Below are 72,089 nucleotides of genomic sequence, written 5' to 3' on the forward strand. Positions count from 1 at the left end.
CTTGCCTTCACCTACCCCGCCCACCTTTTCTTTTGAACCTGTAGTCTCTGTTGTTGGTGAATTCCTAAGCAGATTCTCTGCACATGGAAGCAAGGTGATCTCTCCCAGCAGTTCCAAGCTCACATCGTTTGTGCAGCCAGCAATCCCAGCAAAAAGAGTTTCTTTTCCTCAATTTTTTCAACAAAAACCAAAACCCTGGTTGGATTCAACAGGATTAGCTTTGGTTGTGTGTCCACCACTGAACTAAACACTGACTAGAGAAACGGAATATGCTGATTGGCTAGGCCTGGGTCACATGACCACCCTAGAGGTGTGATATGTGGGTCCCTCTCTAAACACATGAATTAAGAGTGAGAGAAAAGTAGATCTCCAAAAAACGTCTGGGATCTTTTATCAGAAGTGTGTGTGTGTTTGTGTGTGTGTGGGGGGGTGGCGAACACGTCAACAGATGCTCATAAAAATTCCTTTCTCTCCAACCCAGCTGACTAGAAGCAAGCATGGGGACTAGAGAAGGTGTCCAAGTGGGTACAAAGGAACAGAAGCAGAGAAGCAGTCAGGTATGATCAAGAAGCAAAAGAAGGTCCAAGACAGTGGTGTCCAAAGTTCAGTTACAACAGAATTACCTGCGGAGCTTTGTTAGAAAAGCAGATTCCTTTTCTCCACTCCCAGAAATTCTGATTCAGCAACTCGGGGACACAGTCTGGGAATTTGCATTTGTAACAAGCTCCCCTAAAATGATTGTGATGTTTGTGAACCATATTTCAAGAAACATCAGCTTAGCTTCTAGGAAGATTTTCCATTATTAAATGAGGTTCATTAAATCTCAAATGATAGCCAGAGGGAGTCTTTAAAGCAAACAAAATGAATCTTGGTGATGCTGTCTGCAAATGTCTCTCCTCAGTAACCGCAGCTCTCCCTGCCTTTGGGAGATGAGGATTCCTCCCCAAGACAAACCAGTCTGAGATCTGGTTTGTTGACCAGGAACACGAAGACATATACCAGCTTTGAAACATTCTAGCTTGTTTTCAAATACAAAAGGCTGATGGTGGGAATATAGGTTTTTAATGAAATAAGTGAGAAGTGAAGAGAAGAAAAAATGTCACCACTAAGTCACAATTAGGAAAATTATTACCTTTAAAATGTAGGATTCAGTAATTTGAATTCTCTTTTCTCTTTTCTTCTCTTCTCTTTACCTGTCTTCTCTACTCTTCTTTTCTTGTCTACATGCGTCATTGGTAGATATCCAAGCACAGAACAACAATGGGAGAAAAAAACCTACTTTAAGTCTTCCTAAAGGATCACAGGGCAGGAATCCCAGGGAAGGTCAGCCCATTGGGTCCTAGCAGAGCCTGTTCCTTGAAACTGGAAACTTCCCAAGTGCTATCACTTCAAGCACACAGACCTAAGAGGATTAAGGTAAGTGTCCCATCTCAAAGCTTGAAAAAATAAAGATTAGTTTTTAGCAGCCTAACGAAACATATATTTATATAGGTTTGAAAAGAGAGGAAACGTGTTAAGACTTTGGGAGTAAGGATGAGGTGGGGAAGGGCACTGTGGACAGAAAAGAATATTCTCATCCCTAAGCAAGGGGGAGAATATTCCTGAAATCTTACCCACTATTTACAAAGAAATAGACTGAAATTGTGATTTATTCAAAATTAACAATGAAGACACTTTCAGCAAAACATTATTAGGTTTAATTTAGGAATTGAGCATTTGGGATTAAACCAAACAGAAGATTTCTACCCCCACACTATGTAAAGGGGGTGTTGAAGATTATTAGGATTATTCATAAAGTCAACACTGTAAGGGGAACTTGTTCATCTTCCAGACAAACCAAACTTCTTTCAATAACTTCAAAAATTCCTTACTGTATATTCATAATGAGATTAAATCACTTAAACTCTTCCCAAGCCTTAGGTTCAAAGAAGTTTGACTAAAAATGTAGTTGAAACTTTTTTTCGAAGGCTGTAAATCCGTTCACAAGACTCTAAAGGAATCTATGAGCCTTTGAAAATTGCACAAACTAGCAAACTGTACATATAACTTATTTATTGCCCTGGAAATAAAGTTCTCTCATAAGTATCAAATAAGAGTCTCTTCTACACAAAAAAATTAATCTTTCATTCTTTTCTTAAAGGCAAAAATGAATGGCTACATCCCCTCCCTCAAAAGGAAACAGATGTAGATTGCACACATAAAATAAAAAGTAAATTTCAATTCTGTGCAATAGTAAATTTCCACCAGAAGTTTCTTTTGTTGGGATTAACTAAGAAGTTAAATATGTAGCTTGGTCTTCAACATGGCAAAATACATCATCTTTGACATCCCATCCATTTCATTTCTCATTCATCAGAGAGCCACAAGTGTGAACAGCACCGACCAACAAGCATGAACAGTGGCAACTGGAATCCTAACTCCCACGCTTATGTGGCCAAGGGAGGCTGCTCAGAGAAACACCAGATTCCCCAAGACTTCAAGTTGAATGTTCCTCACATCAGTTTCTTTGTCATCTCAGGTCACCTATGGTGGGTCTGATTCCTTGACACTGTCTGTGACAGCAGAAAATTCTTAGTGTCAAATTTAAGGCTCTTGGAGCAGTAGAAAACTTTAAAAACCACCATCTAATTTCCAAGGGTCCATTGATTTCTGCCTGTCCCAAAACTGACAAGGATTTGCTCCTGTCAGCTGTTCCTATGAGGTGATTCCACTAGCATTGGCCAGCTCCCACCCACAGCTCCTCCATTCCCAGATGCACACATTAAAGTTTCCAAAAGAAGTGAATCTTCTTATAGTCAATGTGAACCTTTGATGTGAGTAGTGTCCCCTTCCACACTCAAAAAACTGTTATTAAATTAATGGCACATCTTACAGCAGTTTGCATCTAAAAATTCAAGGCAATATGTAAATTGTCTACCACCAGTCCAAACATCCAGAATATAAGTATGAAGTTCAAAGCACTTAGAGTTTTTTTGCAACAGCTTCCAAAACAGTGACTGCAGGACCTGAATTGGAAGATTTATTCTGTCCATTTGGCAAAAAAATTTTAAAAAATTATTTATTTTTGCCAAGAATGCTGAGACATACAAAAAACTCTCCCCTTCCTACTTGTTTTGAGAACGGGTGTTTATCTTCTGCCCAAAGGTCAACCAAGCCTACTATGACTTGCTCCTGGAGAGCTGGGAACGAGAGATTATTGGAGAAAGCCTTTGCAGTTGGTTCCTATTTTCAATAGTGAATTGAGACCTGGCTCTGATCTCATGGAGACTCTTCCGTGCAGTTGATGAGATGCCCATCAGCATTGTTGGCAGACTGTTTTGACACCAGCGGAATCCTCTGACAGAAGCTGCATGTTACAATAACATACAAAGCTTCTTATTCACCAAAGTTACTAAAGGAAATGAGAAATCAAGCTTCACAGGTGTACAGTGTCTAAGGTCAGGTTTCCTCAGAAATAGCCCCTGAGATGGGGATTTGAGCGCAAGTCGTTTATTTCGGAGGTTGTCTTAAGAAGCACCTGAAGAGGAATGGGGGAGTGAGTCGGGGTTGGGGGTGGGGGTGGGGGGTGGAGAAAAGACTCTTTTCACATCATTTTCCCTGGAGGATTTTCAGGATGGAGAGAAGGAAGGAAGATGCTCCTTCAACTCTGTTGGCGTCATGTTCAATTGGCCAGAAGGTCACCAAGAAGCATTGCTTTTATTATTTCCTGTCCCATCCAGTGCTGAAAGTAAAATGGTTTCATCATGTTTTATTTTCTTTAACATTTTCCAATTTAAGCTTGGCCAGATGCAAACAAAGGCAGATGAACATACAATAATGTTCAATAATGGTTTCTTAATTCCTGTTGATGGGGAACATGCTATCAGCCATGATGTTGAACCCATCTTACAGTGATCATTTGAATGGCTGTTCACATATTCCCTCCTCTTCTTGCACTGTGGGAAGAGCACACTTCCCCGCACCACTGATGTTGGGCTTGGCTATGTGACTTTTGCTTTAGTGAATGGAAGTTCAATGGGTATGACAGTAGTAGAAGCCTTATCTGCTCTTGCGAAGTTGGGCTTGGCTCTGATGATTCAGCCATTCACCATGAGAAGAACATTGTTTGAGTAGATATTCATGCAAGCATACCTGAACCCAACTGACAGTCTGGATCCTGGAGTCATGGACCTGGAACCCAGCCTCTCCCAGTCAAATTATAGCCAACCCACAGACCCATAGGTAAGAAAAATGCCTTGTTTTAACATACTGAGAATTTGGGGGTGGTTTGTTATGAAGCATTATTGCAACAATAGCTGGCTAACAGTTTACTTTATTGTATAGAGTAGCATCCCTTGGCATTCCACACTTTCTTGGAGTGGAAAAGATATGTTATTACAATTTGATTTAAAATTTATTCCCCCAAATCCAATTTTTTTCCAAAAATAATAAAAGCATCAAAGAAAATCTTTTTTGGTATATTTAATTCTTACTTCACCCACAAAGTACATGACCTATGAGAACTGGTCCATCATCTTACTTTTGTTCATTTTTGTGGTTGGCACCAATCAGCAATCCATTGCAACGTCATTTTCCCAGATGATGCCTTTTCATGTGAACTTTTACATCAAGTTCCATCTCATTGTAGCTACATTATATTTTCCCACTCTGCCAGTTTAATTTGTAATGAAAATTATGAACTAATGAAGTAACACAAAACTTATTTTAATAGGTTTGCTTGCATGTTTTCAAAATTATACCAATTTGCCATTTTACCAAATTTGCCCTTTTTTTTTTTAATGAAAGCTACATCTTCACTATAACAATTTGAACGGAGATGCTTCCTGGACTTGTTGCATGCAATTAAACTACAACAAAGGGAAGCTGAAGTCACTTCACTTTTCATAAGGCTATAATTATTCCTTAACTATTGGAATACAATATCCCTAAGGAGCTAATTACTGAAAAGCTCTCATCACACATAGGAAACACACAAACAAATCCTTCAAGCACAAAGTAAATGTTCAACATTAAAGAGTCACATCCAGGAAGTCATACCAATCAGTTGGTCCAGCTAATTGCTAATCTAATTTTTGGAGTAGCTGCATTAGATAATTATGACGCCTATTCATAACATGAGAAGCACAGCCTTTGACTGACTTTAATAAAGATCTAGCTGCAAGAAAAATGTATTAAGAGCATATTACAAAATTTGCACTGTGGAAGAACATGGGAGAAATGTGGTAGACATTTTTTAAATGAAAACATTTCATTTATAGTTGGAAATATATATATATATGCTTGTATATATTTAATATACTTTTTCATGAATGAAGGACTGTTAAAAGGCAAAATGAGCTGTTATAATGATATTATTTCATGTGAGCCATGCAGTACTGCTTAATGTCTAATTCAGGTTTTTAAAATGTGTATTATAAAATGCTTTTTTGAATCTAATGAGGTTTGTATTAGATAAATATCATATATCAACGTTATGCAAAGGATCATATTCTAAAGGAATCAATGTTGAAGTTACATACTGTGGTGACTGCCCTGCTCATTCTTTTTTTCTTTGAATATTTTTATTGATGAAACAACATACAAACATTCTTAACATACAAACATTCCACACATGGTATACAATCAGTGGCTCACAATATCATCACATAGTTGTGTATTCATCACCATGGTCAGTTTGTTGAACATGTGCATCACTCCAGAGAAAAAAAGAAAAAAGAAAAACTCACACGTCATACCTCTCACCCCTCCCTCTCAATGACCACTAGTATTTCCATCTATCCAATTTATTTTAACCTTTGTTCCTCTATTATTTGTTTATTTTTATCCATATTTTTTACTCATCTGTCATACCCTAGCTAAAAGGAGCATCAGATACAAGATTTTCACAATCACACAGTCACACTGCAAAAGCTATATCATTATACAATCATCTTCAGGAAACAAGGCTATTGGAACACACCTCTACAGTTTCAAGTGATTCCCTCCAGCCACTGCAATACACCATAAACTAAAAAGAGGATATCTATATAATAATGCATAAGAATAACCTCCAGGATAACCTCTAAACTCTGTTTGAAATCTCTAAGTCACTGAAACTTTGTTTTCTCTCATTTCTCTTTCCCCTTTTGGTCAAGAAGGTTTTCTCAATCCCTTGATACCAGGTCTCATCTCATCCTGGGATTTCTCTCCCATGTTGCCAGGGATGTTTGTTTACACCCTTAGGAGTCATGTCCCATGTAAAGAAGGAGGGCAGTGAATTCACTTGCCATGCCGTTTTAGAGAGAGAGGCCACATTTGATGCCCTGCTCATTCTTAAGTAAATTTCTATTTTGGCATATTCAAAGCCTTCTTAATTTTCGAGTGGCTATAAAACTAATAAACACTCAAAGACTGTTGGTGGGACTGCATATTGTCACAACTTTTTCAGAGGGCAATTGTCAGTAACTACCAAATTTTAAAATGTGTATACCCTTTGAACTACCATTTACCATCTAGGATTTATATCTTATAGATGGACTTGTACTAATGCTCTAACACAGTGTGTAAGAGTGTTCATTGTAGCATTGCAAAAGTAAAAACAAATCGAAATAATGAATACATAATCTGATCTCCAATTAATGGGAGACTGCCTTCTGATAAATCCACACCACAGAATATTAGGCAACAACTAAAGAAAGAGAGAGAGAAAAGACTTACATGAACTGTTTTACAAAGGTATCTAAGATATAGTGATTTTAAAAAAAGCAAATTAAAAAACAATGCGTATAATGTTCTCCCATTTTTGTAACCTAAAATGGGGTGCACAATGTATGTGTCTATACATATATACACTAAATATATATATATATATATATATATATGATTATTTTCCATCTATGTGAATGTGCTTATAAAGATATGTATGTGTATGAATGTGGATTAGATAAATACACAGATAGATAGAGATAAAGAAAGATAAACTTTCTGGAAGAAAACATAAGAAACCATTAACAGTTCTTTCTGCAGGTGAAAGAAGCCATAGACAGTATGCGAATGAAAGAACATGGCTTTGTTCCAAAATAATTTTAATGGAAAAAGGCAGCTGGGCTGTGTCTGTGGTTTGCTGATCCCTGCTCTAATGATCTAATCCCATCTCCGTGGCCTTATATATCATCTACATGCTAATGACTTACGAAGTTTGCATCTCCAGCTCCAATCTAGTGCCTGACTGCCATGCCTGTGTGCTACCTGCCAATCACCATTTTCACTTGGCTGTCAGGGCAGAGAAGAAGCCGTCCATGATTCATGGCTCCCCTTCCATAGTGTAGTTGCCTCTAAGAAGCAGTTGCCTGGTCAAGACCTACCTCTCCCCCACACTTGCATCTAAGTTACATTACAAATTCTTTCCCAGTGTGCTTTTCCTGCTTTCCAGTGTCAGTGAAATGCAGAGTCTTCCCAGGACTACAAGACAGAAGGGGCCTGGACCCTCACATCAGCATGTGGAATCCCTCTTAGAAAATAAGAACACCTGCATTGGAGTATTATCTGATGGAGAAATAAGCTTGTATTAAGTTGTGAAAATATGGAGATTTATGTTACGGTGGAAAGTATGACCCTAACTTATATATACATCTTACAACTATCTAAAATTTAACATGGCCCAAACTGAAACTTAATGTTTTCCCTCCATTCTCCTTTGCCAATGTCTTATCCTAGAAAATGGCACCTCCACTTACCTGCTGTTCTCACCAAAAAAACCTTGTCATCATCTTTGACTACTCTCCTGCTCTCACACTAAATATCCAACCCATCAGTTTGTGACTTAAAAATATTCCCAAATATGACAATTTTGCAATGGTGTCACCATAGTTGACACCCCAATTAACTCACCATCATTGCTTAGCTGAGCTATTGTAACGGCTGTCCTGACTGATCCCCCTACTGCTGCTCCACGTTCCCCACTACCTGGATTTTCTCTGCGTTCACTCCTGTGTGGTCTTTTCAATACCTAAGTCAGTTCATATCACTTCCCTGGACACGATCCCTACAGTGGTTTCCCATTGTGTATAAAATGAAATCCAAACTATGAGATCCTAGAGTCCAGACCCCACCTGATTTGCCTTTGACAATCTTGCGCACTCTCCCGAACTCCAATGCCGCTGAGCCAAATGGGATACCTTAACTCTTCCCAGTGCCTTTTACATGCAATTTCCATGGTCTGAAGCACTCACCCCCCACCCCAGATGTTCATATGGTTTGCACTTTCATTTATTCTCATCTCATGTCCAGTCCTCAGAGAGGCCCTCCACAACCACATTATCTAAAGAGCAGCTGTCATCATTCTCTAGCCTTTTCCTCTACTTTCGTGTTCTTCGCCACAATGCCTACCTAGTATTATACCATAGATCTGCTTATTTGTATAATTATTTTAAAAACATAAGGCCCATGATGCCAGGGACTTTGTCCTGATAACAGTTGCATACCCAGCATCTAGGCCAGGGCCTGGCACTTAAAAGATATTCAATAAATGTTTGTTGAATGTGGATTTCTCTTCCTTGATTTTTTTTTTCAGAACCCTTATATTTTGAGAATTGCCTTCCTGATCCATTCCCATGTGCAATAAAACCTGGCTCTAGTTACAAGATTGTTTCACAGCTTTTCTCTACAAATTCTACAGATGTGTTCTTTTGTCTTTGAGATTCAAATTTGCCCAGTAGAAATTAGAAGCTACCTGATTTGCATTCTACTGTAAATAACTTGCTTTTTTTCTGCTTGTTTATCATTTTTCAAGATCAGAGTGTGAGCTAATTTGTATCCTTCTGCTCTATAGTTTTGCTTGAAATGGGATGAGCTGTTCAGAACTATGAAGTCAGATCCTCTTCAGCTTAGGAAATATACTGCCAAATCTTCTCTGATTATTGTTTTATTCCAATTATGCCTTTTTTTTTCCATAAACTGTTTTGGTTTGCTAAAGCTGCATGAATGCAATATAACAGAAATGGATTGGCTTTTACAAAGGGGATTTATTAGGTTACAAATTTACAGTTCTAAGGCCATGAAAATGTGCTAATAAGGCATCAGGAGGGAGATACCTTCTCTGAGGACAGGCTGCTGGCACCTGGGTTCCTCTATCACATGGGAAGGCACAAAGCAACGTTTGCTTGTCTCCTAAATTCTGGCTTCAAAATGGCTCTCTCAGCTCCAGTAGGTCCTTCTGGCTTCTCCTGGGGCATTTTCTTTCTCTGAATTTTCTCCAAAATGTCTGTGCCTTTTATCCTCTCATAAAGGACTCCAACAAGGGGATTAAAACCCATCTCCATGGAAACAACCCAAGAAAAGGTCCCACCCGCAATAGGTCTGCACCCTCAGGGATGAATTAAAAGAACATAGTCTTTTCTGGGTTGCCTACCAGTTTCAAATAGCACAGAAACATATAACCTTTAGATAGGACCTTCATTTCTGTCTTCTATACTATCTCATTGTCTTCATCCCTTTTTCCTGATGAGCCTTGCTCAAGTTTGTTCTTCATATCCCTCTTTCCATTGCCTTGCATCAGTTTTGAATTTTCTTGATTATGATGAAGATTTTAAGTTTGATTCTTTTTTAATTTACTCACAATTCTCTGCTCTCTTGCTGTAATAGAATCTGTGTGAATTTATGTCAGATCATTGGGGACCTCCACGATGCTGGCCTCCCTGGAGTGGTGGGAATTGATTGAAGAGTAAATGGAGGTGGGAAAGTCAAGGTAGTGAGTCAGCTCTAAGAAACCTGGCTGTGAAGGAAAAGACTTTTATAACTTACACCTCTGTCTTCAGAAAGAGGGTGTTCTTTTGTAGCATTCTATGGTGAATGCTAAATAGCTTTCTAACTCTTTTTCTGTTTCCTTCAGCAAATCGTTTTCAGATACCTATGCTTCCTCTGAGTAGAATGCTCTATGGTCGTTTTTCATACATGCTGTGTCTTTTTCTCCAATTTATCCTTCTATAAATAGCAATACCTAGCATTTGTCATCAGACATGCTGCCTAGTTTTTTAGGTAATATGGGCCTGAATTTGGGAATAGAGGATGATTAGGGGGAAGGGGTGAATGAAGTGCTTAATTGCATAACTTTTCTTCTGGCAACATAATACAAATGGACTACTGATTATTTTTCTCAATCCAATTCCATCCTTTTTATAAGAAGTAGCCAGTACTCCTAGATACCTAACTTTAATTTATAAAGAGCCTAAATTGTGTTTTCCAGCATACTCTCCAACAACTGTCTTTTCTGAAGTTTCTCATTATCCAAAACTCATTCTTAAATGAATCTGGCCATTATTTCAGTGATGGACAGCTGACGTATATTTACTCTCTCTGGTAGCTGATGGGCTTTATCAAAAACTCTAATTATTCTTAATTACCAGACTATAAATATTACTGTAAATTAGAAGCCTTGTGAAAATGGATATTGATTTCAATTAGTAGTACATCTCATCTCCTGTTTCCAAAGGCCTGAAAGTGTCCAAGAAAGACATCCCAGCAATTCACTCTAAATTATATCTAATTCCCTAGCAACCATAATGCAAATTCAAGTGGTAACAATTTTGCATCCTTAATTGGATTCTCCTGTCTATGGTCCACATCCATTACTGAGTACCTACTATGTGCTGAAACTATGCTAAGAAGTGCTTGGCATATAAAAATGGATGACAGGCAAATAAGTGAACATGTGCATAGAACAGAGCCTAAGAGAGGTAGTCCGGGGGTTCCTTGATCCCATGGCCTCCTGCAGTGACCTTGTCTCTCTCTTTTCCTTCACAGCCAGGTTTCTTAGAGCTGACTCACTACCTTGACTTTTCCACCTCCATTTACTTTTCAATCAATTCCCACCACTCCAGGGAGGCCAGCATCATGGAGGTCCCCAATGATCTCCTTGTCCGAAACTTCAGTTGACACCTTTTAGCACCCAAGCCTTTGAGGCCTCTCAAATTCAACTTGTGAAACTGAGCTCATCTTTTCCCTCTGCACCCCACTGACCACCCCAGCCCCTGTTTCTACTAGGTCTGTGCTTCCCTCTGGGCCCACATTACATAACTAGGCCCATGGCTGCCTCAGTTGTCCACACCAGAGGCCTGGGCATCATCCTTGATTCCACCCTTTTTCTAACAACCTCCCTCTCCCATCTAATCTATCACCAAGTCCTGTGGATGCAGGGATCTTGGTGTCTCCTGGCTCTGGGCCCTCTTCTCTATTTCCACAGACACAGTCTGGTTCAGACCATTGCCACCTCTCCCTGGGTAAATGCAACAGTCTCCTCACTGTCCCCCTGGATATTTCAGGTCCATCCCTTATCCAGGGACCAAAATGATCCATCAAAAGTACAAATCAATTCACGTCACTCCTTCACTTAAAACTAATTAATGCTTACCCTCTGCTACCTCAGTATAGCTCAAAAGTCCCCAGCATTTTGTCTGGCCTCTCTCTGAGCTCATCTCCTGCCACCACCTGTCTCATCACCATGCTCTGACCCAGAAGTGCTTACAGAGCCTTGCATGTTGTCAAGATGTTTTTTTTTTTTTTATCTTATTGTTATTCTCTCTGCCTGAAGTGTCCCTCCCTACCTCACTGCCCCCACCTCCATGCTGGATCTCTTCTACAGGTACACACACAAATGCATATCAAGCACAGCCCAGCTTGGGCCAACTGCTACTAATTATTGAGTGTGAATGACTTGCATTTCTCTAAGCAAGCCATCTCTTTGCCACAACTTTGCTCATGCTGTTTCCAATTTCTAGAACTGCATTCTGTGATATACTATCAGCACTTCCCATGCTCCCAGTTAGTCCAGTGTCTCTGAAAAACTCCTAGGTATCTTAGGGGTCAATTAATAAGGCCAACCCTTTGCGCTCCAAAACATAGATATTGCCTTCCTTCGTACCAGCCTCTTCTTGTCTTTGACTCATGGCTCTCCCCATTTAGGGTAACCAACCATCCTGGTTGCCTGAGATTGTCTCAGCTCTGCACTGACAGTCCCATGTCCCAGGTAAACCTTCAATCATCCTATCCTTGCCCTCAAGACCCTAAACCCTTCTAGGGCAGGGACCAAGCACAAAATCTAGCATATAACAGGGAGGCACTTAATTGAATTGAATTGAATTGAATTGAATAATTAAAGAAGGGAGAGGATAAAAGATTAATCAGGGCATGCAAATAGGGAACTCTCCATTTGGTTCTTGGTCAAGTAAACATTTTTAATATCCCCAAAGCATTATGCATCAAGGCAAGGAAGTTTTCCAAATACAAAGTTAGTTAAACTGAGAATTCACAAGGGAAATACCCATTTATGTAATAAGCATTTATTGAACACCTATTTCATGCACAGCCAGTGTGAGGGTTTGGGAATGAAGGGCAAAGATGAGTTAGATAATGACAACCCCCAGAGAAACCCAAACACTAATAAAAGTACGTATTTTACAAATACATAAACAATTATAGCATCTTGAAAAAAGGACTAGGTGACATGTCTAGGCCTAGAAAGAAAACAATTCAAGGAAGAGGTGACATTTGGGTTATGATGTAGGCATACAGATGAGAAAACACTAATGGCATGAGGAAAGGTTCATGAGTAAAGTTTTTCCAGCATAAATAAAATTTTTCCCAAAGGTAGGAAAACTTGGCTGGGTATGGAGAATAACAAGGATTTGGAAGTGGTGTGAAAATAGAGATGCATTAGTTTTCTATCACTGCATAACAAATTACCAACACTTAGCATCTTTAAACAATACCCATTTATTAACTCACAGCTTCTGTGGGCCAGAAATCTATCGTTGGCCTAGCTGGGTTCTCTGCTTATGGTTTCACAAGACTGAGTTCAAGATGTCAGCTAGGCTCATGTGGTTGTTGGCATAATTAAGTTCCTTGCAGTCACATAGTTGAGGTTCCCATTTTTCTGTTAGCTGCAGGCCACAAATCAGTAAGCTCTCAGAAGCCACCTGCAGTCCTTGCCCTGTGGCCCCCTCCACGGACCCTCTCACAGCATAGCACCTGACTTCTTCAAGGATAGCAGAAGAACCTCTCTGACTTCAGGAAAGAACCAGTTTCTCTTTTTAAGGACTTGTCTAATTAGATCAGGCCCACCCAAGACAATCTCTCTCTTGATTAACTTTAAGTCAACTGATTAAAACCTTACCATAATCACAGGTCCCACCCCTACTCAGGGGAAAGGGGACTATGCATGGCATGTATACAAGGGTGTGGGGATCTTAGGAGCCCTCTGAGAATTTTGCCTACCATAAGGGTGATGGTAAAGGGCTTAGAAGGACATTAGTCCTGGGGAGTGAGAGGTGTCAGATATCGGAGGCCTTGATTCCAAGCTAAGGAATTTAGAGATATTGAAGAGTTTTGTATTGAGTAGTGGCATTTTTGAAAACTGGAACAGAGGATGGCACCATCTTTATCAGAACTCTGTAAGGTTATATTACCAGCAAGTTAAAAAATGGAAATGTTTTAAAAACAAGGATGGCAAATAGGTTGCATTAACTCTGAACAAGCAGCAGCAGCTGCCTAGAGAGCTGTGTTTAGGGAGTTTGGGGCCATTTCTGCGCTTAGAGGGCAGCAGCATTGGGAGCTATTAGCAATGTCTGCTCGGGTGAGAGCGGTGAGGAGAGGCAGTGACCATCCTGGCACTTGAGAAAATAGTCTTGGACCTTTGTAGCTCTGAAAAGGAAAATAACAAATCTGTTTTCCAGGATTCCGTGGCTTAATCTATCACCCTACAAAGCAAATCAAAAATAGCAAACATTAATAAGATTGCCAAGCCTTTCCAAATGTCAGGAGCTTGAACCAAATACAAATAAATTAATCCACTGGGAGTTTTTTCGATTCTTTCTTCTCTCCCAGTAAAAACACAGCTCCAAAATTTAGGAATTTCTAACAATCCCTTGTAAACACAAGAAAACAGTCAGGTATGCCAGGCAAAGAATTCAAATGAACTTGCATTGGACTTTGATGATGCATTCCAAGGCTGCATGGAAACATGTGTAAGGGGGTGACAAGAAAGTTAATCCTCTAATGACTGGTCTGAATCCCAGAGAGAAGCATAAATTCAGGGCTATGGTGTTTGTGGACAGGAGGATATCAGCATGTGAGAGCACATTCTCAACTGTACTGATCCACTGCCTGGGGCTTCCCCATCATCTCCCATGTGCCTTAGGAGCAGCTTATGTCTCTAACTCAAGGACCAAAAAACTCACTGGACCACATAAGCATTGCTTTCTGAATGGTCAAAAGATCTTCCCTGGGTACTTTGACTATTCAAAGAGAACAGTTAAGAGACTAGACTTCAGTCTAGTTCTGGGCGGGTTCTGGCCCTATCTTGTAGTGAAGATGGTAGATTACATATTGTTCCCTCTGTCCCATCCCCACCCCCACCTCCTTTGCCTCCTTGGAAGGAGTACACTTCCCTTCTCCATTGATGTTGAACGTGGCCATTGTATATGCTATGGCCTAAAAGTGGGAGAGGTATACTTCCTTATCCCATTGATGCCAGGCGTGGCCGTGTGACTTGCATTGGTCAGTGGGATGAGTATGATATAACCAGAGTTTTCAAGTATCTCTGGCTGACCAGGTTTACCTTCTTGCACCTGTACTCTGACCAAGAAAAAAACATGCCCAGATGAGCCCACTGATCCAAGGAGGATGAAAGTCATGTGAAACAGACATGGATGGAACCTGCAGCTTGGAGTCAAGCCTCAGCTGAGCCCAGGAGAAACTAAGAATATTCCATCCCAGTCAAAAAACATGCAAATAAGGATAAAGGACTGTTTTCTTTCCCTTTTTTTCCCTTAACATGAAAGTTATTTTATTCTGTAGGAATTTCAGTAATAACCTTTAAAAATATTTCTATAGCTATAACTACAACTATCAACTAAGTAAATCCAGATTAGTACATTAGCTTTTGCTTTAGAGCAAAGACCATTCTTTTGTAGTTACTGTAAAGGTGGTGCTTCTTATACATTTTTAAACATTTTTTTATTGTGAAACATATATACAAAAACACAACAAATTCAAAGTACATTGTAACAAGTAGTACTAGAACAGATTTCAGAGTTTGGTATGGGTTACAATTCCACAATTTTAGATTTTTCCTTCTAGTTGCTCCAAGACACTGGAGATTGAAAGAAATAATGACTCAGCTGTCATACTCATTTGTTAAATCCTATTTTCTCTGTTATAACTGCTCTTTCTCCTTTGATCCTTCTCCCAATCTTTAAGGGTATTTGGGCTATGCCCATTCTAACTTTTTCATGTTGGAAAGGGGTGTTGGTAATATGGGGTGGTGATGGTAGTTGATGTTCTGGAAAGGCTGGCCCCTCTGGGTTTCAGGACTTACTTGGTCTAGGAACCCAACTGCAAGTCGTAGATTTCTGGGAAGTAACAGTGCACGAAACTTTTGTTGAGTCTCATATAGAGCCCTAGGTGTAAAAGACTGATTTTTAGAGCCATTGCATTTTGGAGTGGTTTGTTACATAGAATTATTGTGGCAATAGTTGACTGGTAGAGTAGGTATAGTATGGGGTCTTGGACAAGTTACCCTCTCTTTGTACTTCAGTTCCTGGAAGGAATATTGTGAGGATTAACCAAGACAAGGCCTGCTTATCATGGTGACTGATGCAGAATAAGCGGTTAGCAAGCAGTTGTCACCATAGTTAAGATCAAGAACTCTGGATCCATTTACTTGAGTCTATGTGTTTGCTACAGACTGGGAAGAGAGAGGGAAGCCAAGTGTGAGAATAACTTCTAAACCCAAGGCCATGTGTGCACTAGTAAGAAAGCCTAGGCCTGGACCTCCTCGCTCAGCCATTTAGTTCTGCCTCACATCTCACTAAGGCCCTAGAATGCACAAAGTCCACGTAGTACTCAGGACACAGATTTCCATGGTCTCTAACCTCAGAAGGGCAGGCCGGCTAAGTGGACTGCAAGGTAGGGGAAAGGTGGGGGTGAGGCACTGGGGTCAGGGGTAGAGGAGGTATCTGTGGAGCGGAGACAGATGAGAGCTAACTTGGCAGCCAGTTCCAGGGCTAGGCTGCAGAATATAAGCTGCTCTCCCTGAGGCTGGGAGTTAGAGGGGTCGAGGACCCCTAAAGTTGGCAAGGAGCTGCCGAAAGTTACATCCCACGGAGATCGAGTCCTGGCCCCACCTCAACGGGCCAGAGGTGGGGTTGGGTTTACTGCTCAAAGCTAATAACTTGGAGCCAGAACACAAAAGAGTTCTTAAGAAAGCAGACAGAGGCGAGCCAGTTAGGTCTGGGCTGAGTGCTGTGAACATCCTCAGGACTGGACACACATCCTCAGAAGAAGCACAGTATAGCCAGAAAAAGCTTAGTCTTAGACTCTGCTGCCAGACCACCTTGGGTTCAAACCCAGGCTCTGCCATTAACTAGCTGTGTGACCTTGGGCAAAAAAAAAAAAAAAAACCATCGTATCTCTGAATTCTAGTTTCCTAAGGGATATCAGGAAAATTGGGTTATTAATAGACTCTCCCTCATAGGATCTTACGATGATTTAAAGTTTAAAGTATGTGAAGTGCAAGAGAGCAGTATAGAGTATAGAAGTACCAGATAATGATGATGATGGTGATGAAGCTGATGATGATAGGCTCACAACCTCATATCTGAATTTCTTCAGCCAGATGTGTTTTATAATTCCTAATAATTGTTCATATCTTAGAGAGGAAATATGGTGCACATATCATTTACCCTATAAAATCTCAGCCAGAGTCAGGGGCCACGTCCTGTAACCAAGCACCTGAATATTTTTGGAGTGAAATGTATGAATCTTCACATCTAATAAACGCTATGAATAGGTTCATGTCAGTTTAGGTCAGGGTCTACTACCACATAAGTAAAAAAAAGAAAAAAAAAAAAAAAAAAAAACAAGAGAAGAAACAAAGAACCGAAAGTTTCCAGAGATTTGGGAATTTTGGAATTGCATTTGTTATTGAAAGTGATTGTGGGCTGAATAATTGTTTCAGGCCAGGAGCAAGGGGCAAAGGAAGATTTATTTCTGCCTGAGCTGATCTGAAAAGGCTGGGGTAGGAGATGAACCTGGAGCTGAGACCTTCAGGGATTGGCAGGGACTTGAAGACAAGACTCAGGTAGCAAAGCAAAGAACCAACAATGGGCAGGAAACAGAGCCCAGGATGGGTTGCTAAGAATTGTTAAGAGTTGAATGGGGCTGGATTATGAAGAACCTTGAATGCCAGGACAAAAAATGTGGGCTTCATATGATGGGCAGGAAACTGAGTTCAGTCGAGTTGAACTTGGGGTCTCAGATTATGTCTGCCGGTGGTACAGGACCTGGCAGCTCCTTTAGGAAAGGGTGACCCATAGGTAGGTGCCTTATTTAGCATGCTGTATCTTTCCCCTTTTAAGTCTTGCTCCTCTAAGACATACTTTGCTCATCACCACTGCAGCAAATCGTGGTCATGCCCCACCCATATCTCCTTGGCATTCACCTCTAGGCTGCTCACTGAGAACACATGCAAATCTCTGTCCAAGGGCTTCTGTTCTGCCTACTGGTATACCCTGGGCTTGTGCACAGGGTATGTTGGAAAGAGTTAATGCCCTTGAAGCAGCCCTACCTTAATGATGGACAGGACATTGGGGATAAATAGCCCCTTCCTTCAGAGGGGATAACATCCAGGCATGTCCTTCGCTTGCATGTCCTCCACTATCTCCCAGAGCTTCCCAGAGGAAATGATCCCAGGTGCTCTCAGCAGTAACTTTCAATGCATCCCATATCGGTCTCTTGCCCATTTTTATTTCACTCCTGAATCTCAACCTATGCTCCTTGGAACCATCTCCCAAATAAACTAGTTGCACTTGAATCTTCACTTCAGGGTCTGATTCTGGTGGAATCCAAACTGAGTTATCACTGTCAGAAAGAATATACTCTTCATCAGACCCACCCATCCACGTCTCAAGTCATGGCCCACCAAGAGATGGAAAACTCTGTGGGGACAGGAATTTTTTTCTGAGGGGTGGCGAGGAGGGACAGGAACTGTTCATTCATCTTTGAATCCTCATGGTATGCTGCAAAGGGTAGATATTAAATAAACATTCTATGGATTGGCTTGGAAAACTGGGTAAGTTTCAATTACTTGCAAGAATATAATCATCACCAGTGAAAAGTGGTATTACTTCAGAGGTCAAAAGCTTTGAGTCTCAGTTTTAATGCTTGGCCCTGCCACTTACTAGCTTTGTGACCTTGAGCAAGTCATTTAATCTAAGACTTATATCTACATCTGTGGAATGGGATAATTAAACCTGGCCCCCACAGAGCTCTTATGAAAATTAAAAAAGATCACATGGGCGAGGCACTGACCTTATAGCCTGGCTTTCAGCATTAACCATAGCTTTGTACCTATCCTTTTCCTAAATATCTTCCTTCCTCTTCTGTTTACTTATTCATTACCAAATCCTTAAAGTCATGATTTTGAGCTTCTCTTACCCACTTTATGAAATGGATTCAAGGCCATGTGCATATGATTACTGCTTTCCATCTTCTAAACAGAAAATCTTCATTTTTAAATGAAGGCCCTGTGGCAATATTTCCATCTTCCATTGGTACCTCCCAATACACACACAAATATACGCGATATATACTGAACTAACAGGTTCATTCTTTTCATTGTTTCTCAGTGACATTCCTTTCTCCCTCTGCCAATTGCTACATGGGCACCAATTAAACACTCAATGTGTTTTACCAAGATAGCATTCATATAACCTAGAGTAAAAAGATTCCAAAGTGTGGTCCATAAAAATCAGGTCTTCTTACTGTTATCAACATCAAATATTTCCTGAGACCTTGTGGACCACATTGCCCCAGGCTAGACTATTAACTACCTGGGAAAATTCAAGGAAACATCATACCCATGGAGCAGACAACATCTAAATGGAATTCCACAGTTAAGCCACATGCAATGTCTATAAAGTGCTTGTGTGTATGTGTGCATTTGGGGATGCATGTTGGACAGGCATAGATCCCACCTGCTTTGCTTTTCTAGTGTCCTCTTACAGGTGACTGTGGAGAGAGAAGGCAGTTTTAATAGAATAGAAAGAATTGGAGCCCTGGTTTCTAGTCCTAATGAGCAGGGGAAGCTGGACGATGCAGAACATTTCAGTTCCCTGTCTGAGCCTCAGTTTCCTTCTTTATAAGAGAAGGAGGTGAGAGGGGGTTGCTTTCTAAGGATCCATTTATAAAGATCTTGTGTTTAGAGAGTTAAATTTCAAGGAGAATTTGAATGCAGAAAGACTGCACCATGTAGTTTCTTTTTAAAAACAAAACAAATCAAAACATCCAACTGGAAACTGATTTGTTAAAAAGCTGTCTGTGCTATCGCACCCACATGCCTTCTTTATGAACTGGGGTGGGTGAAGAGGAGGAATTTATTTTAAAGTCAATAGACTACAGTATTTACTGGTCTACTGTGTGTGCTAGTTTGAAATCAACATTTTGAAAGGGGTAGAAATGAACGCATTGGAATTTGACCAAGGATACATTCATATGTCAGTTTAATGCTCCAGCTGTTTAATCAAAATATGAGTAAAAGGTCTAAAGCCCAACAAGCAAAAATATCATAGTTGTGGGATTCGGCGCTTGCTTCCCTATTGTCAGCCAATTACTGTGTAATTTTTCCCTGTGACTGAATAACTAACTGTTAGCAAATAATGAAAAGGCAATTACAGCAACGCTTTGTTCCTATTACTCTCTTCATTTTATTCTGGCTATAATTATTGTCAGAGCTGGAGGTTTACTGTACCATAGAAGTGGCACCAGGAGAGAAAATGGAATGGGCTGGTGCATGGAAAATTGCAAATGTCACAGCTACCTTCATCGGCACTGTTGGACTTCAGAGATTAAAAAAATCAGAGGAAAAAGCTCTCCATGTGGGTTTTACAAATTCTCTACCTCAAGCTGTTGTGGCGACTGGAGAAGCAGGGAGGGGGCTGAGGGTGGGAGGGAGCAAGGAATCAGGCATGATGTTTGTTCTTTTTTCATGTGTATGATTCCCAAAGGGTTGTGCATTTTCACCACAGTCTGCCTGAAACCGACTCATGGAACTCTTCTTTTAGCCTTTACTTCTCATTAATGGTCTCCATGCTGTTTCATAATGGGGAGTGGCATATAAATGATGCATTTTATGGGGTTTGATCTTTCTTCAGAGAGGAAAGATGCCACATATGGACAGCTGTCTGAAAAAGAAAATGACGATTGTGTCCTCTTTGTGCAGTTGCCCGGATCTATTTTTAGAAGCTGACTTTTACTGACCATATGTAATGTACCTTCCCTTTTAACTTTATTTTTATTAACCAGAAACTGTAAAATAATATCAAAGGGATGGAGGTACATTCCTCATATTTTTGCCTATTTATTTAACAAACATATCCTGAATATCTACCATGTGCAAGATACTGGAATAGGCTCTGTAGAATTAAAGATGAGTGATACTTGGTTTCTGTCCATATTAGGCTCAGCCTTGAGATATTTTCAACCCCAAATAAACATCCCTCTGCATGAAAAGCAGCTTAGCATAGCAGAATGAGCATAAAACTATTTGAAGATCTGCATTCTAATTCCAGCTCTACCACTTACTAGCTGATTTATCTTGATGTATCAGTTAGCTGTTGCTGTATAACAAACCATCCCTTAAGTCTGTGGCTTAAAAGAAACCACAACCATAAATAATTAAATCTTAGGAATCATCAGGTCAGTAAGAGATTCTGCTCTAGGCTTGGCTTATCTGGAACATCTTAACTTGGGCAGCTTTGTTCCTCAGGTCTTCCATCTTCATCATTAGAATAACTGGACAGCCTCAATTGTACTTCTCATGGCAATGGCTGAAGAGTAAGAGAGCAAGCAGGAACACAGAGAGACTCATGCTTTGTATTAGTCAGGGTTCTCTAGAGAAACAGAATCAACAGGAGATATCTGTAAGCATGAGATCTATAAAGGTGTCTCACACAACTGTGGGGACCCAAGAGTTCCAAATGAATAGGACAGGCTGTGAGGCTGGCAACTCTGAAGAAGGGACTCGAAGAAATCCACAAGAGAGGCTGGCTGGCTGAAGAAGCAGTGAAAATTTTCTCTTTCCTTCTTCTTTAAAAGAGTCTGAAGACTCTTTTAAAAAGTCTTCAACTGATTGGATCAAATCCAACTGCTTGGAGTTTCTCGTCTGTGGAAGACACATCCTTAGTTAGTCATGGATGTAATCAGGTACGAATGCAATCCACTGACTGATGATTTAGTAAACCAGCCTTCTGGTTTATTAATCAGCCACAGAATATCCTTGCTGTATGTATCCTTGCAGTGCTTGCCTGACCAGACAACTGGGCACAATCACCTGACCAATTGACACCTGAACACATCACAGTTCACCCCTTGTCAACTTGGCATCTATCACCTTAAATTATACTTAATCTCTCAATAGAACACGATAACAGAAATATCTTTTTGCCTAACAATATTCAACTTGTCTTGTTGTTAAACAGAAATGTACTAAATCTCTCCAGAATAGGGTGCAAGTCCTTAGGTGACATCTACTTTCAAACTTGATACACTATAACTTAAATACCTTAATGCGAACAGTACAACTTATGTCATATGAAAATCAGAAAACAAGATATTTGCTTTATGTACAAATACAAATATAGTCATAACAAAACAAGGAGGAACTATTCACACCATCACAAGCCTCTTCTTGAGTTATGTCTTCTAACAATTCTATTGGCCAAAGCAAATTACATGGTCAAACTCAGAATGAAGGGACAGGGACATATACTCTACCACTTAATGGGAGTAACTTCAAAAACACGCAGCATAGGAAATGAATACAATCACAGGTGAAGAATTGGGGGAATTAATGCAATCAACTGCATGAGAGTAAAACTGTTTTAATTTCCTTGTCATTTAAATGGGGGCTCACCTTACCTGCCTTAAGAGATTGTTAAGAGGATCAAAAGAAATAAAGAACATGAATGCACTTTGACAACTATAAAGAACTACAGCCATATAATCAAGTATTTCTCTTATTACTTACCTATATTTTTTTCTACCATAAAAATTATATTTTGCAAGATCAAAATGTAGATTCCCTATAAACATCAAATTTCTATAAACTAAGCAACCAGTTGTTCTTTCACTCATAAGTAGCATTAAAAGTGGAAAATGGAAATTGCTTATAGGGTCTACTTACGGTTTTATTTGTAAATTAGATCACTTCTCCAAGACTCAGATAGGATTTAAAGGCAGACAAAATCTCAAAGCTATTGTTCTTGGTTCCTGTGGCAGTCAGCCAGGAGATTCCCCTGGGTTTAAGACAGAAGAAGAAAATATTTATAGGCTAACTCAAGGCTGCTTTGGCAACTGCTGCCCTTGGGTTATTTCCATCGCAGAAAGAAAGCAGGTTAGGAGTGTGGTTATAAATAAATAAGCAAGGATATATACATTGACAAAGACAGGAGAGGGTCAGTAATACTAAAGAAACGGGTAGAATAAAAAGTCAGGGGCTCAGAGAGATCTGGGTGTGAGTTCCTGCTCTGCCACTTGTTAACTGGTTTGTTTGGCTTCTTGGAGCTTTAGCTTCCTCATTTGTAAATTGTGGATAATAATATCTATTTTGTGAGGATTAAATGAGATACAATTTTTAAATCCTCTAGCACAGCATCTAGTACATAATATAGGTACAAGAAATTGTTCTATTTCCTCATCTTGATTTTTTAAAATTTATTTCCCCCGCCTAAATATTCAGGTCACACTTATTCACTTTCAATGACTAAGGCCATAAAATACCTTATTTTCCCCTTTACCATTTCTCAGGGTAGGATGGAACACAGTAGTAATAGCAATATCTGAAAGAAAAGTTTTATCAGCTGAGCAAACTACTCTAAAACATATTCTGCTTGAGAGAATCACATCATTGCAGAAGTCAGTGAACCACCACCACCCCCTCAAAATTTGACCGCCTGCTGCCCCTTGCCCCCCTACCTGCAGCCATTCTCCCTTGGCAAACTCCTATTAATATACAGATTATTTGTATTCTTTCTGCAGGCCAGGACAGCTCACTCACACACAGAAAATACGTCTTAAATATGGTCGGTGTCTCTTGGAGGCCTGGATTTCAGTGAATTGGAAGTAAACTAGAAAGAAAATGTGCCCTCATCAGACAGAGAGAAAACCATAGAAGAACAGTATAAAAGAGAACAAGAAGGCTCTCAGTGGCTCAGCAGGCAGAGTTCTGGCCTGCAATGCTGGAAACCCAGGTTTGATTCCAGGAGCCTGCCCATGCAAAAAAAAAAAGAGATAGAGAGAATGAGAAGACAAAGCCAAGTTTAATTAAGAATATAGATGTGAATATACCGAGAATTTAAGGAGAACTCTTTATGTCTATTTTAATAAAAATAATTTTCTTCACAACATTAATGTTTAAGCTTTTTAATTATTAAAACAAACAAACAAGGCTAGCATGAAAACAAAATAACCACAGCAAACTTTTGCTGAAAAAGCCTATAGCAAAACACATACTCAGTGGTGAAACACTGAATGCCTTCTTTTTAAAGACAGGTTTAATTCAATAGGACCTTCACATTAGCAATAAGCAAATCAAAAATGGCAATAAGAGATAAGATACTACTTATAAAGCCAACAAAAATTATAAAGTAGCTAGAATGCAAAAGGTCTCTAAGAAGGATAAAGAAAAGGAAAAAAATTAAGTTTCTAAACAGCATAAAAGAGACCTGAATTAATGGAAAGAAGTACCATGTTCATAGACAGACTGGCTTAGTGATACAAATATATTAAATTTCTCCTAATAAATTTATATATTTGTTGCAATTCCAATAAAAATCTTAGCACAGGTTTTGCACCTTTGGTATCTAATAGAGGTGGCATCATCAATCTCTAAGGAAAATATATAGATCACTTAGTAAATTTAGTGACCTGACATATTAGGTGAAGAAAATAAAGTTGGATCATAAGCTCCCATTCACAAAAATGTATACACCAGATGAATTAGAGACAGAGATATGACTGGTAAAAACAAATAAGATAAATACAGTTTCCCCCTTGGAGTAGATAATGAGTACGTCATCAAGACCCAAAAGAACAAAATAATGTGATGAAAAAATAAAGACAAGAAATTAAAAGAATATGAATAGGCATATCCTATTCTCCTAAAGGAGAATCAAAAATAACTGACAAATACTCAAAGTCCATGCTCAGTAGTAATCAAGAGAGATGCAAATTAAAACAAGATTGTGATGGCACTTCTATCCACCAAATTGGCCACCAAAATAAAAAAATAAATAAAAGAAGACAATCAGATAATATGAAGTGATGGCAAGGATATGAGGAAACAAGCTTCCCTCAAGCATGCTAGCAGGAATTTAACTGATACCGTTATTATGAAGAGGAATCTGGCAATAATTTCAGTAAGTACTAAGATCCTAGGGCATCCCTACTTCTGGGGGTCCATTGCAAAGACACTCTCCCAAAGTTCCACCAGGAGCTGTGCCTGGGGCCTCTTCTGAAGCAGAGAAGTGTCCATCAGAGAAGGGTGGAGGACTAAAATGTCTCTAATCCATAATTCTGAAATACAAAACTCTGAAAATATGAAGTTTTAAAATAAATTTCACACAAACTTATTTGATGGCAAAACTTGGCCTGAACTGACATGAGGGTATTAAAATCTCTTCATAGGCCACTTTTTGGGACTATTCATACATTTTTATGCAGAAATATATGAATGTGTTTGATTACAGAGTGCTTCCCAGAGCTTGCAAAATGAAATTGGCCATCCAATAACATCTAATTGTAGCATGCAAAACTATGCAAAATGTGTTCAAGGAGATGGACATGTCAATATCAATGCGTGGAAGAGTGGGTTAGAAGGAACCAAATTAAATACAACAGGATGGATGCACTGCTTGGGAGCTGGGGATTTGAAATGAGGATGTGGCATGGGGGGGTGGGGAGTGGGAATTAATAAAATGAATAAACAAAACAAAACAAAATGAAATTAAAACTGAAAAAAACACAAAGAAGGCCAATAGGTCATTGCTGACAAGTAATTAAGTTTGGCTGGGAAGGGATATTTCTTTAGCGGTTTCAATGTATATAAATGTGTTGTTTTGTTTTTTCAAGAATCTCATTCTCCAATACAATGGTAACGTACACATATTTTAAACCTCTGTGAATACACAGGTTAGCACTCTGTATACAGGGTTTGAAAATATGTATTAACTGGGAGTCTGCTGTGGTTGAAGGAGGTTGCCTGGGAGAGCTCTGATAATAGGGTTGTGTCTCCCAACTATCATTAGCCCTCCTTCAAGATATTACCCAAGCAAAAGAACACTGCGCTTATGAGTAGATCTCACTTCAACTCTGGCTTTGTCTGCTGTTTGACATGAGGCAAGTCACTTTCCCTCTCTGAGCATTAGTACTCTCTTCTTGTTCCTTGCTGTGCCCTCCTTATTGACCCCAGTGATGGAGCCATTCTGAATTTCTTTCAGGTCACCAAAAACATGCCATCCGACATCTCTATGTTTTTACATACTTAGTTTTCTCTGCTTAAAGTACTCAACATCCCTCATTTGCCAGGGAAATTCCCAACTATCCTTCAACCCAGTTTAAACCTGACTTTGCTGTGAAGCCTGCTCTCTCTCTCTCTGCTCCTGCCACATACTGCATCTGGGGTAAACCTCACTCATGGCCTTTTTAAAATGTTGTTTTGATTATTTGAAGAAAAGGCTATTTCCCACATGAGAATATAAACATGGAGGACAGGAACTCTATCTTATGCATCCTTATATTCCAAGGTCTAGCACAGTACCTAGCACATAGTAGGTAGTCAATAATTGTTGGCTTTCATATATGGCATTTTCTAGCTGTGGAACTATAAAAAGTTAACTGACTTCCCAGAATTTGCTTCTTCATATTAAAAATGGGGTAAATAATATTTCATAGTGTTTCTGTGTAAAAACCTGAAAACAGAGTCCTTAGAGTGGGAAGAAATCTTAAGGATCGTTTCTTCAACCACCTGACAGGCCTAGACACTTCACAGCAGGGCTCAGTACCTCCCGAGGTAGCCCCATTACCATCTTTTGGCCACTCTTTCAGAATGGAATTGAAATGTATCTTTCTGCTGGATGAATAAAGGTAATGCAGGAATACACTGGGGATGGGCTAGCCATAATTCTCATTTTCCATCACTCTGCCTATAGTCTAAGCATTTACGACAATGTTTCATTCATCTAGTACTTGGAAGAATAAGCTGATCTACAAAATATTCCTGTTTGCCCTCTTAAATTGCATTCTTTGTTTACATTTTATGATCTTGATCAGAAATGTTTCCAAATATATCACATTTCCCTGCCTGTTGACACAGCAGCTGCGGATAAGCCTTAAACCAAGATATAGATATGGATGGCCACACTGATGATGAAAACAGTGATATTTTGGAGACTGCTGAAGTATGTAAATCCAGTTATTTCTCTACTATAGGACTGTGAGCTGCTCTGCCTTCCATGTGTTTTGTTTTTTCTGCTATTTTCTCTCTTTTCTATACAAAGTTGGAAACTTCAACTTCTTGTTGCTATAATAGTGACAGCTTCTAATAATCTCTCCTTGTCCCTTTCTATATGTCCTGCTTCTACTTTGCTTGGGAAGCAAAACCCCAAGATTATTAATGTTTGCTGAGTAAAAATAAATAGGCACTTACCTCATCCCCCATACCTGAAGTTCTTCTATGAGCAAAAAGAACTTTTTGCTAATTGTTTTGGAGATTCAGGGATCTTTAATACCTTCCAGTTGTCTGTGTGCTAGATTGAAGAGTTAATATAATACTTCATTCTGCTAGCTTGCCCTCATCCAGAATCTATCTTTCCCTTTCTCTGCCTTCTGTATCTTGAAAGGCTAATCTCCAAGCTTGTGTAAGTCAGGTTCCCCTGCTGTTTTAGTTTCTTGGCTGCTAAAACAAATACCACACAGTGGGTTGATATAACAACAGAAATGTATTGGCTCACAGTTTCAGATGCTAGAAGACTTGCCTTTTCCTGGGGTCAGTATCTTCTGGTGGTTAACAATCTTTGTTGTTCCTTGGCTGTTCCTTCACCTGAAAGTGCACATGGTGGTGCCTTCTTCTTTCTCCTCCAGGTTCTGCTGACTTTTCTGGCTACTTCCCATTGCTTCTCCTCACATGTCCAGTTTCCTTTGCTTATACAAACTTTAGCCATGTTGAATGAAGGCCCACTGTCATTCAGTTTGGACACATCTTAACTAAGAACATCTTCAACAGTCTTGTTTACAAAAGGGTTCACACACACAGAACCAGGGGTTGGGAAGTGAACATGTCTTTGTGGCATGATTCAATCCCCAACACCTGCCTACTGGATCCTACCTGAGTCTGGTCAAAGGAGGGCAAAGGGAAGAGATTGGAGGCTAGAAGGAAAGAAGGCTAGAAGTTGTTGTCTCCACCCCATTCTTCTCTGGGCCATGTTCTCTGGCAGGAGCTTCCACCCTCCCGGACCAGAGCTTTTGCCAGGTAACCCCTCATCTAAGGCTTCAGGGTTCACTGGGCTCTGAAAACACTATTCTTTCCCCTTGTTCTGTCAAGTTTAAGGGTAGTAACAGCTTCTCATTGTTGTTGATCTCCAGGTGCTTCATGATCCCTTGTTGGTTCCTTTAATATTACCTATACGTGTCTAAGTCATCTGTCCAGTCAAGGCTACCAAGTAGATTCTGTGTCCTGCTAGACTCTGGCTGAGGCATTAATTTTGCTCCCTGCCTTCATGCAGCCTAAGTCTGGTTGGGGAGAGACAAACCCTGAGCATTTAGTTGTGAGTGTGATGAACCTTTCCAAAGAGGAGAACAGGGAGGATGGGGGGCTTATAATTGCAGTAAGCGAACACTGGATAGGAAAATGCAGTGCTCTCCATATGTAGCTAAAATAAAGTCTGTCCCACCCCCACCCTCTATTTTCTCTTGACTTACCATAGCAATAGAGTTTCCAGCTTCCAGATAAAAAATCAGCACAGGGAGATGATTTTCCAACATAGGGAAATGACTTCCCAATCACAGCACAGGGAAATCATCCCAACTTCCCAAACACTCTGTCCTCAAGCCCCAGAGAGGTCACATAAGTTTGGACTTGACAATGAGGGAGGAGAGTAGGCCACACATCCCCTGAAGAGGAGAAGGGAGCCCTAAGCTGTGTTCAAACTAGAAATGTCCAGAACTCTCCCCACTCTGAGTCATATATCATTAGGTCCTTCCAAATACTTCCTTTATTTTCTTCCTGCTCCTGGTAGACCAGTCCATGTAACATAAAATAATAATACTAAATCTAAAGGTTAAAGGAAAGACATCATTACCAGACTAATATATCGTGAAAAAAATTCACATTTCTGATAGATATTTAACAGTGTGTTGGTGATTAAATTAATTGCACGTGGCGAACAGAAAGATAGCTCCTTAATGCACGTTAAATATTAACAATTTGAGATAATAGGCGCCTACATGTCTCCTCTTTACAGCTTCCCTTGTCAATGAAATGTACTTTTGTGTAGAAGAAAGAGATAGTTTGGAATGTGCTGGCCTTACCCAATGAAGGCCAGCGTGGCTCCCCACAATGCCAGAACCACCAGCAATCAGCCTAATCATAAACGACCGGAACCAAACGGATTCAGGCAGTCATGCTGACTACTGAGTTAAAAAGTTTTACATATCAAGAGTCTGAATGCCAACGAAATCAAAACCTTTCAAGACAAATCAAAAGGCCAGCAGCCCTCTCCCTGCCTCTGCCAAAGGCTTTGTTTTGCCATTTCCTCCCGGTGCTGTCAGGAGGCGACTGCTGCCATGGCTAAGTTCAGCCTCATCTGGGGGCATCCATCCATGTTCCATTATCCTCGGAAAATCGGAGCATCACCTTTACATGGAGAGCCTTGGGGGTGGGGGCGAGGGCAAATGAAGCAAAACAAACTGATTGATTGCAAACCCAGCTATGATGTCAGCATGAATTAATGTTTCCCACAGGCATGCTAATCAGCTCCATGACATAATAACGGCTTCTATTACACACCGGTGGGACTTCAAAGTTATTCCAAAGATAACATAACACAACACTTGAAGCCCCGGGAAACTTCCACCATGCTTTCAGATGTTTTATAATGTTACTGATCTTTTCATTGCTGGGGAAACAAAAAAAAAGCTGAAAGGAAACAGAATATTGAATTTGAGATGAATCGGGGTTGGAAAGTGATTTCATTACAAATTCCAAATGTGCAAAGAGATAGTGACAATTAAAAAGCTGCAAGGGCTAGCCATTTGAAAGCAGCTCAGTGGCAAGCTTTTCTCAGGCAGGTGGGTGTGCACAATTCCCAATTCAGAGGGGAAAAAAAAAACAACCAAAGTCTGTGAGAGAGGTATTGCATCCAATGATGAAGAAATGAACCCACGAAAAGTGTGTTAGACAGGAAGGTGCGGGCCTTTGCTAAGTCTTTGACCCTGAGCCAGTTATTTAACTCTCTCAGACTCGGTCCTGTGCCGATAAATGGAAATGACGTACTGACCTCGCAGTGGTGTTGGGAGGACTAAATTGGGGATATATTTGGAATGCCAAGTCAAAGCAGGCACCGCCCAATAATGCTTCTACTGTAATTACCATCAAACTGCGTTTGGCAATATTGGCCAGTAATAGGCCAGTGCTATTGCTAGCTACGCTCTTAGCATGTGTTTTGCGATGTTCTAAGGACTTTACACAATGGCCTTTTTTAAATCCTTACAATCCTATAGGGAGATACTATTACCCTTAATTTAGGTGTGAAAAAATGAAGGCATGGAGAGGTTTCTGTGACCTGATTAAGACCCCAGAGGTAAGAAATAACATAGCTGGAGTTTGAACCCAGGCAATCTGGCTCTAGTCTGTGCTCTTCTTTACCACTGCTCTCTGCTTACACCTCCATGCAGCAGGGCACGGAGACACACACTCATACAGGCACACACCCTCACACAGGAACCCACACATATACACATTCATGCAGGCAAACAGAGAGATGCACACAGGCACAGACACATTCAGCCCCAGGCACACCCACACGGACAAACATGTGCACTCACCCAGGCACACGTGTACACGCACTTACACACAGCTCTAGAGGAGATCCTGCAGCTCTCTAGCTCCCCACTGGGGTGGTTATGAACTCAGGTTCTACCCTACCTGGGAGGGGGGGGGCAGATGAGGGGGCAGAAACTACTCACTCAGTAGGACTTTGTGCAAGTCATCTGAACTCTCGGGACCCAGCCCTGGATGTGTACAGCAGGGATCCTCACAACACCCCCCCACAGTGTTCCGTGGGAGCCAATTTTTTTTTAATTTACCACCTTAAAATCAGGTGGTATTTTAAGGCATTTAACACAGAACTGGAAGCACTCTTCCCGAGGTCAATCACAGGCATGTTTGTGAAGGGCTTGCCCCAGGCACAGCTCCTGGGGCCCACCGGGACCCCCTCGCCGCCCTTAGGGTTACGGAGTGCTGGGGAAGGAGACTGCGGCCTCGCTCTCAGGCCCCCTCCTCGTCCCCTCCCTGCGACAGCGGCGGCGCGCCCCTCCTCGGCCTGTGAGCAGTTCTGAGGGACCGTCCGCCAGCAGATTCCGGCAGAAAGAAGCACCCCTCAGTCTACGCCCTGCCTGGAGGACACGACTTCCATGGCACCCGGGAATCCACGGGGGCGGGAATGGGGTGGGAAGGGGAGCCACACAGCTCTGGGGCCTACCTGAGGGCGCCCGCACGAAAAGGAAGCTTCGGGAGCGCCTGCCGCTGACGCAAGTGACGTTCTCACGCAGCCTCCTCTCAGCCCCCGCGCGCGGCATGCTGGGTATTTCTTTGGGAGGAATGGTGGACACTCTGCCCCTTTACTTCCCTCTTTTCATTTACTTGATAAAATGTGCAGCCTGAAGCAAGGGCCGCCCATATGCCCTCAGCATTTCTGTCACAGCGTGAATCTGGGGATAGGCAACAAGGCCTGTGGGGAAGGTGGCGGACCTCTGTCCACAGCATTGGGTGTTACCCATTCAGCTGAGGGTTTTTTAAGGCTGCTCCATTGAGCGAAACTAAATATCGTCTATGATTTTGCCTCAGAATTTGCTGAAGTGAAGAGTCCTGGCTAACCAGGTTGTCTTCTTGCAATTTTATAGTGTGTGTGTGAGGCTTTTTCATCGATTAACTTAGTTTTTTGCAGTTCTTTAGAATGGACAAACTTGGGGACGTAAAAGGCTAGGTTAAAGAATATCAGTGGCTATGATTTTCCTAAGCTTGGTGGTAGTCAGTTTTGCTGAAAGTGAAGCTGAACTATATTTGATAACCTGACGCGTTCATTCTCTGTATATTTATTTAACAATGTGCTGGGTTCTGGGAATACAATGGTCCCACCGCCCCCATCTTCAAGTTGCTTCCAGTCTGGAGGAAGAAAGAACATGCAACACAGAGCGGTCAGTGCAGCAGTGGCTGCAAATGGCGACCAACTCAGGTCTGCCAGGCCTTACCTTCACTGATTTCAACCAGGCCTGGGGTGGACAGCTCCAGGCCAGTTTTGACTCATTTCTAGCTAACAGCCCCAGGCCATGCAACTTGGCTTTCCACGCTTGGGCCCACCCAACACTGAAGAAGCCCTGGTACCTACACAGCTTGCAAGTGCTGGGGGATCAGCACCCCTGGGCAACCTTCACCAATGGGGATTGAGCCAGTGGGTAGATGCCTCCGTTCCATCCTTCAGGTGAGCATGTAGAAATGGCCCAAGAAATGGCCTTTCAGTCATTTCTTGGGGGACACAATGAAGTCAAGCTCGCACCACCAGCAGCAGCAAATTAGATAATGTACCCCGGTTTTGCTTTTCTTCCTTTTCTGTTTCACTCTCCATGCTCCCTCATTCCTGCATCCTGGAAATGTTTTCCAGATAAACTATCTACACCCAAACCTTTGTCACAGCTTTTACGTTCAGAGGAATCCAAGCCAAACAGTGTGCTATAGATGTCACTTGAGGAACATCTGACCTGCTCTTAGGGAAATCAAAGGAGGCTTCTGGTATTGTATAAACAGACTGCTGCCTATGAGAGGGTGCAGGGTGAGTTTAGAATTGGAAAAGTAGTCCCTGCTGAGTTCAGCCAGAGGCTGGGAAATGCATGGCAGGCTGTGGGAACTGCAAGCAGTTTAGACAGAAAGTTTATCCCTTCAAATTAGATAAATATGTGTATGGAATCAGATGGAAGAATTCTTTCCCATTCTTATGACAAATTCAAGAGCTACCTCTTTGGCATGAAGAAGTATGATGAAAAAAATGATTTTTTTCAAAGCATATTCAGGTTTTGGGGTGGTTGAGGCAGAGAAAGCAAATGAAGGCCACAGAACACCAGGCAGAATCCCTCTGAGCCTCAGTTTCTTTATCTGTAAGATGAATCTAGGTGTCCCAAGCAGAATCGAGTGTCTGGTGCTCCTTTTGTCACAATGCAGCTAGTCGTTGAAACCTAATCAATCCAGTCAGGAAAAAATAAACATGCTTGGCCAAACCTCTTTTGACCAAATTAACAGACTACATCCATTTAGCCATCTCTTGAAAATTCATCCATAAATCCCTTCTAACAGTAAGATATTCCAATTTAACACAGCAAGGCTAGGAAGGGCATAGGGGTAAAATGCAGAGGGGCTGGAAGTGTAACTGTACATTTTGACATTAAATGAATTACATGGAAATTATATGCAAATCATTATGTAAATGTGGCATATGTTGTTTTTGAGTTAACAGCTTGGACACTTTCAATAATTACAGCATTTTTCAGGGTGAATTAAGAGCCCCAATAAACTATATTTAGGATCCCCTTCAGATGAACAGGATTTAATGGCCTTTGTCTTTCATTTTAAGTGGCTCAGGTTGAGAGAGAAACATGAAATTCTCTCTCTTAGCTCTAGAAAGGCCATTATGTATTACATAATATTCTTTAGAAGACAACAATGATCTAGGACAATTAATAAGCACATTAAGGCAAATAGTCTTTGAAAATATGAACTTCTCAGGAGATTACTGCTTTATCTTATTTTATCCTTCTGTACCTTGCGAACAGATGTAAAAGATTACAATGAAATATCCTTCTCTCTATTGCATTATTCTTTCTATAATTTAAGAAATGGAAACCATAACATCCCATAACAAGATGCTCTGTCTTTTGCTTCCATTGTTCCTTCTGATAGCGTAATTGCTTGGAACACCTCTACCTAATTTTCTCATCTAAAAAGGAGATATCAGAGGTTTTGTTCTTTCTTTCTCTTGTAAAACATCCTCAAAATCTTTATTTTCTGAAAAAACTCAGCCATACCCTATGCAGGGTTTATCTAGCTAAGGAAAGAGTGAACTTTTCAATTGCCTTTGCAGGACTAGATAATCTGAATAATCTGATTATACAACCTCTAGAAATGCTGGGATAACATTTAATGAACAGCCTTTTAAATGAAGAGCCAAGCTTGCAAAAAAAAAATTATATATATATTTATATATATACGTACACACACAACACAGGTATATACCTATAAATACATGTGTGTGTTCATATCATATCAGCAAAATCTCCAAAGGCTTAGAACAAAGAAAGAGTGGGAATCTTGAAACTGTATATGAACTAATGCTGTAGTTGTTCCAGGATGGGATTCAGTGTCATGAGTCTGAGCAAAATAGGAACCTGGGGATTGAAATTGAGGTTTTTTATAAGCATAAAGTCAGGTTATTAAAAAAGCTGCCCCCTCAGTGATAGGATGGACTAGGAAATCTGCCCTCCGACAAAGAGAGACAAAGAAGTCTGTTTAGAACTGAACTTAGGTGGAAAAAATTGTAAATACCTCTCCCAAGAATTCATAACAAAAATACCATTCTCACTTTTGTTGGGGCTCTTCTGGAACCCCCAAATTGGAAATACCTGCAGAGGGCACCTGTCAGAAATTTAAAAAGCAGCTAGAAGGACACATTCCCAAACCAGCCCTCACAAGATTCCTACCAGTTAAAGCCTACTACAGATGAGGTCATAATGCAAAATTACAAAACACAGGAGGGAAAAATGAGCCTCCTGTGTACTCAGAAAGTTGGGCCTCAGATTGTTCTTCAAGCAGCTAGAAATGAAGGGGCTGATGACCTAAAAAGAGAGTCACCTCTCTACCACCTAGATATATAAACCCTGCTAACTGCTTCACTCCCCCATGCATGTGGTTTCTGGTGGAGGGCTCTCAGTAATCTCCATATGGAGAATCAGGCAGAAAAATGAGAAAAAGGGAAATCTTCATATCTGTTATTGTGGGTGTAAAGGTGGTTGTAAGTTCCAAATCCCCAACCCTCCCGTCCAAAGTATCTGCCCACCTGGAAGTCCATCTCCTCATACCCAAAGCAGTTCTCAGTGCACCTCACCCCCAAGAGTGTTCAACCTGAAACATCCAACCCTGAAGGAATGGATTAATAGAAATAACAGAATTTTATGCTGCTCAATTGGTTTTTTAGGCTGGACTTTTGGGCATGGAAATCAGGCCACAGAATCAAGTTTTCTGTTTGGTGGTAAAGCTAACAATATACAACAGAAAGAAAAATTCTGGAGAAATATAGGTTCCTGGGGCAACTAGGTCTTATGAGTGACTGATAATTTCCTCTCCTTATTGAGAAGCCTTCAGTGAACCAACACTCCACTCTAAAACAAACTCAGTCTCCTTGGTCTGTTTTGAAGGACCTTGAGGATTTTACTCCAATCTGCTTTTCCAGTCATATCACCCAGTGCTCCATGTAAACTGGACAAATAGCTGTTTTCCAAACTCAGGTTGTCCTTCTCTGCTCTCTGCACCCCGCTTTTCCACCCCTTTTCCATGTAGTCAAGGAATAGCGATTCCTCAGGTCCTACCTCCAGTGCCTCTTCCTCCAGGAAGTCTTCCTCATTTCCAGACCTTACCTACCTAGAGACTGTACCACATTCTGCACAGGCCTCACTTCCATCGCTTGTCAGTTTCACCTTACATTTATAGTTACTGGTGCACCAGTGGGATCCTCCCCTCTAGCCTGGAGATCATGAAAGCTGGATCCTTGGGGAAAAGTCTATTGAGTTATTGGAAGTGTTTCATGGACCAATTCTGAGAAAAGGTAAATATCACAAGACAGTGCCTCATGATGGATTACACACACACACACACACAGGATATCAACTTTGGAAACAAAGTGCCCTGAATGCAGTGAGAAATGTCACCAAGGACACAACTGGCAGGACTTGTGGGATTCAATACATGGACAGACAGATCCCCCAGTTCTGCTTTTAGAGAGAAAGTGAATCAAGGGAAAGAGTAGAAGGTCTCTGCCCTTGCCATACTCCCAAAATACATACAATTTAAGTTAAAAAACAAGTACTTGGTAAACAAATGCCGCTTCCAGATAAGTCCCTTGGGCTTCCTTCCTGAGATCACTATCTGTCTGTAGCCCATAGGTAGAAAGCCTGCTGCGTTCCTTCCATTCCAGCTGTAGCTGCCCCAGGCCTTCCTCACCTGATACTTGGACCTGGCAAAAGTCAGCTTCCTCTTATCCATCTGCTCCCATTTCTCCTCCCAGCCCGCCCTATACTGTGTAACACTGAGATCACCAACTTAATTATCACGGCACTGCTGGGTTCCAAATCCTCCCCAGAAGCTCCCCAGCCTCTTCATGGTAGAGCATTGAAGGTCTTCCCTCATTGGACCTCAAAATATCTGTCCATCGTGGTGGCTACTGCTTCCTGTGTAAGCCCAGCTCTGTCCCAGCTGGCCCGTCAGTGTCCCCTGAACACTCTGCAGGTGGCTGTGCCTTCCTGTGGTGTCACTACCTTCTCTAACTGCCCATTTCCTGCTAACCATCCCCAATGGAGCCAACCTTCTGAGACCAGTTCCAAGTCCTTTTGTAGATGGGCCTAAACTCTGCTAAAACCCTCGGGAAGGGTGTCATCACCATGACCTTTATGTATGGCCAATCTTCCCAACAAAAGTGGAAGGCCATTGTGCCCTCATGTCCCTCTTGGCCTAGCATGAGCTTGACTTCCTGTGGGACATCAGTGACTGAAGTCTTGAGTGGATCTGTGTTTCCAGTGTTTCAGGCATCCAGGTGCCAGCTTCTCTACTCACACATGAACTGTGCGATTATGCATTTAACATTTTTCTTTAAACTGACTCTCTTTTTAAAATCTAGGTAGATAAAAGGGCACTTGTTTATCACTAACCATAAGTGGGAAATGAATATCATTCGGAAGAAAAAGTTACCCTAAAAAATAAATGTAAATATAAAAACAATAATAATAGTAAATTCTAGTTGAACATAATTGCTTGCCTAAACCTCTGCAATGAAAGCTTCTCTCTTGTCTTGAAAAACGGAGACTAACAAGTGTCAGATGAAGTGAAGGGCTCACCATCAGCAAACTGAGAGTTCTATCTCCATGTAATGGGTGGTGTTGAAGGAACAAACAAGAGACAAGCTCTTAGTCACCACTGATTCAAAGTTCCTTATTTTCAGGCCCTAAAATCATCTTGCTTCCTCCAGTGCTGCATTTTTCACATATGGCTGAGGGGACAGTATCCTGGAAAGGATGCGTGGTACAGAATATGCGAGACTCAAATTCTAACCCCATCTCTGTCCCTAAATGGATGAGTGATCTAGGGAAAGTAACCATGGTTCTAATACTCAATTGTCTTGTAAGCAAAATAACACTAACACAAGGGTGTGTTAGAGGGCTGTGGTTGAGCTAAGACATATGAATGTAAAGGAACCAGCCAAGTACCCGCATGTGGTAGAATGCTCCATCCATGGCAGCCCTGTTCACTCTGGCTGCTGGTGTTTTATCAGGAGCATATGACATCAAAGAATACCTCCAGAAGCAGAAAAACAGATGGAACCAAGGCAAGTGCTATCATGAGCCAAAGAGAGAAGCAAAAGCTCTGTCCAACAACAGAGCCAGCAATGCTGTAGTTTCTCATTCACACACTGATTTGGAGAACGCAGCCAAGAACAAGGAAATTGATGGGAAATGTGCTGGTGTGGTCTACAGGCACCTTTTGTGGGGTTGTCAAGTCTTTGTTGGCAACGAGTTCTTCCAGCCAACGCACTCTCCTACCACCGAGCAGTGGTTTCCTCAATGAGGCTCCAAGGGAAGCAGGGAATGGAAAGGACAAAATTCCAGGAGTAGGGGAGCTGCCCTCAGAACCAGAGGAATCAGGGAGAGAGAGAGACCCAAAAATAGGAGAGGCCTGGGATGACAATTCCCTCACCATCACCCCCTCCAACCTGCCCCAACCCTGAAATCACAGAAGTCATACAGAGATAATGTATGCTTTTAATGTTATATGTATGTATATTTAAATGTAAAATATGTATATAAAACCTAAAGTAACCAGGAATGAGTGACTCTTTTATCTGAACTCATGGCAAATTCTTCTCCCTCCCCAACAGCACCCTCATGGGGGAGAGAGTAGGCGCCATGGAAGAGCCTGGCTGCCGGGCTGGTCTTACCTGATGCAAGCTCACTCTGCTCACCTGGAGAGAAACTCAGGCCTCTCATCTTCATGATCCTAGTAATTTCTGAAAGGTATGGTCCATCCTCATTTGAGCAGGGGTCCTTCACCTCCAAGCCTCTACTCATTCACTCATATTACACAAACAGACCAACAGAGTACATGGCCCCAGAGAGAAACGGGATGGATGGTCAGGTGTGTTAATGGGCTGGTTACTGGTTTTCTCCATGATACTGTGGCTCAATTAAAACAACTTGTCATTGAAAAGGTCGAACTTTAGATATTAATTGACTACCCTACAAGGAAATATCCATTTCCCTGTAAATGGATTCACCAAATATTAGGTTTAAGCTAAAGCCATAAAGTATGCAAAATTTGATATCAAATACTTATTTGGTGAAATAAAAATCACTCTGTGATTTCTATTCCTCGTGGAGTTTTTGGTGATCTCATGACACTCGATTTTTCTGCCAGAAATAAGTGAGAAGGCCTCAGACTGCCAAAATGTGATGATGGATAATGGTGTTTTTTAGAGGACAGGAATTAGAGAATGAGGAGGTAAAGATGTTTATTTTCTTTTATCATTCCAATTAGTTGTACAAAAGTTGAAAACAGAAGAGAGCATTTGTAGAGGGGAGAAAAACACTATTATGCAACAACAAAGACAAAAAAGCAGAACTATATGAGTCAAACAAAAATATAATTTACATTGGGTAACATTGCTGTCCTCTGTGAAATTGAAATGATTTACTTCAACATAAGTATATTTTACATTAATAGTTGGCTTCAGTCAATTCTCTGTGAAAAGAAGAATCAAATTCTCATAGATCAACAAAGTCCCAAGGGTCGAAGGACCAGTTTGAGAAATCCTGTTTGGAAAAGTGTCAGAAGCTGTTGTATTAAAATAGTCTTGCAGGTAGTGGTGAAATGAATGATCTGAGGCCCTAATGTGTACCTTAAAGGACACGACTCTACATGCTGGGAATGGAAAAGGCACAGGACTGGAAAATCCAGGCCCTTGAGCTCTGCCCCTTATTTCCCATGTGACCTTGGACAAATTCTTGAACATGTCTGAGCTTGCATTTTCTCCCCTGGAAAAGGGAATTGGACTTTTTCAGCTGTTAGTCTTTAAGGTCTCTTTCAACTCCAGTATTTTTATTGAGGAGCTCATGATGTGTTAGCATCATCTGTGTTGGTTATAAAACCAGAAATGGGGCTTGTTGGATTTAGGCATTCCTTATCCCAGAAGTGAGCCTAGTTTAAAGATCATTGCACTTAGGGAACCAAAAGAAGAAGTGAGAGACTAATGAGGGGATTGGTCAGATTATCTAGTAAGAAAGGGCCATGTTCACACACAGGCCAGGCCTTAGGGAGGGGCAGCTGGAGAGGCCAGTGTGGTGGTAGTAGTGTGACAACACAGATGAGGTGCTGCCATGAGGTGGACTGGGTGACCCCAACAAGTCATCCATTCCACCCCATTGCCAGCCAGCTCTAGAGGCAGGATTTGGTCTCATTTGGAGAGCTGGTAGATTTCTCTATACAAGCTCTCTTCTGTGGGACAGTGGTTAATTTTAGAGTCTGTGTTTGTAATGGCCTTGATGATAGGCTCCAGGACTTACAGGCTCAGCACCCACTATTGGCAATATGTTAGGTACTTCGAATGAGACACAAAGGCACATGTCTATGATTAAATGAATAAATGAAGCAAAAAGATTAAACTCTTAACACTGTCACTAGTATTTGCCTATTAAACAGAGATCAAACACCCAACTAGTCACCAAATGATGGGGAGGACAATTGCAACCAATAGGACCCAGTTTCACAAGCATTTTGATGATGGTGTGGATTTCCTGTACATGGAGTACTGAAAAGTGAAATTCAAGACCTATTCCCTCAACCCCACGAGTGTGTGTGGCCCCCTAGAGGTTCTTGGGACAATAGTATGAAGGCACATGGTAGATTAAGAAGTATCCGGAGCCCAGATGGCAAAGGCCCAAACATTTTCATGAAACTATCGGAAGAGCACCATGTGTTTGCAAGGCAGTGTCTTGACAAATGAAAACATTCCGTTTAGGTTGCAACTATTTTTATCTCTACAGAGAGAATATAAGGAAGAATGAATGATTTACTCTTTAATTTTTGCATGTTTCAATTCTGTTTTGTCATAACTTAACATCAAAGACCCATTCTTGACATTGTTCCATGAAACAGCTAGAAATGCAGCAGCCCTTATGCAACCAAGAGGACAGAAGCTATCTATTAAGGATGGGAGAGCAGAAAAATCGAAAGAGCTGGGCCTTGTTACAGTCCTGCAAAGCAGCTGTATCAACCTTGGACTGTAGATTTCTGGATTTTGTTTTGTAAGAAAATAAATTCCTATACGTTTAAAGCTCTGTTAATTGAGTTTCTGGTCATTTGTAGCTGAGCACATTCTCAACTGATACATATTTTTTGAGTTGTGTGTGTTTGGTATCATTAGATAAATGAGAAACACTTGGAAAATAGGAGTGGTCTATGAATCCTGATTACTGTTACCATAATATTGCCAGTGAGATAGCATGACTAAGGGGGGACGTGGGAAGCAAAAAGAAAAAGGAGGACAAACAAGGATTCAGATCATTCTCAACCTGAGTTAACTAGTCTTGGATACCAAGGGTTCTTGGCAGTGAAGAAAGAACATAATCTGGAATTACGTTAGGGACCACGCGATTAGTCCATTTATAAATACGCAAATTAACATTCTTATTTTGCCAGCTTTTCATATTTTCTTAAAGTAGTTTCCTTTCTAAAAAGTAGGGTAGCACAGAATTTCCCTGTGACTCTGTGTCTATTCCCTTTTCTTAACTGATTTATTTTCCGTTTTTTAAAACAGATCCCATGGATTAAGAATATCCACTTTATATATCAATATTTATAAATAAAATACCCCTAGAAATGTCATCTGTGTCTGTTTCTGAATATGTGAATATTTATTCATTTGGTATCAAAATATGAATCTATTTAGTAATGGGTTAGATAAATGAAGGAATTTTGGAAAGATGGCAGCAACAAGGGTATAGTTTTAATCTCTCCAAATCCCAACCTAAAAATAGAGAAACTCTATGGAAAAACCTATAGCCAAAAATTTCATAATTTAACTAGGTGCCAAGTATTCTCATGAACTCCAAAATGCAACAGAGGAGGACAAATCAATAACAACCAGAAGAGTTTCATGGGATCTTTAGGAAGGAGCAGAGGGAAGCAATAGGGCATCTGATAGATCTGAAAACAGAAGATCTTAAAATAATCAAGTCCTTGCTAGAAAGCACTAAGGGCCAATAAGAGAACAGTAGCTATAACCGGGAGCAATTTGGCCAACCCAATAACATTTGAGTGTGAGAGATCCACAACAGGAATATCAGAAACTTGTCTGTTCCGACTCCCTTTTCGGAGAAGCCCCATATTTTAGAAATAGCTGATAGGAATAGAATCAGAATTAAGCAGGAGCTAGAGTTAACAGACACAAAGGAAGGAGAAGATCAAAAGAAAAACGTGGAAGAGGGAAACAGCCAGTAGATGTCACCATATTTTTTTTAATGCTACAGAAAGCAGCTACACATCCTTCTAAAAGTTCAGGAAAAATAATTTCATATAAAAATGATAAGTGATAAAAAATATAGAAGTTAAATTCCATGCAGAACTATTAAAGGAGAGAGAGAGGGAAATGTACAGGATAATGTTCCTAGAGACAATAAAACTTGCCTGAAAAAATATGCGCACAAACCAATCAAAACTGTAAATTTGCATTTCAAAATAAAGACAATAAGAAAATATACAATATGAAAAAGAATAAGATAAATCAGAATATTAAAACTTGGAAATGAGGTGAACAGAAATAGAAATAAAAGGAAAATAATTTCAGAAATGAAGATTAAATTAGAAGAAACACAAGAATGAATAAATACAACAGTTTATGCCCTAAGATAAAAAGAAGTATAAACAGAAAAATATAAAAGCAAGGAAGAACAATGTAAAAGATTTGAGATGAAATGAAAAATATTGAAGACAAGAAACAAATATCCAATATACATACAACAGGAATACCTGTAAAATGAAACCAAAAAAAAAAAAAGAGAGAGAACAAATACTTAATATTATAATGAAGAAAATATTTCCTGGGGAAAAAAAAGATTTGAAACTACACATTGAGAGAATATACTGTGTACCTGAAAACATTGACCCAGAGCTCCCATATCAAGACTTATTCTAGTAAAATGATGGACATTAAGAAAATTAGAGAGACGGGCAAAGACAGAGAGAAGAAAGAAAACCTTTGGACATCTAGAAAAAACAGCAAGTGGCTGATAAAGGAAAGAAATTTAGATCATGATCAGACGTTTCAACAGCAGTACTTTATCCAAAAGATAATGGAGTGATATATTTAACAAATTCAGGGAAAGAAAATGTGAGTCAAGGATTTTATATTCAATAAATTGAGCTTTAAGCACAAAGGGCACACACAAATATTACCAGCATGGAAGAATTCAAAAAATATTGTTCCCATGAACCTTTCCAGAAGAAGTTTCTAGAAAACAAACTTCAGACAACCAAATGATTTAAAAGACATCAACATGAGGACTGATGATGAGTCTTGACCGTATAGTTACTTATAGAAATCAGGCTAAATAAGGTCTAAAATGAAAGGAATATGGTATGTAATGGCTATATGTGCAAGTGATAATGATAAATATAACTATAGAACAGGACAAAGAACAAGAAAGGCAGAAGAAGAATTGTTAAAACTTTTTCTCAATAATTATGTTGTTGTTGGTAGTATGAGGTGTACTTCTGAAACTGGTTGTGTAATGTGGGGTAAAGTAAATGAGAAATGTGGGATGTCCTGAATTTTATCATTCCCTGTGACCTTGAGAATCAGAGTTCTTGGTATGGGATAAAAGAAATAAAGATGTATTATAGAAAAGGTTAATTTAAGTTTAAATGTTGTATTTGAATGGGAAATATCAGTATAGACCTAGGAGGCCCACTAAGGAAGCTTGGAAAGAATGACATCACACCACCCAGATTGGGATCTTGAAATTCCATTTCCCAAAACAGAAACCAGGGTTTTCTGGAGAAATGACTGATTCTAGGTCTGGGTTGAGAAATGTAAAAAATGAGCCTGGAATATCTTGTCACACCAAATATCAAGAAAACATTGAAAGACTATAACCATGTGCAAAGCACTCAAGAGCTGACTTTGAAGAGGCTCCTATTGGCCAAAAAGTGGACAGTTTGTGCTTCAAAAAGGATGATAATTGTGAGCAATTGGATCCTTTCAAATTTAATCCAATAGATGAGTTCATAATATTTTAGGAAAAAATTTATTTTCTAATAGTTTTGCATTATAGAAAAATTGTGAAACTAATAGAGCTCCCACATCCCCACACCCAGTTCCCTTTATTATAAACATATGACATTAATGTGATACATTTGTTACAATTACTAAACCAACGTTGATATGTTATTTTTAACCGAAGTCCCATACTTTTTCAGATTTCCTTAGATCTTAACTACTGTCCTTTTCCTATTTTAAGAGCTACCCATCATCTCTCCTTAGGTTTCTCTTGGCTGTAGCAGACTTCCTTTGTATCTGAAGACCTTGACAATTTTAAGGAATACTGGTCAGTTATTTTATAAAGTGTCTCTCACTTGGGATTTGCCTGATATTTTTGTCATGATAAACATGAGTTCATATTAACCTATCAGCTCTAGTACATTACCACTTGGAACATTCTAACCTTCTCCTCTTGCTTATTTGTAACCTTCCACTCCAACTAGGAGAAAGCGATCTCTCATCATCTGCCATCTCTTTATTAAATTGTTCAGTTCCACTATTTGGGTATAATAGTTTCAGAATTGTCAACCTATACCTCTTCAAGAAATTACTTTAACAACTAGAGAACAGTGCTTCTGTACAGTTACTTTTGGCTTAAGTATCATAGACTCCACTCATTTCCAGTGCTGCTTAGGTCAGCACCTTTTTCTTCATCCTACTACAGTGAGGTTGTTTCATACATTTATAATACAGTTGTATTTTATTTTGTCACATTCTTTATTTCATCCAAGGATTTTCCAAATTCCTAAGTGACTTTTGTTTTAATATGTACACATGATGGTACACTCCTGGTACTATGAAGTTCTATTGTATCCACTATCACAATATTAAACAGAATAATTTCACTGTCCTAAAAAAAAGCCTCTGTGCTTCATCTATTCAAACCTTCTCTCCCCACTAAAACCCCATGTAACTCCTCATATATTTACTATCTCTATAGCTTTGCTTTTTCCAGAGTATCTTATGAATAGAATCATACAGTAAGTAGTCTTTTCAGACTAACTTCTTTTACCTGGCAATAATCTTCAACATTGCTGAATAGTATTCCATAGTAAACCATAGTTTATCTATTCACTTATTGAAGGATATCTTGGTTGCTCTTGGGTTTTAGTGACTATGAATAAACCTGCTATAAACATTCATGGGCAGGTTTTGTATGTACATAAGATTTCAAATCAGTGGGATAAATACCTAGAGGCACGATTGCTAGATCTCATGATAAGACTATATTTAGCATTGTAATAAACTGCCAGACTGTCTTCCAAAGTAGCTGTACCATTTTGCATTCCTTCCAATAATAAATGAGAGATGCTGTTGCTCCTTATTCTTGTCAGTATTTGATATCTTCAGTTTTTTAATTCTAACCATTCTAATAAGTATGTAGTGGTATCAATCCATGATGACAAAAGATGTTGAGCATTTTTCGTATGTTTATATGCCATCTGTATGCCTTCTTTGGTAAGATGTCTGTTCAGATCTTTTGCCCATTTTGTAATGTAGTCTTTGTTTTCTCATTGTTGAGCTGTAAGAATTCTTCATATATTTTGAACAGAATTCCCTTACTAGATATATGTTTTGTAAATAGTTTTACCCAGTATGCCTCTTGCTTTTTCATTCCCTTCACAGTGTTTTTACAGACAAGGAAATTTTTCTTTTATTGAAGTCCAACTTATTTTTTATTTCTTTCATAAAATTGCACGTTTGATGTTTTTCCTAAAACTCATCATCAAGTCCAAGGTCTCATAAATTTTCTTCTATATTTCCTCCTAAAAGTTTTATAGTTTTGCATTTTACATTTAGGACTATGATCCACTTGTTTTGAATTATTTTTTGTGTAATGTATCCAGGTTCATATTTTTTTACATACAAAAGTTGTAAAGTCCCAGCATCATTTGTAGAAAAGACTGTCTTTTCTCCACTGAAATGCCTTTGCAACTTTGTCAAAAATCAGTTGACTGTAATTATGTGGGTCTGTGTCTGAGCTCTCTATTCTGTTCCATTGATTTATGTGCCTATTTTTTTGCCATTCTATCTCGATTACTGTAGCTTTATTGTAGGTTTTGAAATTGGTTAGTCTGAGTCCTCCAAGTTTGTTCTTCTGTATTGTGTTGGTTATTCTACCTCTTTTTGCCTTTCTGTACACATTTTAGAATCGGTTTTTGGTTTTGTTTTTTTTTTTACATGGCCAGGTACCAGAAAATGAATCCGGGTCTCTGGTATGGCAAGTAAAAACTCTGCCACTAAACCACTATGGCCCGCCCTAGAATCAGTTTTTGACATTTAAAAAACAGCTTGCTGAGACTTTGGGATTATGTTGAATATAGAGCTCAAATTGGTAGAATTGGAAAATTAATAATAATGTTTTCTAATCCACAAATATGGCATATCTCCTCATTTATCTAGATATTCTTTGATTTCTTTTATCAGTGTTTGTAGTTTTCTGCATACAGATCCTTTACATATTTAGATTTATGCCTAAGTATTTCTTTTTTTGCACTTAATTTCTGTCTTTCTTCTATTTCTTCCTTTCTTTTTGTGACAATTCATAATGACATTTTTTAAAGCATGCTAATTGATCACCTTTGGAAACTAAGTCACTCTCTTTAAAATTGGTACACAGATAAGGGAAGAATTAAGCCTGCATATCACCTTCCAAATATAAATTATTCCACTAGGCAATCAAATACAGATGAGGGGAGCAACTCTTTATAATAACATTTCTACTAAATGAAAAAAATATTTGTATTGAACATTACCATTTTGCAAACTCAAATAAATTTAAAGCTCTAACCATTGATAGTTGGTGGCTGCCAATATCACAAAAAAAGGGACAACAACCCTCATGTACCTCCTGAAAAAAGAGCACCTATATCCTTACCAAAGAGATCAAACGCAAGTCCAAACCAGCCTCTCAATCCAATTACAGAACAAAAACGGGGGGAGAAATCTATGCTGATCAGCTCCCCAAGCCTGTACCAACAAAACTCAGTCTATGGGAATATCTAAGGTCAAATGTCCTAGGTTCTTTGGTGGAAAAATTTAAGGAAAAGAAAAGGATGGAGAAAGAATCTGTAGGTTAAAAGAGAAGTTAAAAATGCCAAGACTAAGGTTTAGTGTCTAGGGATGCCAACTTGACTAACGAGAGCTATAAAGAAATACAAAGATGTGACAATTACAAAAGTCCAGATATTGGGGACGAAGGTTGGAATGGGCTCAGAAAAGTTCTGCTGGGGTGACTGGCAAAGTTATATTTATTGGTCTGGGAAGTGATTGCATGATATTTATATGGTAATAACTCCTTAAACATTTTTGGTGCTTTCTTTTAAAATGTTGTGGTTTATTTTACTTTAAAACGTTTAACCAAAAACATAGGAAAAAGAAAGAAAATGGTCTATTTGAATCTTCAGAAAGATCCAGTCAGTGATAAGAAGGTTACATACACTTATAAGTCATGGGTAATAAGTTAAACACTTTCTCCGCATATAGAAGCCAACAATATTGAATTCGGCTTACAGAGCACTCTACCAAATATGCATATGTCATTGCTATTCTGAGATCCTGAAGGGATCCTTTGTTATGCGTCACTGTGTGTCAAAGAAATTAGCAACTGGAGAAAAAAGAAGAGAAGGAAATAAACGTACACAAAGAGCCCAAATGCAGTAGCCTATCCTCCTGCTAAAAGATTTTTCAAAAATCTGCCGAAGTTGAAAACGTCTCGAGTGCAGCTGATCCTCCCTTCCTGTGGGATATTACTTCATAATTGAATCACGCAAACTGCTGGGAAGTTTATACCCAGCCTACATTTTCTGTGATGTTAACCTATTATTCCTGGCCCCCTTGTGTACTTACATTATTCTCAAAGATATCTGTAAATAGTCCCTTACCTTCTACTTTACCAGTCAAACAAACATGTACAGGAGAAGTTGAATGCATAAATAGTCTCTGCTCATATATTTGCAGTTCAAAAGATTGGCCCACAACGGGAAGACTAGAGTTGAAATTTTTTCTTAGAAGTGTTTAGATATTCACAGGGGCAGAGATAAAAACGTCCATTGCAGAGGGAAAGCCTTGCCACTTTGTGTTTGCTATAGGTGATGACTACACTGCTGTTTTCATAAGACCAGTCATTATTTTGCTACTTTTTACAGGCATATAATAATTAGGATATTTGCAGAGACAGGCAAAAGCCAGATTCTAAATGTGAGTATGATAATCCTTTCTTGAAAGATGAATGTTTTTTTGAGCTTGCATTGAACTCAGAATTTAGCCAATGCCTTTCATTTTTTAGATGGGGAAACTGAGACGTAAAGAAAGGAATGAGATTTTTCCAAGGACAAACAACAGCAAAATAGTCAGAGGCAGGTTTTGAGGGCAGAGTTCTTTACTGTTGACCTAGTTGTATAGCTTCTGAGCAAAGATGACCTAAGAGATATTTTAGAGTATCCCGGAACTGAGGTGGGGGGAGGGGGAGGGGATTGTTAAGAATTTCCCTAGCAAAAGGGCTGGTTTTGGGACTTGTAATCCTCTGGGTATCAGGAAATACAATCAGGCAGCTTCCTTGTATTCAGAAGGAGTTGGTAAGCCTAGGGCTCACATTTTCAGGAAGGATTCAAGTCTCTATCTTTTAGTAAACAAGTCCCCTGGAAGTCAGGGACCCTGGCACCATTCAGAAACAAATGCTCAGCATAATCTGAGGCTAAAATAGGTAAGCGAATGAAGGCAGAGGATGGAAGAGGTCTACTCTGTGTAAAAGCATGGTCTTGGGAAAGCAATGGAGTCTCAGCCAATTTCATTTCAAGGACCAATACAGAGGGAAGAATCTTGGATCTCTTAAGATCTTGGGTGGATGTTGACAGGGCTTGGGGTCAGCCTGCTGCCAGTTAGAATTATCTAAATGACCAGAAGAGAATTATTTCAGCAGTCTCTTTTAGTTGCTGGAGCAGATTTTGGAAATATGTACTACACAATTATGACAGATTTCTGAGGACACATACTAAAAAAATAATTTCACCTCTGTCAACATCGTATAATCTTCCTTCCACTCTGGAGTGTCCAGAAAGTTAAATGTTATCAGTGGGAAAATTGTTCATATTAAAATCTTTCCAACTTTAATGTTGTTCCAAAGGAAACGACATCATTTATTTCCCTGTACTTTGAAAGCAGCCAAAATCCCTCCAGGTCAGAATCAAACAGCTGCAATTAGCCAACTAATTCAGACAAATGAGAAAGAGTTTATTTGCCCAAATTGCCCAAATAATTGGAACTTTGTAGACCTGGCCCCCAAAATGACATTTTCCAAAGTCTGAAAATTTGTGGCTATTCTTCTATAGGAAACAATATGTTGCACTATGTAATTTGGGGAGATGGTCTTTTTAAAATTTTTTTTGATATTAGATCAATTGGAAACCTGTGGCAGGAGAATTCCATGTGGGTAAGGGGGAAAGAAATCCAATTAAGTAGGAAATGCTAACAAGTTGCTTGAGTGAGCACCGAAGCAGGCCAGGATATTACATGTCCACAAAGAAAATATTAATTTTAAGCTCAAAGAAAAAAACGAAAACAGGAATTTAAGGGAGGGGGAGAATAAGAGAAAAGTGTCAGGATATTTATATAAACTGTCACTCCTATGTTTTCATGATGACTCATGCCCTCTAAGCAGTCAATCAACACTCTCTCTGATCACAGACTTCGCTCTGATTGAGTGGGGAGATGTTGGCCAAGGAGAAAAACATGTGCAAAATCTGTTAACCATGTGTGTCATTTCTGATGTCAACATGTAAGGAAATATGGTAGAAGCCTCAGGTTCGTGCTTTCCCACTTCGGCCCCAAGGATGAGCACTGTTGGATTTTCAAAAATATGTTTTTATTGTCGTTTTGTGGTTGTGATGGTGGTGGGGATGCTAAGGAACATACACAGGGTTCAGTGTCAGCCCAACACAAAGGAAACAAGACATCTGGTGTTGCAGGACTAATGCACTATCCGTAATGTGTGTGTAAATAACCACTGGGGATTTAACTTTATATTTCTTGCCAATGGAGAGCCAAAGACAGGCTCTTTGTTGAAACACTGGGAAATTTTTTTTGGAGGGGAGGTGGTGGTGGTTCTGGTCTTACTTTAAAGTCACTTTCCTGGCTAGGTGTAGAATTTAGGACAGCTTTTGCTGAAGGAGTCAATGAGACCACCCTTGGCAATTTCGCTTAGAGGATGCTAGGTTGGCAGTTGTGCTAGGGTAGTGGAGAGAACTGTGGCCTGATATTCAGGTTGGAACTGTATTATACTTGACCTGGGTGACAATGGAACCTTCTGAGCCTTGGTTTCCTGCAGAGTAAAATATTTGGCCTGGAGCAGAGCTTCTCAAGCCATAATATGAAAAAGTCACCTGGGGATCTTGTCAAACTAGAGATTCTGGTTCAGTTGATCTGGGATCTGCATTTCTGTTAAGCTCCCCGGTGATGTCCTAACTACTGGATCCCTCTTTGCCTAGCGAGGGTTTCAATACCATTTATAGAGGACATCTGATGTTCTTGTAGAGTACCACCCACCCTCCTGCTCCATTAGGGCACTCAGGAGTGGCGAATGCTGATTGTAACCCTCGGCTCCAAGGATGGGCCTGTGTTAGGTCCTAGCCGACCAGGGTACTCCATCTCTGTGGCAGGCTCATATGTGGGCACGTGACTCATGGCAGGTTAATACAACGTGGGGTTGTTACCTCTGCAAAGATCGTGAAAGGGGTGCTCTCATAGCCAGAGTTACTGAACTACAGCTAGGTTAGAAGTCAGAGACTTTGAGGAGCTATTTTATCACATCATGGAAAAGCCTAATTGAAGGTAAAGTTAATACGGAAGAAAGCAAAGCTGAGTGATCTAATGACATCATTTGAACACCTAGATTCAGTCATGCCTGAAGACAGATACCCCTGGCCTCTTCAGTTACTTGAACTATTCACTAATGTAACAGCTACAGATATGACACACTTATAAGTCTCATCTGCATTATCAATGTTTTCTCCATCACTTTTTTTTAATTTAGAAGTCAACAACAGATAGTAAATAAATCTTTTTGACTTGTGGGCCAGACAGTCTCTGCCAGAACTCCTCAATTTTACTGTTCTAGCACAAAAGAGCCACAGACCATAAAAGCATAAAATGAACAGACGTGGCCATGTTTCAACAAGCCTTATTTATAAAAATAAGCACACAGCCTGTAGGCCAGCACTATCCCTGGTCCACACAATCCACAAAGCCCTGATTTATGTTATTTGCCAATTTCTAACATATTGATACATCTAGCTGATTTCAAGCTAACAATGTAATGTCAGAATGGGGAGTTGGGAAGAGACGGGCACTGACTCTCCATTACATAGCAATTTCCACCTTACAACCTCAAGAACAAAGAGAATAGTAAAATGTCAAAAATAATTAGGAAATGATGAGTATTTATTACTTTCGTTTTGATACAAATTCTTTAGTTGTAAGTATATAAACTTTACTTTTTAATAATAGCAGTGTCTAACCCAGTTGACAAAATTCCTGAAAATTTAGCCGCAGGCTCTCGTGAGGCAACATGAGCTGCCTCCAGCAGCCCACAGTACCCTCTGTAACCATTTTTAAGTAGTTCAAAAGTGAAAAAATAGAAGCCCTGGTCCAAAGATATCACAACAGTAGATCAAAGTTTGGAAAGGGATTAACGACATCTTCAGGAATTGCAGTTTAAAATTCTAGTGTATTAGAAGAGTCCTTTTTGAAATGGTAATTCCTTGTACCTGAGTAGAAATGACAATTAAGATAATGTGTTAATTTTCCCCTTGCATCTGACAGTAATATTTTGATCCTGTTAATTATCCAGAGAACAGAAAATGTATATAATGTTCTAGCTCTGTGCGGAACTGACATGCTCGCTGCCTCATTAAATAGGCACACTTATCCTATAATTAGCTGCTTGGAATGCAATTTCCATTCCTTCCTAAATACAGCCACTAAAAAGTAAACCAATGTGGCGTTTCAGCACTGCTCCAATCAGTTTTCCCCCTTGGGAAAGCAGCCAATGATTATTTACTAAAACCTAGCCTCCCTTCAAACTCCTCTCAAAACTATCAGAAAATAGCAATCCGTTTGCTAATGATTTCTGACAGGTGAGAGTTGATCGATGCCTTAAGAACATGAAGAGACCATGTCACTTCAGCCCCTGCATGCTCGCCTCCGAAGGATAAACTTGTCGAAGTCACTCACTGAGCATTTTAATGAGAGTTCATTACATAAGGTCGACCTTTCCAGCGGGCAAGTCAATCCACCAGGGGAAAATCGTTGGCCCCAAATTATTTTCATAAACTAGGAAACAGGGTTTTCTACATAAAATTAGGGGGTGTAGGATATTACTTTCTTCTGAACAGAAACCGTGGCCAGTATAGCTGTGCATTTTACGAGGCATTCTAAGTTTAACCTTTTAAAGTGGCATGCCTCCCATCCTCTCCAGGAAAGCTAAGGAAGGAGATGAGTGCTGCCTTTTGGATGGTGGCATTTAATCTGTTACATTATCGTTATCTGCCTCTACTTGTGGTATTTTATAAGTTCCATGTGCATAAATCGTTTCTATCTTGTTATATTCCTATTACATGTCAGTGTTTCTGATCTCCTTTGGTATTTCAAGTAAGCATATTAGGCTGCAAATAACACTGGGCCAGGGGTCAGAACATCTGGTTCAGGTTCTAACTTGCTCTGGTTCCACTTGCAAGGCCTTGTAAAAGGCATGTAAGTTCTCTGGCCTTCATGTCCCTGCATCTGTGAACGAGCTCATTGGACCATCAAGGAAGCACTTTTAAGCCATTCTGCAGCACATAAGGGATGGCTCTTTTGCCTTTGGATTCCTGGCAGTCCTTAGCATAAGCACAGAGGGCCTCTTTCATAAGAAATGCTTAGGAACTGCACAATGGAATAATGGAATATTATTGGAATAATGGAATAATGGAGGAACATTCCCCCATTATTAGCAACTTCAGAAGAAGCTGTTATCATGTAGAGCTTGAGAACATGTGCTTTGGGGGTTCTGACTGCCTGGGTTTGAATCCCAGCTCTGCCCCTTCCCTACTGTGACTTTGGGTGAGATTATTTAACCTCTCAGGCCCTCAATTTCCATATCTGCAAAATGGGAGTGATAATAGTTCTTCATTGGATGGTTATGAAAAGTAAAATGAGTTAATATAAGTAGGTTTCTTAAAACAGTGCCTGGAATGATTATAGAGAATTTGCCAGACAATACACTAGTTTCCATGTTCCACATCCAGCATTTAATATTTCACAGGCCTATTTCTATGGGAAGGTTACAGTAATGAGAAAATGTAATTTCTCCCTTAAATCTTGCTTATATATGTAGAAATGATATGCAGGCCTTGCTTCAGATGCATCACCAATCTCTTGGGAGATGTCCCTTCTCCTTCTTTCTTCCTCTGTGGCTGGGATCTGCTTGTGGGAGCCACTGCATTGAGTGCAGGTGAGCCTGGGGCTTGGCGAGGACCAAGGCTTTGGGGTCTCAATTAATAATGGAACAGTTGAAAATCAAGTTAGGCCAAATTCATTGAGGTTGGGATGTAACAGGAACACTGTTTAATAAACCAAAGAACATTTTTAAATCCCTAAGATGGATATCCCCCCACAGTACTGTCTAGGGTTGCTGAAGAAAGAAGAAGTCCAGCTGCTCTCCTGGGTCCTTTGTCTATCAAAGCCAAAGTTCTACCTCTGAAGGGTCATCACATTTCCTCTTCTCTTTCAAGGGCATTGTAAGAGGTATCCTCAGACCCTCCTCAGGGGCTCTGTTCCCAAAATATGAGTGGAGTGACACAGTCTATCCTTCTGTGCACCTAGGAAGGCATGATCATGTTTCTTGATTCAAACTTTCATCCATTCCTCCATCATCTCAAATGTTCTCTCATTCAAACCTCCTTTTATTCTGGCATTCCCTTTCTTCAAGTGATCATTCATTCAGATATTTATTGAATGCCTTTTATGTGCCTGGTATCCTTTCAAGCATTAGGAATACAAAAGTGAACTAGGTAAAGTGGCTATCCATATGAAGTTTACATTCTGCTTTTCTAATGAAGTCCTAGGGGATGCCAATGCTGCTGGATCATGGACTATGCTTGGGGAAAGAAGGAATCAGAGAGTAGGATGCCTCCCAAATGACACACGCTTAAAATTGAAATGCTTTTCTTAATATCTATCACACCTTTCCACTTGGTACATGATACTGTAGTGGATCAAAAAGTTGTCAAGCACAGGGCACAGACTGTCTCCCAAGATTTCAGCTTATCTGCTCTTACACTCTATTCTTAGGAAGATGATATAGAATGATGCTTTTCTTTCCTAGAAGAATTCACATTTTAACCATATTTCTTACTGTAAAATTTAAGGCCATATCTTCTGATAAAGGATAGAGTGACCTACTAGGTGCTAACAGCACACCACTTTATCAGTTCTTTATTCTGTCTTTATTCATTCACTGAACAAACATTTATTAAGGGCCTACACTCTGCCACGCATTGTGCAATCTGCTGGAAATATAGTGGTGTAGACAACAGAGAAAACCCCAGTTCCCATGAAGCTTGAGTCCACAGCAGAGCCTGCCCTAGCCTGGGAGCTCTGAAAGGCTTCCCCCCTTAGGTAACACTCATGCTGAGATCCAAAAAATGAGAAGGATTTTACCAGGGAAAGGGAAGCAGGGAGGACAGTAAACTGAGGTAACAGTATGTGCAAAGGCCCAGGGATGGAGGAAAACAGCTTATTTGAGAAAGTGATAGTCAAGGAGCAGAGAAGACAAGGGGGAAGTGAGAAATGGGGCTGGAAAGGTTGGGAGCTAAACCATGTGGTCTATTTAGGCTGGCCCAGGATTTGGGACTACATCTGAAGAGCAACGAGAAGCTATTAAAAGGTTTAGAGACCTAGAGTCACGTTATCAGGTAACTGGCTGTAATGATTTCAAAGCTCTGAGTCGGGGGGACCCAAGTAGCTGTGAGTAGGTCAGTCAGGGGCTTCTGCAATGGCTCCACACAAGGGACAATAAAACTGGACAATATCTCCTCTTGGTACCCGGAAGGTACAGAAGAGATGGAAAGAACTGCTGCATGGCTTGACAGCATCTCAAGGAGGTCAAACACTCTGTGCCGTTGGATGTATCACTTGACTGTATCCCCCACCCCGTTCTGCCCAGGCTCAGCTATGTACCTGACCATTTTCTCCACTTTCAGAAAGGGGCTGTGGCTCTTCCATCTAGCAATGTTCACTAGATTCTAATTGGCTCAGCCTCAATCAGCCCCCAATCCAGTTAATGAGATAAAGAACAAAGATGAAACCATTAGGGAAACTGCAAAGCAATGCATGAAATAATGATTGCTATGTTAGTATAATCAAATCTGTAAGTGCTCAAAGTTCATGGGATTAAGACATGATAAGAGTGATGGTTATGTTCAGGTGTCATCTTGGCCAGATGATGGAGCACAGTTGTCTGGTCAGGCAAGCAGTGGCTTAACCCTTACTGCAAGGAAATTTTGTGGCTGGTTCATCAACCAGAAGGCTAGTTTATTAAATTATCATTCAGTTCATTGTATCTGTGGCTGATTATATCAACTAAGGATATGTCTTCCTCAAGGAAAGAATCCCATCAGCTGGATTTAATTCAGTCAGTTGGAGACTTTTAAGGGAGAAGAGAGAATTTTTATTTCTTCTTCAGCCAACTAGCCTCTACTGTGGAGTTCATCAAGGACCTTCATTGGAGTTGACAGCCTCACAGCCTGCCCTACAGACTTTGGACTTTTACATTCCCACAGTTGTATGAGACAGTTTTATAAATCTCATATTTACAGATGTCTCCTCTTGGTTCTGTTTCTCAAGAGAATGCTGACAAATACAGCTTCATACTGGGAATGGGTCTTAAGAAACAAAATCTTAAAAATGGGTTTTTACAATTGTTTTTCTACTCTGATTAGATTTAAAGGCACTAATGGCTTTATTATTTTATTATTTCCACAATAATTAAGATGGGATCAACAGTCCACAGCATGAGTTGGCAATAGAGATACACAAAATATCACCATGTGATTCTCCTAATCATACTCTTGTATGAGGCAAGGCTATGGGTGAGAATGTTTTTGACACCTGAATGGAGTTTTGTGGACTTAAGAGGTATAATGATGTTCACTGGTTGTTCTTAGACACCCTGGATATAGTTAGGAGAAAAATGGATGAGCTGAAGTCTTCAAATTTGCAACTTAAATATCGTATAAAAGACATAAAAGTCTCTACGGCTGCCCTGAAAGAAAATCTTATTTCCTGTGGTCACAGACTTGACATTTCTGGAAAGCAAGCCCAGAGTCTCATTGTGTGAGTAGCAGATATGAAACAAACTAAATTCGCAACCTTGCACTGTTAAAGTGAGGGCTTTGATTGGGAAAGAATGGGATCCTGAAATTTAGGATGGGAACATATGGGTTGATAATGATGGCAGTGAGAACATGGAAACCCTGGATTATGGTGAGTCTTTGTTAGATAGACATGTCTATCTAGCAAAGATGGGGAAAAAGCCACCCCATCTTCACCCTTCCCAGAAGAAACAGCTTCCTGACCTCCAGTCCACCCTGAGGAGTCTGCCATCCAAGCTCTATCTAAAGAGATTAACCCTTCAGCGCCTGCTAAACGTGTAACCACCTTCCCTGAGGAAACTGCCCTCACTCCTCTAACTGGAGTGATTAATCCTGTTTCCCCAGATGAAACTTCAATGGAATGCCCTGAGGTCACTTGCTTAAAGACACTTCTGATTCTTTTCATGATCCACTCCCACCATCCCTCTTTTCTTCAACACTTATAACAAGACTAAAGTCCCAACAGGCCCCAAAAGGTGAGGTAGAAAGTGTGGCCTATGAGGAGGTACACTGTACTACAAAAGAACTGCAGGAGCTTTCCAATTATAAAGACAGAAATCAGGGGAACATGTGTGGGAATGGATATTAAGGGTGTGGTATTATGGTAGAAGGCATATAGAGTTGGATTGCCTGAATTTATTTTTATGGGCCCACTAAGGAGAAATTCTGTATTCAGTGTTGTAGCTCAAGGGGTTAGAAAGTGCATTAATAGTTCTTTTGGGTAATTGGCTGAGACATGGATCAAAGGGTGGCCGACATTGCCTAAGGTCAAAATGCTAGAACTGTCCTGGTATAATGTAGATGAGGAGATCCAGAGGCTTAGAGAGATTGGAATATTAGAGTGGATTTATCATGGAAGACCTGCTCACACACTCCAGAAGTGTCCAGAAAACATGCCTTTTACCAGGATTTTGAGGAATATATTTTGTGAGATTAGCTCCATCATCCAGAGTTCTGTAGTCGCCCTTCTTTGCAGGTCAGATATTACTATGGGAACTGCTGCCACTTAAATGGAATCCATAAACAGAATGGGGATGATCAGATCCTGAGTTGGTAGAAGCCATGTGTGGACAGTTAATCACCATAGACAAGGTGGGCATAGTCACCATAATGGACAGCAGACTCAAAGTAGCAGTCAAAATAATCTGACTCGTAGAGATCTATAGCATTGGCTAGTAGATCATAGAGTACTTAGAAATAAAATAGATGGGCAGTCTATGAAATTCTTGTTTGAGCTGTATAAGCAATGAGTTCTAGAAAAGTGAACAGAAGTCTAACTAACAATCATGTGGATGATATGATCTGTTCTGTGGATATAAGTTATCCTCTTTTCCCAGCCACTCCTGCCATTGCCCAATGGGCTCATGAACAAAGTGGTCATGGTGGTAGGGATGGAGGTTATGCATGGGCTCAGCGACATGGACTTCCACTCACCAAAACCAACCTGGCTATGGCCAATGCTGAGTGCCCAATCTGCCAGCAGCAGAGATCCACATTCAGTCTTTAATGCAGCACCACTGCCTGAGGTGATTGGCCTGCTACCTGGTGTCAGGTTGATTACATTGGACCGCTTCCATCATGGAAGGAGGAGCAATTTGTTCTAACTGGAATAGACATGTACTCCAGATATGGGTTTGTCTTCCCTGCTTGGAATTTTCCTGCCAAAATGATCATCTGTGGACTTACAGAATGCCTTATCCACTGTCATGGTATTCCACACAGCATTGTTTCTGATCAAAGAACCCACTTCAAGGAAAATGAAGTGTGAAAATGGGCACATGCTTATGGAAATCTGTCATTTTTTCATGTTCCCCAATCATCCAGAGGCAGCTGGGTTGATAGAATGGTGGAATGGACTTGAAGACCCAATTACAGTGCCAACTAGGTGGCAATACCTTGCAGGACTGGGGCAATGTTCTCCAGGAGGCTGAGTATGCTCTGAATCAGCATCCACTCTATGGTACTGTTTCTCCCATAGCCAAGATTCACAGGTCTAGGAATCAATAAGTGGAAATGGGAGTTGCACCACTCACTATCATCCTTATTGATTTAGTAGGACAATTTTTGCTTCCTGCCCCTGAAATCTTTAGCTCTGCTGGTCTATGGGTCTTAGTTCCAAAAGGAGGAGTGCTCCTACAAGGAGACACAACAGTGTTTAATTAAATTTGGGCTTCTCATGGCTCTGAATCAACTGGAAAGGAAAGGGATTACTATACTGGCTTAAGTATAGATTTTTACTGTGATAGATTCTTACTGTGATGATGAAATAGGACTTTACACAATGAAGGTAAGATGAGTTTTCCTGGAATACAGGATATCTCCTAGATACTACCATACCTTGTGATTAAAGTCAATGGAAAACTGCAACAACCCAATCCAGGCAGGACTACCAATGCCCCAGAAACTTCAGGAATGAAGGTTTGGGTCACACCAACAGGCAAAGAACCTCAGCCAGCTGAAGTGTTTGCTGAGAATAAAGGCAACATGGAATGGGTAGTGGAAGAAGGTAGTAATAATTATAAATTATCCCTATGTGACCAGTTACTGAAATGAGGACTATGATGGTATGAATATGTTATTTAAGTTAGAGGATATCAAGTTTAAGAATGAATGTTACTTAAGGACTTGCACCCTATTCTGAGGAGAGTTAGGACATTTCTGGTTGTATGCAGAACAGTTGAGTATTGTTAGGCAAAACGTATGTCTGTTATTGTGTTCTATTTAGAGATTAAATATGGTTTAAGGTGATGTGTATAGCTGCCAAGTTGACAAAGGGTGGACTGTGATGGTTAAATTCAAGGTATCAACTTGGGCAGATGATGGTGCCCAGTTGTCTGGTCAGGCAAGCACTTGCCCCATTATTTCAAGGATATTTCATGGCTGGCTGATAAACCAGGAGCCTGCTTGTTTATTTACTTAATCATCAGTTAGTTTATTGCATCTGTGGTTGATTACATCTATGATCAACTGTGAGTTCATCAGTTGACTTTAATACAATCAGTTGAAGACTTTTAAGGGAGAAGAGAGAATTTTGATTTCTTCTCACTAGCCAGCCTCTCCTGTGGATTTCATCAAGGACCTTCATCTGGGTTGCCAGCCTCATGGCCTGCCCTATAGATTTTGGACTCTTGAACCCCCACGGTTACATGAGACACTTTTATAAATCTCACATTTACAGATCTATCCTGTTGGTTCAGTTTCTCTAGAGAACCTTGATTAATACACTCCCAATCCAGTTAAATGAGAGAAGGGACAAAGATGAAACCATTAGAGAAACTGCATGAATGCAATGCATGAATGACGGCTAGGTTACTATACATCAAATCTGTAAGTGATGAAAATTCTTGGGGTAAAGACATGATAAGTCATAATGCGTTATGAACCAGAAGCACTTTGAGAGTTTTGTGAGGGGCCAGGCAATCCCGAGGAAGCAAACTGAGGCCCCACAAATATGGTCATATATGGCCCCTGAGTCCCTTCTGTTAGGCCTGCACAGTGCTCACTAATCTAGTGATTTTTCAAACTTAGAATTGAATAAGATGCCAATTTTTTAAAAATAAAATACAAATATTGGAAATTTCGTATTAAAACCTAAATTTCCAACTTTTGCTGGAGTTGGGGGATAAACAAGATTTGCCAAACCTGGGCTGCACAACAATAGCTTCCCTCAGCCTGGTGTGTGCTCAGTTCCCCAATTCACCATAGTGGCCACTGTTCCCTTTTACCTCCCAACTCAAGGACTGGTGCTGTTTGCTATGTTCCATTTGCCTATGGTGTGGTTCTTATGACAAAGAGGAATGCAAGCAACTTCTCAACCCCTTGTATCTATCCTCAGTGGAGAAATGAAAGACAATGTGTTTCAGCAAAAAATAAAGGCAAGCATATTTCTATCAGGATGGGAAAAAATATTCTTAGGTATTATTAATATGCAATCAAAGTGTATCTGTCCTATTTCCACATTTCTGCACCCTGCACTTGGGCTTGGGGCTGCTGAGCTAATCCAGCTCCTCATTGTATACACAAACACGGGGCCAAGGCTCACACAGCATTAGAAGGCCCATTTAGGATCGGAACCAAGGTCTTCTGAGGTCCAACAGGTGGAGGTTACACATCAGCAAATGGGAGGAGGGTGGAGAAAGGGAAAGAGAAAAGGAAAAGGAAAAGGAAAAGGAAAAAGTCTCAGAGGCTGAAAGAACAGAACAGGCATATAGGGAGAAGACGGTCAAATGACTGGATCAGTGAATGGATTAGCAAAAGCTGGGATGGGGCTGGAAAGGAGAGAAGGAAGAGAGAAGGCAGTTGTTCAAAGTCCCCAAATCCACAGATCTTGATGAGGAAGTAATCCAGAGAGCGAGGGGTAAATGTTACTTTGGCCCAAGTAAGAAATACAAGAGACCTAATTATGGGGCCCCTGCGTAATCCTGGCAAGAAGCAAGGAGAACCTGCACAGACATGGCAAGAAGCAAGGAGAACCTGCACAAACATGTGTTGACTGACATAGATGAGGATGATGGGAAAGTCTGATGACTGGGTCCAGCCGCAGGTCATGGGAAGATCAGACTCTCTGCCTCTTGCCTCTTTGGTCAGCAGGATTGTGACTGTGACTTGGACAGGGGAGGAAAGAACAGTTTCCAGAATTCTGGGGCCTCAGGCATAAGTTATCTTTTTTCTATCTTGGTAGACATCTCAAAGAGACTTCTAAAGGAATACTTACGGAGTCTAAACACCAAATATTAAGCAACTAAATGGTGAAAAAGGCCTCCAGTGTCACGTAAAGTGTAATTTTCTTCTTGCCTAATGGAAATAGATGGAATGTTTCTTTTGCTCACATGTTGAATTATGATGCTAGAAATATCAGTTTGACAGAAGAAAAAACACAAGCTAAGAACAAAAAATAAAAGGGCTGATAAGACTAAGTGTTGGTGAGAATAGCATGAAATTGGTGTCATCACTTTGGAGAGTAATTCAGCAGTACTGAGAAAAGGTAAAAATGTCTAGCAGTTTTACTTCTAGATGTCTGTCCTGTAGAAGCTCTTGCCTGTGTGCAGAGTCATGTACACCCAAGATGTCCACACAGCCCTGTTTTTAACAGTGGAAACACAGAAACAATCCAGATGTCTCTAAATAGGGAGGTGGCAATGTTCTGGCTACCAGGAGATCTGAAGAAGCCACGTCAGAGTCATTGGCTGGAGTGGAGGGACAGCTAATTTTTCACAGTGGTTGCACAGAAGTCATGGCAATGGCACAAACCAAGTCAGGTGTCCTATGCTTTTTGGATGCTGCAGAGAAAACTGTGGGACTCTCCCTGGAGGGTGTGTTAACTGGGCACAGCCATGCCTTTTGCAGAAAGCAGTGGCTCGGCACCCATCAACAGTTCACCAATGCTCTCAACTTTTAATCCTAACAGCCAATCACACTGTCAAAATGCACACATAACATAACATCTCATTCAAATGGCTGCTTTGTCATCAAGTTATATCATCCTGCTTAGATCTGAAGATCTAAGTCACTTACAAGGCATAACAAAATGTCATTTGTTTGACAATCCCAGATCTCAAAAGAGCATTTACCCAGAAATTCCCACTAGTGTACATAGTATGCTACTGGTGATAATAATCATACCTGCAGGTTATCAAGAAATGTTTTTTTTTAAAGGTGTGTAACTATCAAAAACTACTGATGAAAAATTCCAGCTCTTAAAAGTCTAAAGATTTGGTGGGCCATGGTGGCACAGCAGGCAGAGTTCTCACCTGCCATGCTGGAGACCCGGGTTCCAGTCCCAATGCCTGTGCATGCAAAAAAAAAAAGAAAAAGTCTAAAGATTAGTTACGTTGAAATTTTACTTAGTTGAATCATTTTATGCCTGCTGATACCAGATTAACGAGTCTTCCATACACTTTCTCAAATGAATCAAGCATTGTTTCCCAAAACATTTGTGAAAGTGTGGAGACAGGAAATGTTTGAATTTGAAAGGAACTCTTCAGGGGTTGTGAAGTGTCAGGAAGGTTCTTAAATGACCTGACCAGACGTTTTGAAGTCCGATACACCCCTAACCCAAACTGAAATTTATAACAAAGTCAGAACCAATAGAGCCAAGTAGATTCCAAAATGACTTTTCTAACAAAGCTGAGTGTTTACAGCAGCTGACTTTAATGAGGCCTAATTCCTTCTTGGCTGAGATTATATGCTCGTGAAAAGAATAGGATGCATAATAAAGTTTGGGGAAGAAAAAAAAACCTTGAAATTCAAGCATGCCCTTATCACCAGCTAAAGTAATAATCCCTATTCTGCAGTTATAGGAAATAGTGGTTAAAAGCCTAGGTTTGAGAGCCACACTGCTTGGGTTAAAATTGCAGCTCTGCCACGTGCTTTAAAAGTTGCTTTACTCCTCTGTGTCTCAGTTTCCTTATCTCATTTTGTAAATGGAAATAAAAATGATACCCCCCTCATAGAGAGGCTAAGAGGATTAAATGAGATAGTACAGTAAAGGGCCTAGAACAGCAAATGACATACAGAGAATGATCAATAGATGCTATTTGTGAGTATTATTTTCATTTTTGGATGTTTGGTAGCATTATCCAGACAGTGAGATAGATCAGGAACAAATTTGGTATTTTCCTTTATATATTTAAATATGACTTTTAATTTTTTTGAAAAGGTTATTTAAAGGAGGAGGAGGAGACATAAGAGCACTTTCCATTTCAAGAAATAAGAATCCTGGAAAGAATAAATTACTATTGTTCCTTTAGGTGATTTGTTTGTTTTCCGGATGGGGAGCTGTTACAATTTTGAATGTTTTAATTTTTTAGTGTTTTACTTTTGAATGGGTTTGGTTTGGTTTGAAGCATTTGAGACAGAAACCAAAAATATATAGACAGAGTCAAACAAAATGGTACTGAGCTGGTCCACTCAAGGTCTCAAATTCAGCTGGAAGGAACATGCGAAGTATAGGCTGGGGTCTGGAGACCTGATTCACATCACGTCTTTAACCTTAACTCTCTGGGTGACCCTGAAATATATCACTTTCCCTCTCTGGGCCTCGACTTCTTTATCCACAAAATGAATGGGTTGAACTAAACTGTAGATAATGTTCCTTCCGGCTCTAAGCTCTATCTGCCTGATACGATGATAGGCTTGACTCTGGACTTGGCCCTTTAGCAATGCTATGTCCAAAGCCAGCAGCACCCCTGACCCATACTAACTGCTTCCCCACTTCTGGCTTTTGGTCTTGGGGGGCCCAGGAAGGAGGGTGTGAATGGATGCGCCCAAACCCATCACTACGCCGGGAGGAAAGCTCTGAGTGCATGCTCTGCTGACTCCAGCTCAAGAGGTATCACTGTCACACTCAAAGCCCGGGTTATCCAACTGGAGAGGAGGATGGAAACCACTTCACTTGCAGAGCTGAAGAAATAAATATTCAAGAAGCAATAGCTCATTATTTCTGAGGACTCCAGAATGAAAGTCCAAGGTAGAAAAACAAAACAACAACCCCTAGCATTTCCATTCTGAATAGACAATATATGCCAGGAGCTCTGAATTAAAGATAGTGTGATTCGTTTATTATTCCTTCTCTTTAAAACCTGCATTAATTCTGATTTCTATTTAAATAAGAATGATTAAATTTTATCAGCTGAGATTGAAATATTGTGATAAATACTGGCTTGTGGCCAAACTAATCTCCCAAACCCACAGTTTACGGCCATTGTCTTGTATAGATATTTGAATGGCAATGGGCTGTTATCAGTATTTCTAAAGGCACTCATTTAATTATGTGGTGGTAAGGATTTTCAAAACCCAAAAGAATACCATCAATACATATTCATTTCTTGGATTAATTCAACATTAACATCAGAAAATATTGTTATTTAAAGGATGCTCTTACTTGTTTTTCCTTTTCCAAAATGATAATAATAATAATAAGGCATCCACTTCTGGTTACAATGGTGTCTTTTAAAATTTCTGTTGGCTAAGAACTATGAGAATGCAATGCACAAGGAAATGAGGCTGGGGCTTTAAAATTATGGGGGAAAGCGGAAAGACTTCAAAAATTTTACAAGTCCGCTTCACCAAGGTTGGACCATAGCAAGGTAACAAATTTCTGAGCTAGTATGATGTTTATACATGTGTGCATCTCGTTAATCTACTATAATATATTTGAAAGCCTCAGGAAAAAAATATTTAAAAGCAGAGGCAGTCTAGGTACTTCCTGCACAAAATTTCCAGAAATTTGAATGATCTAGTTTTCATGATTGTAGGGGATATTAAATTTCTTGAAGAACAGAGAAAATGTGCAAAAAATGCATTTGATACACTTTTGGTTTCTCAAATAGCAGAGCTTCACTTTTCAATATTACAATAAATCTGTGAAGCAAAGAGTCACCCTCTATCTTAAGCTTGGGTTTCCTTCTAGCACTGGGTTGGCTGAATGGGACAAATCCATTCATGAGAACTGACATGCATATAACCTGTGGTTGAAAACTCAATGACTGCTCTGTTGGGGGTTGGCTTTTAATTCAGCCAAACTACCAGGCAATTCTGCCTGTGTGGACACTGTGAAGGGAGAGAGGAGGTGTGGTAGGTTGGCACACGCCCCCCCGCCCCCCACCCCAGACATATTGAGGTCCTAGCCCCTGTCCTGTGGGTGTGTATTCATTTGTAAATAGGACCTTCAAAGGATAAACCAAATTCAATCAGAGTGGGCCTGAATGCAATATGGCTGAAGCCCTTACAAACAAAGGAAATCTTGACACAGCCGAGAAAAAGAGAGAGAAATGGCCATGTGACAGGCAGAGATTGATCCAACACCAGTGTTAGACTCCAGTCAGAAGCACGTCCTACTGATACCTTAGAGGTTGGACTTCTAGCCTCCAAAACTGTAAGACAATAAATTTATATTGTTTAAGTCAACCCATATGACAATTGATTATTATTTGTCATATCAGCCCTCAGACTACTACAGAAAGGATGAGGAATGGATAGGGAGGGGACAAGAGAGAAAGGAAATAGAAGCTGAACAATTTGTCAATCTTGTAAAAACTGATGTAGGTTTTTAGGGTGAGCAACTCTCAGGGTTTGCTTGAGATTCAGGGTTTCTTGAGGGACTTCCAGTGCTAAAACCAAAAAAGTCCTGGGCAAGCCAGGATGGTGGGTCCTCCTGTACTATTTCTTTCTTCTGGTCTAGTCTTCTATTCTTAAAAGCTCAAACAAGTTGAGAAGGGAGGTATTTTGATTTGGTTGAAGATTACCTGGAGGTTCAACTTGTTGCAATATAAATGCTAACTAAAATTAATGGAGGGTTATTGTATAGAATCACGGGGTGAAGAAGACTTTGAAAACAACCTCCTCCAGCTCGTGCTTTGTGGAACATGGTTTCCCCCAGAACGTTATTTGATTTTATGTGAACAATGATGTAGATGCCAAATAAGTTTATACGGTTTTAAATGCTTCCTTTACTGCAGGCCTTCTCAGATGGCCTTTGATAAGCTAATATGCATTGTTAATTTACACTATACAACTGCTAAATATATTTGGCCACCGAATCCTTTTTTTCAAGGAACATCTTGTGATACTAGTGCTTGAGACATCTTACTTTCAGAAACATTGCACTAAAGTTCCCTTGGGGGAATGGGGAGAAAGGGGAAATATTCAACTTCCCCATTTGGAAAGTTTCTGATATTCTTGCAAGCAATAGGGACAACCAAATCAATAGGCCAAGCCCTGAGTCTTGGGGATCGCCCCTATTACATTATTCCCGCAAAGGATAGGCTAAGCCTACTTAAAATTAGGCCTAATAGTCACCCCCAGGGAACCTCTTTTGTTGCTTAGATGTGGCCTCTCTCTCTAAGCTGACACTGGCAAGTGAATTCACTGCCCTCCCCCCTATGTGGGACATGGCTCTCAGGGGTGTACATCTCCCTGGCAACATGGGACAGAAATTCTGGGATAAGCTGGGACCAGCATCAAGGGATTGAGGAAATCTTCTTGACTGAAAGGGGGAAGAGAGAAATGAGAAAAAATAAAGTGTCAGCGGCTGAGAGATTTCAAAGTTGAGAGGCTATCCTGGAGGTTATGCTTATACATTATATAGATTCCCTTTTTAGTTCATGGTGTATTGGAATGCTAGAGGGAAGTGTCTGAAACTGTAGAATTGTGTTCCAGTAGCCTTGTGTCTTAAAGATAATTGTATAATGATATAGCTTTTACAATTGTGACTGTGTGATTGTGAAAACCTTGTGTCTGATGCTCCTTTTATCTAGAGTTTGGAAAGATGAGTAAAAAATATGGATAAAAATAAACAAATAATAGGAGGGGCAAAGGTTAAAATAAATTGGTTAGGTGGAAATACTAGTGGTCAATGCGAGGAAGGGATAAGGGATATGGTATGTATAAGTTTTTTCTTTTTTATTTATTTTTCTGGAATGATCCAAATGTTACAAGAAAATGATCATAGTGATGAATATACAACTACATGATGATATTGTGAGCCATTGACTATTCACCATGTATGAAATGTTCGTATGTTAAGAATGTTTGTATATGAAGTTCTATCAATAAAAACATTTAAAAAAAAAAAGAAAGAAAGAAACACTGCACTAGGCCAAATGCTCATTTTAAAGATAAGCACGAATACTCAGGTGTAGTTAGCTTTAGGGGAGGCTGAAAGTACAGCACAGCTCTGTAGATTTTACTGTTCACCTTGTTAAGATGCACATTCAATTCCACAGATTTGGGGTGGGAGCCAAGATTTGCCTTTCTAACAAGTTCCCAAGACATGGTGATATTTCTGGTCCACACACCACACTTGGAATAAGAACTAAAGAACTTTCCCACTGCTTGGTGGCCTCTTTGGAAGTGAAACTAACTGGTGCGTCTATTGAAGGAGTATTCTAATCTTGGTCCAGTTTTGTTTGCTGATTTGATACCTCCAGTTCTTCAACGTTCCTCTCTACAGTGACGAAAGTATATCTGATACCTAGAATAAGCACATTTCGTTTTGTTATGATGTTCTTGTATGCACTGAAAACTAAATACAGCTTTCGACCAAACTGGTCAACTTAAAGGCTCTGTAAAGAAATTCAGATAAATAATCGTTCAAAACAATTATTTGCTGAATCAAATCAACATATTACACTTTCCATGGCCATTTTCATATTATTTTCAATTCTTCTGGAAATATACAGCATGCATCCAACCAAAATTTGCTCAATATTTCAGCAACTTTCTTGTTGTGGCCCAAATATGAGTTGACAGTGTCTACCAGATGTTTGCTCAGCAGGAAGATGGGAAACTACAAGAAAAACAAGCTCATCCTGATGCTTCAAGAGCTTTGTATCTACATCTCTAATCCCTGACATCTTTTGTTTGTTGATGTTGCTAGGAAATTCAGTTAATTGAAATTGTTTCTATAGAACAACCATATGCTTTGTCTACTTAGGGTATGGGAAGGAAGGTTAAGGAAGAATGATCCAATATGAAGGAGAAAAAATGGCCTGCTTATTGACTAAACTTTTTACTTTTCAACAAATGATTGTGGCATAATACAAAGGATGTCTCCATGACACCGGAAATTAGCTTACAGGCTACCAACACAAGTCCTTCTCACCACCAAAAAGGCTGAATTCAGACATTTCAGCCAACATCAGCCACAAGAGATAGTTGATAGTCACCCAATCTATTTCAGCAAGAAGGGACTGAATTTCCCTGTATCCAAATGGTGGAAGGGAGAAGGGAAAGCAGATTCTGCTGCCAGGAGACTCAGCCCTGAACACCAGAAGCAGAATCAAACTCCAGACTGACAGCCTGGGGGGGGGGGGGGGGGTCTTCATCTAATTTTTAGTTCTTGTGCAGAGTGGGACCCAGGCCTGCCACTCACTAATTACTTCACTATTTTTGGTATCCTCATTATAAAAATAAGAAATAGGAGTAACTGTCTTATGGAGTTAGGAGGATTAAATAAGAAAATCAGCTTATATTACTTGAGACCTCCAGTTTATGTTTTAACAATTAAATATACATTGTGTTTTGCTGTTTTCATCCATTCATCCACGTTTGTTGAAACATTGAGTTGCTATGAAACACCAGCCTTGCGAAACACAAGGAGGCCAACAGTGAATAAGATACCAGCCTTCCCTCAAAGATCTCTGATGGGTTCTCAAAGATACAGATACTGAACTTAACAATTATGATACAATGCCATAAGAAGTAAAGAGAAGCATCTAACCAAGGTCATCATGGGGAGAGTTGGGAGGGTTAGGAAGGGATGAGGGATGGTGTCCTGGAGTAGGAAGTTCTCTGATCATTTCTCAATCTCTTTCTCTGGCTCTTTTTTCCAATGCCTGAAGCTATGGACATATCCCATCTTTGATTCCCTCTCTTCTCAAACTTGCCTTTGGAATTTTAACATGTCTTGTTCCACATCAATGCTGATGACCTTCAAATTTGCAGTCCCAACTTGGCTTCTTTCCCAAGCACCATATTTGATGGCTTGTATCTCAGTGTGTCCTCCAGCAAGCAGAGACTGAGATGAAGTGAGAAGTTAGGGAACTTATAGAGGGAATGCTCATGAAAGATAAAGGGAATGTATTATATATTACTGTGAAATAAATTACTCCATAGTTTTCTGGGCCATAAATATAGGCACAGACAAACTGGGTACCCATGGCTCCAACTTTCTCTCAAGGCTGCAATCAAGGAGTTAGCCAAGGTGAACTGTGATCTTATCTGAAGGCTCAAATGGGGAAAGATCACTTATGTGGTTGTTGTTGGGATTTGGTTTCTTGAAGGCTATTGAACAGAGGACCTCACTTCCTCATTGACTGCTGAGTGGAGTCCACCCTGTTTCTTGCCATATGGGCCTCCCCAGAGGGCATCTCATAATATGGCAGCTGCCTTCATCAGACTGAGAAAACAAGAGAGAATGAGAGAGTGAGAGAGTGATAATAAGACCAGCATCATAGTCTTTTGTCACCTAATTCCAGAAGTGACATCCCCTTTACTTTTGCTAATTTCTGTTAGTCAGAAGTGAGTCACTTGGTACAGCCAATGTTCAAGAGGGAATTGTACTAGAGGATGAATACCAGGAGATGGGGAACATTGGGGACCATCTTTAACAAGAGGAAGCAGGATTGGTAGGAAAACTTTCAGAACATGATGCAGGTCTAACACCTGTGAATGGAAAGGAGGGAGGAAATGAGTCCAAGAAGACAGAGCCTCAGATCACAATGCTAAGAAAAATCTGACAAAGTTTTGACTAATTCAATTCAACTCAAGTCAAAGTCTTGACCAAGTTCCAAAGTGAAGCATGTCTATTAGTGGAGCTCTGCATTGGGCAGAAATGGCCAGGACCTGGTTATTGGCTGGGGGCTGCCATGGCAAGGTATGGCCATAGCTTGAAAACTGGGGATTCTGAAGACTAATAGCTAGAGGTTGTCAGGTAACTGCTTTCCTTGCAGCTGAAAGACAAGCTCTTTTTTGATGGAGATCTGAGCAGTGTACCTCCATGCCCATCACCGCTAATGTGTGTGGTTCGTACAATCTAGGTGCTTACCAGAAGCTTCCACCAAATGCTCATCAGATGCAAGTAGTTACTGATTTTGTTTATGAAAAATATATTTATTTTTATATAAGATGATTATTCATAGTCAAACTGAGACAGTAGCCAATTGAAGAGTCAGACATGCAGTCGACTAACAGGGTTGTCTCATCTACCTGAGTCTTCCTCAGAAATTGAGCTCTTCCCCACTTCTTCAAGATCATCTTGGCTTGTGCACACAGCTTGAGAAATACGGCCTGTGTGGCCCAGGGCAGAAGAAGAAATGATGAGTTTCTCTGGCTCTGGGTCTTAGGAACTCTCCATTGAGAACAGAAACCATTGAAAGGGCTAGTGGTTGGAGTTGCACATGCATCCTGTTTGCAGGAAACACATCACACATTAAACCCCAGGGAAACATATTGATGTGCATATTTTATTTAATCTGTCCTCCCCTGTGAGTTCTTTCGCATTTAAGTTTTGCTAAATAAAAGCACCATTTAGCCAAGCCTAAATTCACATGCCAAATCCCATGACACATTCTTTTGTGAAGTGCAGTTAAATTGTAGTTTGTGATTCTCTACTGAATGTCACTTCTTCCTCTGGATTGTAAACTGCATGAGAGCAGAAACAGTGCTTTGGATCCTACTGGATCCCACCATTTAGTGTTGGATTGGCAAAAATTTAGGGCCTCAGTGAGTGAATGAGTAGTGAGATGTACCCCCTCTTTGATCTGTTTTGGATATCCAGCTTTTCTTGTATCAGACTTATACCTGAAAGGAAGTGCCTTCTATTCCCAGATCCTTCACAAAGATAGACACAAAAAAGCTTATCAAACTTAAGGGCTTTAGAATAGCACTGCCAGTTTAATCAAATTAATGGCCAAGTTATTTTTGTTGTAACTTTGCACGTTGAAAACCTTCCTAACTTTTAATATGTTAATCCCGCCATTCTGGCAACCTATATTCATTAAGCACTGACTGTGTGCAATTCTAGAAAGGATTACTGTTTGGTCAGTTGAATGTCTCTCTTTCACTTTCCTTATCCTTTTATTCACCTACTCATTTTTTCACTTACTTCTTTATTTATCCATATATCCATTTGTTTATTTATGCACGCCATGTCATATTCCAACATAGATTGAAGGTGGTTTATAGAGTCATAAAATATGATACCATCAGATAAATTATGAGGAGGTGAAAAATTAAAAGGAAAAAGCATATACTTGGTAGGCTTGAATCGCTAATATTTAGAGTCATACTTGGCAAAAGAACAATGAGCTGAACTACACTGATCACTGCAGTTGTTGAGGTATTAGAAGCTGGCACAGATCTACCATAAGAAATTCCCTTGGGCAGTTTTATTCACTTAACCATTGGAATAAACCTCTTTCTTTTTCATGTTTGTGTACATATTAGGGGTCTTTGAAGATTTCAAGTAGCTCTTTTGTTCATTCATCTATACCTCTATTCTTAGTTGTTGTTGTTGTGCTTGTACTCAGTAAGTATTTACTATGCCATGCTAAGTATTGCAGTGCTGGGTAAAATGGTGCTGAATGCATGGTTCACATCTAAGAGTTACAAGATCCAACTTGTGCCCACGGCCCTGTGGTTGCCTTACTGTGTGTCCTTGGCCAAGTATGTCCCAGTCTCTGGGCCTCAGTGTCCTCACCTGAAAATAAGGAGATGAACTGAATGGTCTTTGAAATCTTTTACTTGATCTCAAGTTATGTTATACAGGACAACCTGGGTTGAAGCAAATGAAACTCACCTATTCTGTCTGTTCCATCTTGTTCCTCTGAGGTCAGCTAAAGACAACCTGGGAGAAATGATCAATGTCACCTGGAAGGTGTGCCTTTAGCATTTTACCCTCTGTGGGCAAGCATACAGCACCAATATCTAACGAACCCTTTGAAATGTTCTGGCCTAAAGAACAGATGTTTAGATAATGGAAGTTTATCCTGAGAATTCACAAAGATCTAAATACAAACATTGTGTGTGTATATATATATATATATATATATATATATATATACATATATAATATAAAGAAACACTATATATGTGTATATATATATATAAAGCAGCTAGCATTAGCTTTGCAGAATATGCATCATCTCATATAATTCTGGCTACAATCCTATGATGCAGGGTCTCATCATTGCCCCCATTTTACTAATCAGGAAACTATGGCACAGAGAGGTTAAGCAAAACATCTAAGGGAAATTTGAGCCCAGGAAGTCGGGGCCTAGAGCTGAGCACTTCTCCCCTTGCCTCATCACACCTCCTCCCAAAGTATCCTACTTGTGCTTCCCTAGGTACTTCTGCTGGGTTGTGGTTTAATATTTTCAGAAAACAATATGCTTTATTACCTGTAAACTGTTTCTGATTCTTTTAGCTAAGAAAATAGAGTCCAGGTTCGAGGAGGTATTGTAAGGACCTTTTCAGAACTGATTCCGAACTGAATAAAAATCTGATTTTTATTTTCCACAGTGCAAACTTCTTCTGTAAAAGGGACAGATGGTAAATAGTTTAGCCTTTCTGGGCCACACAGTAGCCATCGCAACAATTTAACTGACATTGTAGGGCAAATGTAACCAATACTTAAATGAGTATGCCTGTGTTCCAATAAAACTTTATTATGAACACTGAAATCAGAGTTGCATATAATTTCCATATGTGCAGATTTTCTTTTTTTTTTTTTTCGTCAACTGTTTAAAAATGTAAAAGACATTCTCATGTTGCGGGTTGAACAAAAAGGCAGCAGAGCAGGCAGGCCAGGGTGGCTCAGCAGGCGGAATTCTCGCCTGCCTTGCCAGAGACCCAGGTTGGATTCCTGATGCCTGCCCATGCAAAAAAAAAAAATCAGGCAGCAGGCAAGATTTGGCCCACAAGCTGGATTTGGTCCATGGGCTGCAGTTACCAGACCCCTCCTCTGAACTGCTTGCTTCTGTCTCAAACAACTTTGGGAACAAACAAGCCCTCTCTTAAGAGGGCAACAAAAACACAATACCCAGTTTTCTAATTTCTTTGCAATTTGAATCTATGTTGTCTTGGTCACACTAATATTTGTCATATTTTCCTAGAGGTTTAAAGTTTCATGTCAGTAAATATTTAAACATCAAGGAGGTTAAATTCTACTTATACCTGGGCTACCATTAGCAGAAGTCAGGGCCGTTGTCTATTCTTACTTCAAAATTCAAGTCCAAGACAAAGTAAAATATAT

General features: G+C 40.1%; 3 long non-coding RNA genes across 4 annotated transcripts; 1 reads left to right on the plus strand and 2 right to left on the minus strand.

Annotated features, from left to right (window-relative positions):
• Positions 1–19,532: 19,532 nt before the first annotated feature.
• On the minus strand, positions 19,533–30,863 carry LOC143659456 (uncharacterized). The gene is made up of 3 exons (XR_013163547.1): positions 30,786–30,863; positions 22,214–22,325; positions 19,533–21,193 (listed from the first exon to the last, which is right to left on the minus strand). It is a non-coding gene; the product is annotated as an uncharacterized LOC143659456 (long non-coding RNA).
• A 471-nt stretch (positions 30,864–31,334) lies between these two features.
• LOC143660308 (uncharacterized) lies at positions 31,335–35,986 on the minus strand. Of its 2 annotated transcripts, none has more exons than XR_013163937.1 (3): positions 35,928–35,986; positions 31,692–32,532; positions 31,335–31,468 (listed from the first exon to the last, which is right to left on the minus strand). It is a non-coding gene; the product is annotated as an uncharacterized LOC143660308 (long non-coding RNA). The 2 variants fall into 2 exon arrangements; XR_013163936.1 differs by lacking the exon at positions 35,928–35,986 and adding an exon at positions 33,933–33,991.
• LOC143660310 (uncharacterized) lies at positions 34,094–39,869 on the plus strand. The gene is made up of 3 exons (XR_013163938.1): positions 34,094–35,171; positions 37,494–37,629; positions 39,767–39,869. It is a non-coding gene; the product is annotated as an uncharacterized LOC143660310 (long non-coding RNA).
• The last annotated feature ends 32,220 nt before the right edge of the window (positions 39,870–72,089 follow it).

This window comes from Tamandua tetradactyla, chromosome 16, assembly GCF_023851605.1.
Source record: "Tamandua tetradactyla isolate mTamTet1 chromosome 16, mTamTet1.pri, whole genome shotgun sequence".
NCBI classification, from domain to species: Eukaryota; Metazoa; Chordata; class Mammalia; order Pilosa; family Myrmecophagidae; genus Tamandua; species Tamandua tetradactyla.